Source organism: Adiantum capillus-veneris, chromosome 1 (genome assembly GCF_014529385.1).
Source record: "Adiantum capillus-veneris isolate H3 chromosome 1, ASM1452938v2, whole genome shotgun sequence".
Lineage (NCBI taxonomy): Eukaryota > Viridiplantae > Streptophyta > Polypodiopsida > Polypodiales > Pteridaceae > Adiantum > Adiantum capillus-veneris.
Window position 1 is genome coordinate 97,446,279 of NC_140931.1, and position 72,089 is coordinate 97,518,367.

A 72,089-nucleotide genomic window follows, 5' to 3' on the forward strand; every position below is an offset into this window, starting at 1 on the left:
GAGCACCATTGTACCATGGAATAAACATAATAAGAGAAGTTACTATTTTTAGTCGTTTTCCAAATTCTATCAGTGCCATGATGTTTAGAATGTTATAAAGCTTCCAAAAGTGAATTAAAATAATTTTCGTAAAAATTTTCCAAAAATAGTAAGTTTTTGGTCACCCGACCCGTCTAGTTTTGACCATCTCGAAAAACTGCACCCGTACCCCAAATTTGAAAAAATGCATTTTCGAACCCAGGGGGCTGCTAAATATGGCAATTACTCGGACAGATACACCTTGGTTAAGCTTAGTATAGCAATTTACGACATTAAATTCCGATTCATATCGGCCGTTTTAGCCAAAAATCAAAATTTCCTAAGGTTGTGCGGGGAGGCACCGGGGCTCGAGGCTGTGTGGGAACAGGTCCCAGGACACTCAGAGCTTGCTTTAGCAGCTAGGGGGGCGCCCTCTCATCTCTAGGGAGTTGTGGGAGAGTTGCCATGCTTGAGAGAGAGTGTGAGAGTCAGTTAGACTAGCTAACTGGACACTTGGTAGGCATGTAACTGGACTTACCATGCATGAAGTGAGTGCTCTTCAGATGCTTATAGCAGCTTGGGTTGATTTTCAGCATGGGAGAGCCTATATAAGAGTGTGCTCATACACACACACACACACACACACACACACATATGCTCACACACCCACTCAGTACACACACACACCTTGGGGAGGTGCTACCGGCACACATAGTTTTTGGAGAATAAGCAAAGGAGGGAAGGGCTGCCCGATTCTCATCTTGAGAACTCCATTGGATCAGAATTTTGAGTAGATTTCAGCCCTAATCACGGTAAAATCGAATTTATTTTATGCTTTGCTGTAAACCTCCTATCATTCTCTTAAATCTCGCAACTATTATGCTTAATCATAGCTAAATTACTCAATAGCTACTCTCTAATTCTCCATATCATTAGTCTACTACATAATTCTTAATCTAGTAGTTAATTATGCAAGCAATTAACCTCTCCTAATCATAGGTTAATGCATGATTAGTAAGAAGGAATCTCCCGCTAGTCATCATAGTAAATAAATGCTAAGCTGACAATGATGTGAAATTGGTCAATTTCACCTTATTACCACACAATGTTGGAGTAACTAAGTTAGATTCAATCTAATCACAGATTAGGATGTAATTAAGGGAAATTAATCCGTCATTAATCCACTACGAAGGGAAAATCCTCTCACCTATGCATATGGTAATTTTGCATCTCTCTACTTACATTAGGAAGGTGATTGAGCATGTCTAATTCACCTCTCTAGTAATTTAATTAGTAAAAATCTGAAATTCCTAATTACCTAGGCCAAGTACTTAACTTTAGAACCAATTCCCGCGGGAACAAGTAAGGTACTATCCATAAATTGCTATGTCTTGAAGGAAATCTAACCGTCTCATTTTTATTTTTATTTTAAGGAATTGTTCGGTGATTCTAATCTGTCATCTTGGTTGATATGGTACTCTCGGACGTTAGTTCTTTTTCTCCAAGTTTGTCAATTAAGTAGTGAGTATAAAATGGCCCCGGTAAAGAGAACTCGCTTCGGTGGTGCCTACGACCGGGAGGCGGGAACAAGCAACGTGAATGGGAAAGGGAAAGCTCCCATGGACGACCAAGTACCGGCCAACTCACGGGTCAATGACGAGGAAATGGAGGAGGTAGGTCACATTTTTATTCAAGTTTGTTTAATTTAACATTGCATACGATAAGTTAGGAAAGAACATATCCCTAAACATGATGGACAAATTCGACGGAAACCTCGACAATTGAATTGAATTGTATATTAAACTCTAAGTAGGAAAGAATGGATGGATATACTGTTTGAAATAGGAAAGAATGTCTGCTAGGGAAAATTTAGCTCGGCATGTTCATTTCTATTTCCAATGTTGAACTAGTCCTGATCCCCCTACTGATCACAGGGGGCAGCTCGCGATGATTACAAAGTAGCTAGAGTTACTAGCTTAGGGCCTCTATCCACGACTTGCGTTCTTTGCCACGTGGATACCCACGTCTTGCGTTCTATGCGGTGGAAATGTCCATGTGGTGCGTTCCTTGCGGTGGACATACCTAGTTGTATGGGTAGCTAGGCGACAACGGGAGGAGTAAACTCTCGCTGGAGGGGGGATTTTGTACCTCCAGAACATTGGCATTTTAATGAATAAGTTTGAGTAGAATTTTTACTAGAATTACTGTCTTGGTGCCGCTTTGCAATACTGGTTGAAGGGCTATCTTAATGAACCTTGTGAATCGGAACCTAATCAAGGAACTTATATGTTGAACAACCATTGTGGTAGTAATTAGCACACACAAAGAAGTGTGAGTGTGGGGGTGGAAAGTGGTGGTTTGGCTCAGGTTGCCAATGCCTATGAGAAGGGTGGTCCCGATTGGTCGGGAACTCTCCATCCCCATAGTGTTATAAATTGACACTAGTATTACTCATTGCCCCTAGAGCGGCGAAGTCTTAAGTGTACGTGCCTCTGAAACATGGGGAAAAAGGCACTCGGGATTTCTCTCCTCTTGGAAGGTGGGTCTTAGGATCGCTAGATAAGTTAAGCACGCTAGAGAGGGGGAATGGGGGAACACGCCCAACACAAACACAAGGGCCTCTCTATAGCTCACGGTATTCACAACACCCCTATCCTCTCGAAAAACACCTTCAAACACACAACTCACACTGGCTGCCTGCTTGGCTCTTTGAAGCACACCTTTGGCCTAAAAAACCACATCTAGCATACACTTTTGCTACCCTTTGGCTGCCTAGGGCTTTGCTACCTGCCCTAGCCTTTTGCACTGCACTCACATGTTGCCTCTGCCTGGCAGTGACCATCTCCTAGTTCGGACCAACTTTGGCTGTACCATCATTGCCCACCCCCTTGTTGAACATTTATGTTCAACCATACATGGCCTTATTGCACTAACAGACTGCACACTAAAAACGGACTCTCTGTACACTACAAAACCACCTAACATATGTACACCATTGGCCCTTGCTACCCTCTGTCTTTGCTCATGCGGGTTGCCCAACCCCCTGTTTTACGTGTAATCACCCTCCTGGGTCAAACACCTTGCATTGATCTTCTTCATCCACCTGCAACAGCTTTATGTAGTGCCACACCAAGGCACATATCCAACTGCATAGCCAAACTTCCATCCACATACTTCTACCACTCCAAGCACTCCTTGAAAAACTGCCCACTCGCAACAAAGCACCTTCAAGAACACCAAATAGAGCACCTTCATGCTCACCATCCTGCTCAATCAACACTCGCGACCTACCTGAACCGCCCTCCTATCCATGTAAAGCTAGATCTTCGTCTAGCAAATCCTGTACCTGCTCAACAGCATACTACACAGCTACTTTGATCACCATTCCTTTCAGCCACCACTCACAAAACTCCTTACAAAGCTTGGACACCGCCTTGGATTCCACATCACCTGTCATAGAGGGCGCCAACTGCATAGGAAGCACCTCTAACTTTGACTCCACACCATCCTTCTCACCTGTCATGAACTCAATTCCAGCATCGTCGAGCTCCTCCTCGTCAATTGTTCCTTCAAGGTCAATAAGCACCACCTGCTTATCCGCTGCAATTACCTGCTCTTCTACTGCTGCATACTCAATTTCTGCCAGGGAAGAGAGAAACTCGTTCTCTACCGCATCCTCTTCGTCCTCTTCCATAGGTACAACTGCTCCACACCTTTTGGCAAAATTTTGCACCTCCCGCACCACTATGGCATATTCTATAGCTACCTTCATCAACATGGCCATTAGCATGGCACTACACACTAGCTTTACCTACTCTCCACCACCTGTAGGCCTAGACTACTCCACTTGGTCTTTACTAAGCACTTCGGCTTGCACTTCATGCTGCTCCTCGCACACATTCACTACCTCTCCACTCACATGTAAGAGTTCGAACTCAGCATACCTGGATTGGGATGACTCAGTCTCCCAGCTCGTGTCTGCGTCCATAGAGCTATCACTCGATCCTATCTCCTCTTCAGTTTCAATCTCGAGAACCTCCTCTAGCTTCATTGCTTCAACCTCGTCTGCAAACCGCATCTTCGGCATGGGAACCATCCTGTCTCTTTGTAGCCAAATAACCCTTGGTTCTTCTTGCACCTGCACTTCTCTTTGCATCACCTTTGGCTCGGCTACCACCACCTCACATTGCTTTGGCACCATTGCATTTGGCAAACCTTGCCTAGCCTCGCTCTTCTTTAAAATCTTCTTGGTCCGCCCTCTTGCTAGAGCTACCACCTCTTCATACGAAGTTGGGCCATCTATTCCACCTTATCTCGCACTTCCTCATGCAAGCAATCCATAAACTTACACAACTTCAAAAAACTGGCATTCTCTGTAGAGCAGTTACCTTGATCAATTTTCCCCAAAGGGCTTCGAACTCCCACTCGAACGCTTGAAAATCTCCCTCCAAGATTTGCTTCAAACCATCCAGCTTCCGCTTTACTTCATCTAGCTGCACATCCGCTACGAATCTGCTTCAAAAAAGCCATCTCCAGGGCTTTGCAATCGGTCTTTTCTTCATCACCAAGGCTATCAAACCATAGCTTTGCTTTACCACGAATCAGGAGCGGGAACACCTGTACCGCACCATCTTCTCTCGATAAACCGCTTTCCAACACGAACAATCCGTAGTCTTGAAGCCAAGTTTCCGCATCTTCAACCCCAGTGAAAATGGGAAATCCCGTCCAAGCCATCACTAGCAGCACCTGCTCTTCAAAGGCCGCACCTTTGGCATCACAAAAATCATTGCTTCGATTTCAACTACGAGCATCAGCATACTCCTCCGTGGGGGCACCAGAAGATGGAGAGGGGGAATGGGGGAACACGCCCAGCATAAACACAAGGGCCTCTCTATATCTCAGGGTATTCACAGCACCCCTATCCTCTTGGAAAACACCTTCAAACACACAACTCACACTGGCAGACCACCGCCTGCTTGGCTCTTTGAAGCACACCTTTGGTCTAGAAAACCACATCTAGCATACACTTCTGTTACCCTTTGGCTGCCTAGGGCTTTGCTACCTACCCTAGCCTTCTGCACTGCACTCACATGCTGCCTCTGCCTGGCATTGACCATCTCCTAGTTCAGACCAACTTTGGCTACACCAACGCTTCCCCTGCAAGGTGGAGCTAGATCTCGTTGCTAGTAGGCTCGAGCTTGACTCACTTTGTGATGAGAGATCGTCCTCTAGATGAACCCCGAACCACTTTGTTTGCTTCCGCTATAGATCTAGTGGCCACTAGGTTTACCATCAGATCCGTCGTTTGAGACAGCTGGGTGGGGACCTAACAATTAAGGAGGCTATATCCATCTCTCAACAAAGGAAAAAAGGCTGTTGATAAGCACAGAAGGGCCTTAATGTTCAAAGAAAATGACTGGGTCTTACTCAAGTTTCGTAAGGCTTGATTAAGGCAAACGACGGGAAAAAATCCTACGGGCCATCAAAAGTATTATGCTAAACTAGCAAAAAGATACTATGGTCCTTTCCAAATCTTCAAGACCATCAATGAGATGGCTTATCAACTCAAGTTTCCCAACCATTGGCTCATACACAATGCCTTTCATGTAAGCCTACTTAAGCCCTACAAAGGAGAGCCACCAAGTGAACCAATTATTGAAGACCCTCCCGAAGTTGAAGACCAAGAAGAGGTGCTACAACCCGAAGCTATCCTTCGACATGAAGACAAGGTACTAAGACATGGTAAGATTATCCAACAATATCTTAAGTTCAAAAATTATCCTTTTGAAGATGCTAGATGGATGCAAGGAATACAACTTAAGGATAGTATGAACCTTGTCAATGCTTACACTGCTACATTAGAGTAAGCAAATGTAGAAGTTTCTTTTAAATGACTCATGTTTTTTTCTTATAAGACTAGTCCTCTTTTTAATTTTGCACAAATTTAACTAGTATGCATGCTTAGAATCATGTTTGTGATGACGACGTCTCTCAAACACCAAGTAGAATTTGTCACTCTATTTTGGGAGAATGAAATGGACTAAAGAGCAGACATGCTTGCGGAAGCTATGTCATAGTTTTGCATCTAAAACAGACCTTGAATTTGCAACTCCATTTGCAAAATTTTGTCCACACTTGTCATACAAAGTGAGCTTATATAGCCCATGACACAAAAGGCCAGATGCAACAATTTCATCACCAAAATTGAGATCATAAACTGTACATCTGTCATCCACAAATTTAACTACAAGTCCAAGTCTAGCAAATGCCGATATAGACAAAAGATTCTTCTTGATCCCAGGTACATAAAGTGCATCAACAAGTGTGAAAGAACTACCATTTGCAGTAGTAAGCACAATCTTTCCAACCCCTTGAACCGGATAAGAGGCATTGTTGACACAAGTGACTAAATTCCCATGAGGGACAAACTCAAGAGAGGTGAACAATTCACGATGGGAGGTAATGTGCTTTGTAGCACCATTGTCAAAATACCACACATGTGAATTTGCAGCAACTCACATGCATGCATCATGGACAACAGGGTTGTAAGTACACTCTACACTAAAAGCCCATTCTGCATAAACATCAGCATCATAGTCTCCTTTCACAGAAGACTCAACAATGGCTGCATTTGTAGTGGAACCAGTATTTTTAGTGGAACCACCCTCTTTCTTCTTAGCCTCTTTGGCCTTCAACTTAGAAAAGTGCTTGATCAAGTTATCATTAGCTTTACAATAATGTCAACACATCTTCTTTTTTCCCTCATCACAAGAATTTCCAGACAAATTTCTACCAGCAGAAGCATTAGGAACAGAATTTTTGCCACTCGCAGTAGAACCATAAGAAGTGGCTACATTGCTGTTACCCCGCCCTTTCTTTGAGAAGCAATAAAAGACTGCTCAACTGCATGCTACCTAGTCCTGTTTTTTCTGGAAAGTGACTCTTGCAACAGCAATGTGCATAATGCATCAAACTTGACAACTTCAGGATTTCCTTGGGTCATAAGTCTCCAAGTACTAGCAAAAGTCTTCTAAGAATCTGGTGAGAACAGTCTGCACAAGGGAATTGTCTGAAATGACTTCACCTGCAGAAATAAGTTGCTCATTGATATCCTTGCCCGGGGTCTTTACTAAGGATTACTGTATGATGTCACATGAGTGTATAATAGGGGGGGTTTAAAAGGCCAAAAAGGTAGATTTTACAAAGGAGGGTCCCGTATATAGGGGGTAAAATGGCAGTTTGGTGCACGCAAGTGACGTCTTCCTAGTACTACTAATGAAATCCCTGGGTATCCTTGACACCAGCAAGGAAAGTGTCCATATCATCTTCCTCATGCATAATCTTTGATTCCAGCTCTTTACACGTAGCAAAGAAATTTTAGCCTCATTGTGGTTTGCATAAAGACCTGCTAGAATACCCCAAGCCTATTTTGCACATTTTGTTGAACGAATGTGAGGAGTAATGGTGCGCTTCACAGACAACTCAATCAATGCATAAGCATGCACATCCTTTACATCCCAATGAGCTTGTTCTGTCGTAGGTAAAATAACTCTAATATCAGCAATCCTTGCAGCAAGACCTACAACATCCTCAACATTGCCTACATCCTCAGAACCAGGACGTACATCAATGCCCTACACAATATTCTAGACGCCCTTTGACACAAGAACATGTTGCATCATGTAAGCCCACATAGGGTAATTGTCCCAATTCAATCTGTCCTCAATAGCAAACATCTTGAACACATCCGTGTTGTTGCCAGCCATGGAAAATGTCTGCACCTGATGTAAAAACTGCCCAAAATGAGGAGAAATTGAGTGAGACCAGCACGTGCTATATAGCACAACCTGCATTAGACTATATCGGACGTGTTATGCAGTATTTGACACTGATAGAAATTCTATACAAAATGACAAAATTGCCTGCACAGACTTGGTTGTAGTGGAAACGGAGGCCGAAGTGAGCCCGAATCATAAATCTAAGCAAACATAGCTCTACAAGCTTACCCAAAATTTTTGTCAACCTGCGAACGCTCGCCAAAGCTCACAAAAATCAAAGAAAGTGATTAGGCGTGTGCTGGACCTGCTGGCAACTAAGCCCGGGAGAACGCAACCTGGTCTAATACCAATTGTTGGAATTAGGGTTGCAGAGAAACGCACACAGCTTGGAGAAGACAAAGGAAGCTCAAGCCACACAATAGAGAGTGTGTTTCTTAGTGTGCAATGGAAAGATTGATAGCCCTAGAGTGATGGGCGCATATATCAATGCACGAGGAAAAAACCTCCTAAAAAGGGGAAAAATGCCCCGGCGGTCCTAGTGTGTTCACACACATCACTACCACATGTATATGGTAACATGCACTACGCACTTCTTGACACATTTTTGGTGAACCCGACGCAAATTAGGCTAGGGTGAGGATTCAAAAGATTCATTGAATGTCTCAAAACAAAGGTTTAAAGCTATGGAGCAACAGGGGATTCTGTTTGATCCAGTCACAATGCAAAGTTTCAAGCTTTTGTAGTGTTTATGTAGCAGCAGCATGCTACGGAAAGGAGGGAGATTTCCTCAACCAAAGCGCTTAAATTTTTGGTGAAGAAAATGGACCAAATTTAAAGGTAAATATGTAACAAAGTATCTTTCTGGATATGTAAAGGAGATGGAGCTTCATCGAGTGCCCGAATCACAGATGGTACAAAGTTTTGAGCTAGCTGTGGTTCCTTAGATCAAAGAGCATGTAAGGGGAATTAGAAATGAGCATGGGGCAACTTGAGAAGCATTCAAATTGGCCTTAAAATAAGAGTATTTCATGGAAGATTTCGCAAGGATGACAAAGAGGACCTTTTCAGAGTGGGTAGTTAGGCCAAAAGAGGGACTTTCACCTACCAAACTATGAAGGGAATTTTTCAATGATTGAAAAGGCTACCCTAAACTCAAAGAAGATAGAGCTATTTTTTCAGGCCGCAGGTAAATAGATTCAAGAGAAGTTACAGCTACTACTTGAGGATAAGGATGCGGAACAAGGCTTAAAGACCGATTGGAATGAGGTCAAAGACGCCATTTTGCTGCTAGCTAAGCGACAACGATGAAGAGACAAGATGATAGTCAACCCTACTCAAGACTCAAGTGTTCCCGAGAGTCCTATAAAGCCTATGATTTTGGTTCTAACGAGTGACAAATCCATCCTCGATGATATTGTTAAAGGAATGCAAGAGCTAAAGTTAAACCTTACAAGGCTAGAAGAGAAGAGGCAACCATCAGGTCAACCTAGTACAGGGCAACGACCTCAAAGCAGAGAAGGTTTTGTAAATAGATGCATATGGTGTGATAGTACTTACCATGGAAGGAGGGATTGTAAAAGTTTTAAAGACGCTTTGACAAAGAAGCTTGTTTTCTTGAAAGATGGCAAAATTCACTTAAATTAAATAGGTAAGCTCTTGGGGACAAACTATGGCAAAGGTGGGATGAAGAAGCTAGTTGAGGACATGGATACTAGCCATGCCATCTCAATGGTTGAGGAAGCTGCCTATGGGTTGAAGGTGGAGCCTATACGCAAAAAGGAGTCAAGGTTGGAGAAGAATTATCTAATGGGATTGGAGAACTGTGGCCATGGGCAATATAGTCTGCTATGAAGGGTAAAATAACTAAAGAGGTCTTGCAGGAAGCTGGAGATTGCATTCGGCTAGAAACAGGTTGGAACGACCCTGTAGATTCTTTGTCAGTGCATGCATACATTGACAAATGTCAAGCCAATGAGGCCGTTGTTGAAGAGAAACATAGGAGCGAGAATGGGGATGAAGGGCCTTCAAAGCGGGCCACAAGGAGTGGATGCAAAGATGACATAGGGCCTCCTAGATCAGCTTCCCCGTAGCAGATGCATGTCCTTGAAGTGCCTATGCAGGAAGCCTCTAAAGAAAAGAAGAAAGAAGCACCAAAATCTAAAGCAAAGGGTTCGGTCTACAAGCTCCAATCCAATATAGAGGTAGTGACAACTCTCAAAAAGGTTTTACAAGAGAGGATTTTTAACAGCAAGGTGGAATTTACCTTGGGTAAAGTCCTTGGAATAACAAAGAGGGAGTTCCATGAAGAGATAATTGATATCACCAAGAGGAAGTGGCAGTCTCTTACTGAATCTATCCATGTATGTGGTGAAGAAGAGACTTTAAATGCAGATGGAGTATAGGTCTATGGCGAGCAAGGTGATGAAACTATTGCTAGATGTTACAAGTCTAGGGGAGGAGTAAAACAGTTTCACTTCTTGGATGATGAAGATGAATTCGAGACCACTCACAAGAGTTATTTCTCTAAGAGTCATTGGGCAGAGACTTAGAAGAGCCACACATTGCGTTGATAGATCATGGGTCAGAAATTAATCTTATGTCTAAGAGTATTTATCAAAAATAAAAATGGCCAATTGATATAAATCATGGATGGATGATTCGTGCAGGAAACAACTCATCAGGGGAGTTGTATGGAGCTTGTCAAAATTTAAAGGTGACTATAGGGAATGTGAAAGATTACCAAAATTTCTTTGTACAGGAGATGTCCACATACCCTCTTATCCTTGGGCAGCCATACATCATTTCTACTTGCGTGGAAACCAAGGTGATGGATGATGGGTCAGCTTATGCTAGGATAAGGAGCAGGGATGGGAAGCGTGCAGTACAGTTCCTTACTGTTTGTGTGGACCGTGAAAGGAACCGTGAAAGTCTTAGAGAGAAAACCTTGCCAAAGACAAACAAAGAATTCAAGGACTATAGAGATATGAGGGATTTTGGCCATGTACAATTGTAGAGCGGTATTGCACTGGTACAAGAAGAGATAAGTTCTCGCATGATGTTTATGCAAAGGAAACATTTTCTACAGGTTTTGTAGTATTAACAAACTATGGATTATTACTTTTACAGAGTGTGAGGACTGAAAGCGGGGTGAATGTGTAATGGAATTGGCCTATTTAACATGAGAGTAGAAGAAATTAATGAGAGTACTTTTGAGAAATGACTTTTTGACACCTCAAGCCCCTCATTCATAGGCCCAGTTCCCACCACAAGCTTGGCCCTTAAGCACTTTAATCTTGGGCTGGTTTCTCACCTCAAGTACAACCCTAGCATCTCTAGCACCTCAACCATCTCAAGCACCTCAAGCACCTTAGTCTCATCAAGCATGACAAGCAGGACAGGCAACTCGAGCTAGGTCAGGTTCCCACCTCAAGCTCATCCCTAGCTTACCTAAGGTCAAAGGACTTTTACACACATTATTGCAGGTCTTCAATGAAGGTAGCCCTAAGGTCTTATGCTCCATTGGTTAGCCTTGCTCTTTGATAGACCAACTCTCATTTGGGCCCCTTTACCATTGGCCCCATGTTGAGATAGATCTATAAGCACATGTCTATATCTTAACCCTTCTTCCCATTTATTCTCCCACATTAAGTGATCAGTTTAATATGAGAAAATCCATTGGGTTGGTTAGATATTAGATATTAGATTTTATGACATTACCTCTTTCTTGAAATCATAGTCGTCCTCGACTATGAGGTAGAAGAGATAAAGCCTTAGTCATTAGTCAACTTTACTTAGTGGGTAGAGGATTCTCTTTTTACCCTATGACATCGTTCCAAGATGGATGACTAATCCATTTGATGCTCGGGAGACACAGCTACCGCAAGCATGTCTGCTCTTTAGTCCATTTCATTCTCCCAAAGTAGAGTGACAAATTCTACTTGGTGTTTAAGAGACATCGTCATCACGAACATGATTCTAAGCATGCATACTAGTTAAATTTGTGCACAATTAAAAAGAGGACTAGTCTTATAAGACAAAAACATGAGTCATTTAAAAGAAATTTGTACATTTTCTTACTCTAATTTAGCATTGTAAGCATTGACAAGGTTCATACTATCCTTAAGTTGTATTCCTTGCATCCATCTAGCATCTTCAAAAGGATAATTTTTGAACTTAATAAGATACCTTCGGATAATCTTACCATGTCGTAGGACCTTGTCTTCATGCCGAAGGATAGCTTCGGGTTGTATCACCAAAAGTGCCATCTCAAGCACCTCAATCATCAAGCACCTCAAGCACCTTAGACATCAAGCAGGACAAGCACCTCGAGGTGGGTCGGGTTCCCGCCTCAAGCTCAACCCTAGCTTACCTAAGGTCAAAGGACTTTTACACACATTATTGGAGGTCTTCAATGAAGCTAACCCTAAGGTCTTATTCTCCATTGGTTAGCCTTGCTCTTTGATAGACCAACTCTCATTTGGGTCCCTTTACCATTGGCCCTGTGTTGAGATAGATCCATAAGCACATGTCTATATCTCAACCCTTGTTCCCGTTTATTCTCCCACATTAAGTGATCAGTTTAATATGAGAAAATCATTTGGGTTGGTTAGATGTTAGATATTAGATTTTATGACAGAATGACAACATGTAAATAGTGTACAAAGAGGTTTGAAGATGAATGGTTTGCTAGAAGATGGTGAATGCATTTCAAGCGTGTTTAATGAGTGTTCATTTGTGGATACTATGCAAGACTTGGAGTCTTTAGTGGATTTCAATTTTCATATGGGAAGTGAGGTCGTGAAAGTATGCTCAATAGAAATGTACAAAGTCATTGAGGATTTCAAAAATGCTCAAGGTGTTGATGTACAAGTGGAGATTAAGTACAAGTCCGTGGAAAAAATAAAGTGAAACCAGTGGCATTACCTCTACCAAAAGATTGTACGGATAAGATGGATCGAGCTGCGTTGCAACCTCGTCTTTGTGAACCGAGCAAGATTGGACATAAGTTTACACATAATACTTTGAAGGAGTTAAAGTTTGGTTGTAAGGGCAGTTTGACAGATGTTGAAAGAGTATGCTTTGAAGGAATTCTTGCCAAACATGGAAAGGCTTTTGCATTTGAGCCACATGAGATAGGGTGTGGTGATCCATCCATTGTTGCTCCTATGGTGATCTTCACTATCCCTCATGTACCTTGAACTTGAGGCCTATTCCGGTTCCAAAGGCCCATTTGACAAAACTCCTTGAGTTGCTTAATAAAAAGACCAAGATGGGTATTTTGGAGCCTTCTTGTGCTCCATACTCAAGCAGGTGGTTCAAAGTTCCAAAGAAAAATGGTTCTTTACGCTTTATAAAGGATATGAAACCCATTAACAAGGTTACAATTAGAAATGTGGGAACAGGGCCAATCGTAGATGAATTTGCAGAGGCATTTGCAGAAAGGGCAATATATTCTATGGGAGATATGTACTCAAGGTATGATTAGTTCCAACTAGCAATGGAAAGCAGGGACCTGACTACCATGAGGACACCCTTGGGTTTGGTAAGGATGTGCACCTTACCTCAAGCAGCAACTAATATAGTTGCGCATATGATGAATGGTATGAACAATATCCTAAGTGACTTCATACCTCAAACCACCGTGCCTTTCCTGATGATGTGCCAATCAAAGGATGTGATGTAAGCGATATAGATGTGGATCTGGACTCGAGGGGTGCCAAAAGTATGTGGCAAACCATATCAATAATTGTGATAATACCTTGTCAAGGTTGGAAGAGGTGAACCTTTTCTTATTTCAGGACATATGTGTGGACTGTATGGTAGATGGCCTTGTCGAGAAAAAATTGATGTGATTCAAATGATGAAAGAGATATGTATTAATGTAACTGAGGTTCAAAGGTTCTTGGGTGCATATGTGTTCTATGTTATCTGGATTCCACATTATGCGCATGTTGCAGAACCTTTGTATCAACTTTTGAGAAAGAACCAAGAGTTTTAATGGGAAGAAATGCATACCCATGCCATGAGAAAATTAAAGAAGCTGCTACTTACGTCTCCAACTTTGAGGGAGAAAACTATGAATGTGGAAGATATGTAATTATGACAGTGGATACTAGCCCCACAGGAATTGGATGGACGATTAGGTAAGATGATGATGATGGTGAAATTTGGAGCGAAATTCCTAAGTGCTCGTCAACGCAATGATCCATAGGTAAAAAGAGATTTATGGGGAGTAGTCACAACTTTGAAATGTGATAAAGAGTATCTAATAGGAGCAAATCTAATAGTGGAGACTGATTGTCTACCCCTTCTTGGAATGATCACAAGTTGCTCAACTCCCAACATTTCTATGTTGAGATGGATTGCCTACATAAAGTCCTTGAATCTAGAATTTAAGCATATTGCATGAAAAGATAATCCAATTGCGGATATGCTTTCAAGAGCAAGGTATGAAAATGAAGAAGACATGGTTGTCAAGGGCGATGATGTAGGCACAGAATTCTATAGTATCTCTCATGCCAAGGGTGATCATGTTTGCATGTCAAATGCACTTGAGTCATTTATAGAAACCTATATCAAGGTGATTGGTTGCTCGTTGGATGCTATCTGAGCACTTTGATAAGGCAACAAGGGTGGACTGACCAAGAGTTCAAAAGAATACGGAGAAAGGCCTATGGATACTTTTTGAAAGATGGGTGCTTATGGAAGTGTCCGAAACAAAGAACTGGAATTCCATTGAGAGTCGTGAATGATAAGGACGCTCAAAATGAGCTTATGAAAAAGTTTCATGAGAGTCTTTATGCTGGACATAGAGGTGTATGGGCCACCTTTACTAAGATGAAAGAGAGGTATCGATGGAAAGGTATGTACAAAGATGTATCTCACTTTGCGGACTCATGTGAAACCTATCAACTGTTTTCAAATGTACGTTATCGTGATGGGTTGCACCCTACTTACCCATTGGCCACACATTATAAGTGGGTAGTAGATCTGGTTACAATGCCATTGGGCTTATGGAAAATGCGATATATAGTGCTTGCTTGAGAAGACTTAACCAACTAAGTTGAAGGTCGTGCTCTAAGAACAAAAAGCACAGAAGGGATATGTAAGTTCCTCTTGGATGATGTAATTAGCAGTTATGGCTGTGTTGGGAACATCACAGCAGACAGGGGTGAGTTGGATGCTAACAAATCAAGGGAGTTTTTCTCTAGGTTGGGCGTTAAACTTGCTCTCACTACTGCATATAATTATGAGGGAAATGGTAAGTTAGAGCGTGGGCATCCTCCTATCATTAAAGCTTTGGCTAAGGCCTACAAAGGTAAAATGGGAGAATGGACTAGGTTATTGCCTTATGCTTTATGGGCTGATCATACAACTCATAGTTCAGTTACTAGTTATATGCCTTTTGAGTTGATGTATGGTCAAAAACCTATAATGCCAATCAAGGATGTAATTCCCACATGGAGTGTATTGCCTTGGGAAGATGGAATGAATAGGGAAGACCTTCTTGCTTTGCACATACATTAGTTAGAAAGAAGGCCTCAAGATATTGAGATTGCAGTAGCACGATTGAAAGTTGCAAGGTTAAAGAATAAAGACACATTTGATAAGAGGCATAGGCTCAGACCTAAAGCTATTGAGGAAGGTGATTGGGTGCTGGTGTATGATAACAGTCTTGACAACCAACATTCAACAACAAGAAAGATTTCAAAGAGATGGTTTGTGCTTATGTGGTTTAGCATGTACATGGGAATGCGACTTACACCTTGCATGAACTACATGGGACAAAAATGAAGATTCCCATTGCAGGGAAAAGAATTAAGTTATTCAAAAGAATAGGTGATACAGATCCCTTTGATTCAAAGGAAAGTCAGATTGAAAGCTCTGATGAAAATGTTATGGATGTGGTCCGTGGATGAAGAACGAGAGGATAATGTGCTAGATTTTGTTGCAAGCGATGATGAAATCGACATGTATGTGGACTTAAATGAAGACTAAATCTGCTCCAAAAAGACATGCCAAAGGATGTGCAGGTTTATAGGGGGTGGATGTCGTGCCGTGGCATGTGCATAATGTGAAAATAAAAAAATCTACCTCACTCTTAATGCTTTCAATGTGTGGGACCAAATGCTACAATGTACATAGTGTGATAGATGCAAAAACGGATGCCATCGTTGCACGCGTGTACATACCTTTCCGGGAAGGCGAGGCCCTAGACGTGGCAGTATGGCATGCCTTTTCACATAGAGATATACCTACTTTGCTTTAGAAATGTGCAAATGTCAAGTTTATTGAAGTGGCACGCTAGTTTTGCCTAGAAAGTTCAATGCGAGCAATCTCGACCAAAAATAGCAGGTTTCATGTGCGGGCATAAAAGACATGTTGAGACTGTTTACTAAGTGGGAAATGAGGTTCAAAATGAAATTTAAGTCCAATAGGATTTTTCCACAAATTTAGGGATTTTTCCCAGCTCGTTTGGGCATTTTACGGACAAAAAGGGATATTTTTGGGCAGAAAAGGTTAAAAATGGCCTTAAAATGGTAAAAAATTGCCCAAAAATGGCTCAAAATATCACATCAATAATGGTGTTGTCGTTGCTCAAGATTAGAAGGAATTTTTAGATCCAAGAATGAGCTCATTTGGGCATATAAGCAAGGAGACACAACCATTCCATTATTACAGGGTGCTAGTGCAGCGTGCTACTTCCACCACATGGTTAAGGCTGTGAGGCCTCCAATTAGGGTTTCCCCTCCTCAAATAACTACTTGGGCTTCTCCAATGAAGTATTGAAGCTTCCGTGAAATGGTCACGACAAGAAATCAAAGCATCATTTTAGGGTTTTTAACAGGTCGAATGAGCACTACATTCATGCAATTGGGAGCTAGGCTACACCTAGTCTTCACACACACAAGAGTTTTGAGTTAGTATTGGTTCTTTTTCAAAGTTGAGATTTCATGGCTGGAGTTTTGTTCTATTTGAATGTGTTTTTGGCTTTGAATCATCAACGCCTTGCTTGATTTTGCTACGAATCCTCACAGTCAGAGGTGCGACGCTTTCCTAGTCGCATTGCACACTTCTTGACAACGTGAATCGAAGACCATTGTATCCTATAGAAGCTATTATAGAGGAAAGTTTTTTGGATACCTCTTCAAAAAGATCATACACCCTAATGATTGAGGAATCCAACAAGGTGAACCCTAAGGAAGGAACTTCCATGGGGGCAGGTCCTTCGTAACCTGCATTTGACGTAAAATTGTTGTATCTAAAATTTGAATTCGAGAATATGCTTCAAGCCCAAAATTTATAAGGATAGAATGGACCGCTAGTGTGTTAAGTTGGAAAACAAGCCAAGCGATTTCAAGGACCTTGTAGATGTGTACTATGACGGAGGCAGTTACTTTGACCAGGAGGGGATGATGTACCGAGTTGTTCACAACCCCTTCATTGTGGACAAATGGGGATTGACTGGCATCAAGTCTAAGGTAGATGAGGAATTGATAGATGAACCACCCAAAATGGACAAAGAAAACGATGTGCTTAGGTGCACTAACGAGATAGAGCGGCTTAATATAGACAACACTTACATGGGGCTATATAAATTCAATAATGGAGAACAAACACTCTATTATAGATGCAATGAGCCCCGCATCAAGGAGTTGACTGACCACAAAAAACTATACATTTTTAAATACACAAAGGGGAGACGTATCCAAGTGGTCATAATGGATAAGCATGGCCAAAAATACTTTCCTATGGACCATAAGGATCTAAAGAGATATACATATTTTGGTGGACCATTCCACCAATACTATGTAAATTCAGATGATATTGAAACATGACTACTCAAACGAGACCAAAAATTGGGTATGTAAGTCCAGTAAGAACCATAGTGGAAGATTCATTTGGGCACCAACAATTCTTGAATACAGGGCCCATGGGATCAACAGGGTCTAGGGCTAGAGAGATATACATATTTTGGTGGACCATTCCACCAATACTATGTAAATTCACACAAAGTTAAAACCATGACTATTCAAACGAGACCAGAAACTGGGTATGTAAGTCCAGTAAGAACCAGAGTGGAAGATTCATTTGGACACCAACAATTCTTGAATACAGGGCCCATGGGATCAACGGGATCTAGGGCTTCTATGGACACACATAGGGGCAATGTAGCACCTGATTTGACTTACACAACTAGAATCCCTCCGACTATTACTCAAGATTGAACAAAAAAACCTGAGGAATGTATGGTGGAGAGGATACCGATTGTAGTGCCAAGGGGAGAATATGAACCTAGAGAGACTGCATCAGGAGAACCAGGGATGGTTAGTATGGCTACGGAGACTAGACAAATGCGACTGTCTCAAGTGGCAAAGCGCGTACCCAAAAAGTATAGTGGATCAGGAGATCTGTATGCTCATGTATCAATTTTCAAACAAGTGTTGAGGGCTGAATAGGTAACCGATTTCCATACTCAATATGAAGGATTTGGATTGACCCTAGAAAGAACGACTTTGACATGGTTCCAACCATTAAACAACCAGGAATTTCCAAGTATCTAGCAACTTCTCTAAGAATTTGTTGAGGAGTTCTCAAAGAGAGGAATTAAGCATAATATTGTCTCTCATATCTATGCAGTTATACAAAAGGAGAAGGAAAAGGTGAAGGAACCCTCCCTTTGATTTAAGCAATACATAGAAATATGCACTGCTAGAGAACTACCTCACAATGAGAGACTGTCAGTCCTTTTCATAGAAGGACTACAAAATGACACTCTAAAAAAAGACTTGCACTTAAAGACATGTGTTACTTTTGAGCAAGTCACGAAAGAGGCACTGTATTTGGTAGACAATTGTAAGGCATATGGGGAGGTGACGGAGGACACAGACCAAGGGACAAGTAGCACCTCTTCAACCACTAGTGAATCCACAATGAAACTGGGTGGGAAAAACCCAATTGTGTCGGACATTGATCAAGTGATTAAAAGGATGAACCAAGGAAACATGACGAACCCACGACAACAACCCACAAGAAAATGTGACACTTGTGGAGGAGATTATCCAGCTCAGTTGTTCAACATACAAGAGAAAATGTGCAACGTGTAATGATGTAGTGTGCTATTGAACAGAAACCAATACAGCATGAGACCCACGAATGTTTCTACAATAGAAACTATGCTAGAGAAAGACAATATGGACCACCCCCTCCAAGATACAAAGTAGGAAAAAATAACCCAGTCCAAGGCTAGGGAAAACCTCAACCTATGTTGGGACATTAGCCTCCTTTATCCCAGGAAAATAGGGCAATGATAATAATCTCACAACCTATAGAGGCACTTGGTGATCAATGTATGGTCCAGGTAGTTTTCTAGCGAGAAGATTCAGCAAATTCCTATGAGAGAGGGTTTGATGGAAATGCCTATGATTTTGATGGAAAAATTCCAGAAGAGCTGTCAGAATCATCATACATAGCACAACCAACAAAAAACCACTACTTGGTCGATGAAAATATGCTTATGTTCATGGAAACCCAGAACTACAAACCTAGGTTGTAATGGAATTGGCCTATTTAACTTGAGAGTAGCGGAAATTAATGAGAGTACTTTTGAGAAATGACTTTGTGAGCATAGCGGGTGAACATAATTGAAGATAGCAACATAATCATAGTAATTAGTTAGCTTGGCATGAACAATACTTTTGCAAGAGAGAGAATTTAGAGAACATGACAACAGTTGAGGACCGGATTTATGTGGAGCCGGTCCCCCCTCCAATAGGCATTTGTATTATGATTTCTCCCATTAAGAGAAACTTGTTACAATACAATCTTTGTGTTCCTTGTGACCTAGGTGATGCAATGAAGATGGAAATCTTCATGCATCACAAGCATAACATAAACTTGAAGAAAACTTTAACTATCCCAAGCCTCAGCCCCAAGACCTCAAACACCTTCGAAGGTGGAGAGAGCTAGCAGGGAATGAGGGTAGGGAAGAGGAAGAAGAAACATTTCATAGGATAAAGAATCAATTCCTCACTTATCATAACTCTTCTTGCTACCATACATAATAGCATAGTAATGAAGAAGAAGGAGATGGCAAGCTTAAGCATTGAATCATGGCTCTTGGTTAGATTTTCACTCCATAGCCAAGAGTGTTGGTGTAGGCTCTCAACCTCTACTTGCTTGGAGAAGGAGAGGGAGCTCTTGCCCTTTGTATAGTACACAATGAGAGTGTTTGTGAGTGTGTGTGGGTGAGTATACCCCCTAAGCAGCCCCCTAGCTTTCTTGGGTTGACCATCCCTTGTAGCCCATTGTTGAAGCTCATTGGAACCCTCCATGCCTAGCCAATCACAAGCAGGAGGCATTACAAGCAGCAAGGGTAGCCTTGGGACAAGTGTCCCCCTTTCCTCTTTGAGAGAGAGGACTTGATAAATGCAAAAATCAATTAATTAAATCTCCTAAATTATCATTGGACCTCTTGGGTGGCCAACCAATAGGCTTCAAGCACACCATGAGGGCAACATGAGGAGGAACTTGACAAGTGTCCCTTTTGCTTTCTTTGTACCATGCATGCCTTGTGTGAGTGTGTGGGTGTTCTCTCTTATCCCCCCTCTTGTAGGGCTCACCCCTTCCTTTTAGGGATTGAATCTTGACCTTTTGACACCTCAAGCCCCTCATGCATAGGCCCAGCTCCCACCACAAGAGCTTGGGCTGGGTTCTCACCTTAAGTGCAACCCTAGAATCTCAAGCATGTCAAGCACCTCAAGCATCTCAATCACCTCAATCATCAAGCACCTCAGTCATCAAGCATGACAAGTAGGACAAGCACCTCGAGCTGGGTCGGGTTCCCGCCTCAAGCTCAGCCTTAGCTTACCTAAGGTCAAAGGACTTTTACACACATTATTGGAGGTCTTCAATGAAGCTAACCCTAAGGTCTTATGCTCCATTGGTTAGCCTTGCTCTTTGATAGACCAACTCTCATTTGGGCCCCTTTACCATTGGCCCCATGTTGAGATAGATCTATAAGCATATGTCTATATCTTAACCCTTGTTCCCGTTTATTCTCCCACATTAAGTGATTAGTTTAATATGAGAAAATCGTTTGGGTTGGTTAGATATTAGATATTAGATTTTATGACATTACCTCTCTCTTAAAATCATAGTCGTCCTCGACTATGAGGTAGAAGAGATACAGCCTTAGTCATTAGTCAATTTTACTTAGCGGGTAAAAAGGGATCCTTTACCCGCTAAGCAAAAGTCCAAAGTTTTTATGTGCTTCAAATAATTTTTGGCTATGGCTGAAAATGTATCAAAATGTACTATGGACACCCTCCGTTGCGATCGAGGGGGAGTATATGTCTCATGAATTTAATAAATTTCTGGCTAATTGTGGGATAAAACACCAATGTACAGTGCCTTATATGCCTCAGCAAAATGGTGTAGCTGAGAGGAAAAACAGGTCACTTACGGAATGGCACGATGTTTGGTCAAAAGTCAAGCTTTGCCGCATTCTTTTTGGCTTGAGGCCATCATGTGTGCCACTTATGTACTTAACAGGTGTCCTACAGAAGCTTTGCAGTCTATTACTCCATATGAAGCATGGCATGGTAGAAAGCCTTCTATTGAGCACATGCGTGTTTTTGGATGTTTGGCATATGCTTTGGTGCCACAAACACAATGCAGAAAATTGGATGATAAGGTTGTCAAATGTATTTTTTTTTGTTATAGTGCTAAAAGAAAAGGTTACATGTTGTATCATCCACAAAAAAAGCGTATTTTGGTTTCACGGGATGTAGTGTTTGTGGAAGATTCTGTTCAGACCTTGCTGTCATGTACTAGAGACAGTAATGTAAGCTCACAGGACATTTATGACACTTTGTTGCCTCTTTTCAATGTGGAAGTTTGAATGTAAATTCCAATGAGGAAAATGTACAGCCTGTGGGGATTTTCAAAAATGTTACATATCAGCCTAGTACTGATGTAGATGTACATGAAGTACTTGATGAGGAAAGGGCTGAAAATGAGGACGCTAGAGGTATGCCAAAATAACTGGTACATACATTGCATGACAGTAAATTGGATGCACCTTTCTCTAGTCGTACTCGTTCATGCTCTGGCCATGCACCTTATGCATCAGATTGTTATGCTTTGGCTGTGTCTAGCTTACATGATGTTGAGGAACCTCTGTCTTTTGATGAAGCATAGAATTCAAAAAATTGGATGGCTGCCATGCATCAAAATATGATGCACTTATAGAAAATGACACATGGACTTTATGTGATTTGACTCCTACAAAAAGGCCATTGGTACGAAGTGGGTGTACAAGTTGAAATGCAAGCCGGATGGTGAGATCGATCGCCATAAGGCTTGACTTGTTGCAAAGGGTTATTGCACAGCAAAAAGACATAGATTACAAAGAACTTCTTCTCCCACTTGTCTTATGACTAGTGTTCATTTTCTATGTGCACTGGCAGCTCATTTTGGTTGGGATGTACATCAATCAGAAATTGTTACTGCTTTCCTATGGTGAAATATTTGAGGAAGTTTATGTAATGCAGCCTCGCGGTTTTGTCATGAAAGGACAAGAGGACAAAGTGTGCAGATGTAAGAAGGCTTTGTATGGGTTGAAGCAATCTCCTCGTGCTTGTTATGAGAAAGCTGACACTCATTTGGTCAAACAAAACTTTTGTAACAATCCAACAGAAAGCACATTGTATGTAAAGCGTGAAGGTGATGTACTTCTCATTGTGGTTCTTTATGTAGATGATTTGTTGATCACTGAACCAAATGAGAGACATATTGTTGAATTTAAGGCTGATTTGAATGCTACTTTCAAGATGAAAGATTTGGGGCCGTTTCATCATTACTTGGGTATACAATTTAAGCAGTGTGATGGTGGCATTGCTTTGTGTCAAAGAAGTTACATAGAGATATTGCTATGTAAGTTTGGACTTGAGGATTGCAAACCTATTGCCTCTCCCATGGAAACAGGTTTGAAATTGAGTCTTCATGATGCTGGTGATCTTGCTGATGTCATTCTTTACCAAACTGCTATTGTATGCCTCATTTTTATGTATGCAACACGAGGCCGGATATTCAGTTTGTAGTCTCACAGGTCAGCAGATTTATGCATAGCCCAGAGTCTAAGCATTGGCACACTATCAAGAGGATTTTCCACTACCTTAGTGGCACTTTATATCTTGGCTTGTTTTATCCCAAGGGGGGATCATTGCCTCCAAACTTACATGCTTTCTCGAACTCAGACTGGGCTGGTTGTTTTGACATGCAAGTGTCCACAAGTGGTTTTTGTTTCATGCTTGGCAGTTCATGTATATCATGGTTGAGCAAGAAGCAACCTACTGTGTATATCATGGTTGAGCAAGAAGCAACCATGTATATCATGTATATCATGGTTGAGCAAGAAGCAACCTACTGTGGCCACTTCATGACGCTGGTGATCTTGATGATGTCACTCTTTACCAAATTGTTCTTGGATGCCTCATTTATGTATGCAACACGAGGCCGGATATTCAGTTTGCAGTCTCACGGGTCAGTAATTTATGCATAGCCCAGGGTCTAAGCATTGGCACACTATCAAGAGGATTTTCTGCTACCTTAGTGGCACTTTACATCTTGGCTTGTTTTATCCCAAGGGGGGATCATTTCCTCCAAACTTACATGCTTTCTAGAACTCAGATTGGGCTGGTTGTTTTGACACGCGAATGTCCACAAGTGGTTTTGTTTCATGCTTGGCAGTTCATGTATATCATGGTTGAGTAAGAAGCAACCTAGTGTGGCCACTTCTAGTTGTGAGACTGAGTACAGGGCAGTCTTCACAGCTACAATTGAGTGTGTATGGCTCAGATGCCTTATGGATGATTTGGGTGTTGGACAGGAGAATGCCAACACTATCTACACTAACAGTCAGAGCACATTGGCAATTGCAAGGAACCTAGTTTTTCATGCTTGCACAAAGCACATTGAGGTGCATTACCACTATGTCAGGAGAGGCTCTCAGCAAGAGAGATCAGCTTGGCTTATGTGTCAACATAGGACAACATTATAGATATTTTGACAAAGGCATTGTCTCATGAGAAGCTCGAAGCTTTCTGTAAAGCTTTGGGCTTACTCCCCTTTGTGGACTGATCATGTCCTCAGGGCATGGCACTTCCCTTTACTCATGTGCCAACTCTCATTCACCGCATCACTCTAGGGGGGATTTTCTACCTATACATGTGGTAGTGATGTGTGTGAACACACTAGGACCCCCGCAGCATTTTTTCCCTCTTTAGGAGGTTTTTTCCCCCCATGAATTGATATATAGCCCATCACTCTAGGGCTATCAATCTTTCCATTGCACACCAAGTAACACACTCTCTATTGTGTGCCTTGAGCTTCCTTCATCTTCTCCAAGCTGTGTGAGTTTCTCTGCAACCCTAATTCCAACAGTGCGACTAGGAAAGCATCGAGCCTCTGACTGTGAGGATTAGTAGCAAAATCAAGCAAGGCATTGATGATTCAAATCCAAAAACACACTCAAATAGAACAAAACTCCAGCCATGAAATCTCAACTTTGAAAAAGAACCAATACTAACTCAAAACTCTTGTGTGTGTGAAAATTAGGTGTAGCCTCGCTCACAATTGCACAAATGCAGTGCTCATTCAACCTGTTAAAAAACCTAAAATGACGCTTCGGTTTCTCGTTGTGACCATTTCATGGAAGCTTCACTACTTCATTGGAGAATTCCAAGTAGTTATTTGAGGAGGGGAAACCCTAATTGGAGGCCTCACGTCCTCAACCATGTAGTGGAAGCAGCACGGGACTACACTAGCACCCTATAATGGAATGGTTGTATCTCCTTGATTATATGCCCAGAAGAGCTCATTCTTGGCTCTAAAACTTCCCCCTAAGCTTGAACAATGATGGAATCATCGTTGATGTGGCATTTTAAGTCTTTTGTTGCTATTTTTGGACTATTTTTGACCATTTTTGTCCAAAAATGCCCCTTTTTGTTAGTAAAATGTCGAAACGAACTGGGAAAAATCCCATTGGGCTTAAATTTCATGTTGAACCTCATTTTTCCACTTGGTAAGCACTCTTGATACGTCTTTTATGCTCGCGCATGAAACCTGCTATTTTTGGCTGAGATTGCCCGCATTGAACTTTCTAGGCAAAACGAGCGTGCCACTTTGATACACTTGACACTTGTACATTTCTAAAGAAAATTAGGTGTATATTTATGTGAAAAGGCATGGCATAGTGCCACGTCTAGGGCCTCGCCTGCCCGGCAAGGTATGTACGCGTCTACAACCATGGCATCCGTTTTCGTATATATCACACTATGTACATTGTAGCATTTGGTCCCACACATTGAAAACATTAAGAGTGAGGTAGATATTTTTCTTTTCACATTATGCACGTGCCATGGCATGACAACGCTACCTCCAATTGAGTGATTGCTCACTTGGTCTATGACACTGGGATTCCTATTCTGGTACAATCTTCCTGATCGCAAATACATGAAGAATTGATCTTACAAAATCCAAACCTTGTTACCTCATTAGTTAACTTGAATTGTTCGATTTGGTCTTACTTGTTGTACTCTATAGCACTTGCAACCTGTCAAAAATGCTTGATGGCTATGAGTTTACAACCGCTCTTGTTAGTTCAAGCTTCCACTCAACAAACTTTAATCAGATATTTCAGTCCTCCACAATTTTTCTCACAACATCAACAATTCAGGTCCAATTTTGATTTTGAAAAATCCACTAGGGTCCTAGGGACTATCTCTCTCTTTGGTCAAATTTTTTCTCTTATTTTGACTCAGAGGACTGTCTTTTCTTGGTACCCATAGAATCAGCATGATTAGTAGGTCATTTGGCACTAGAATTTCTGAAAATGGATTTTTGGATTTAAAATTAGGTCGATTTTGGCACCTGCTCTGAATGCTTGACATTTATGGACTTTTGTCTTGATTTTGAATATCCCAATTCAGTTTTGAAATGATCACTAGAGTCCTTGTGATGTTCCCTAGATATGGTGCAAGTTTTGTATCAATCTGTGTCAAAGAGAAACATGGATCGCAATCAAACCCCATTGGCAGATTGAGCTGAAACTTAGCACACAGCTTCCTTTTGTCTTCCTAATGTTAGATTTAGGGTTTTTGTAGAATTTGGACTTTTTTTAGGTCAACCAAAAGTCAATCCGAGTGTCTGTTCCAATGGTTTCCACCTTGAGCTGTTCTATGCCCTTTTGACCCACTTTTTAAACTTTTTTGGCACTAGTTATTTAGAGAAAAGTACTTCAAATCTTATCACTTGTCCACGTGTCAAATATCAAATCAAGGTACATGGATCACGATCCATGTTGGGCATCATTTTGGCATGAGATTTGGTGAGTTTGTATTAGTGGTTATGGTGATACTTTTCCCCAAATATTTTTGGATTTAACCAACTTTTTCCAAGCCAAAAGCAAGATTTTGTGTCTACTTTGCGGTTTTTTGCCAAACCAACTGTTTTTTGGTTTTTTATCATACTTTTATACTTTTAACTGTGGACCCTTTTGAAAAAGTTGTTCCCTCAGTTCTTAGGAGTGTACTGATTAATTATCTTGTACAAATGTCAACCAAGTACATGGATCACGTTCCGTGTTTGGTAGCATCTGGTCATGAATTTTCCTCCTGCTGGTTCCTTGCCTTTAGTTGAACCCAATTCTCACCCCTTTTTGAATTTTGACAAATAAAAGTTCATTTTCCCCAAATTTTCTCAATTTTCACGATTTTGTTCAGCTTAACCCTATTCCTTAATTTGGATGTTCTTTTAGCACCCTATTTTTTACCAAACTTGGGATTTTGGTGTCTGAGAGTCAGTTCTAAGCAATGGAGACAATTTCTACTCATTTGGCCAAAAAGGTACATGGATTGAGATCCATGATGTTGAGCAGGCAAACTAGGAGAAATCTGCTCAATTTTTCTTCTGCAAGCTTGTATATCCCCTTTTTCCAAGTTTTGTTGAGTTTCGCTCAGCTTTGAATCTTTGACCATCAACTTTACAACTTTTTAGAGTTATGGTCTTCGACACCAAAATAAGATTTTGGACAGTTTTGTACCCTGATTCTTTTGGCCCCAATTGATGGTGGAATTTGTTACTTAACCTACTCCTATAACTGAAGTATATGCACAAACATAAATGAATTTAATAGTACAAAAATGACAACGAAATGTATGGTGAAACAATCCTTTCCAAGCATGGAAAAATCAGAGAACAAAACAATTTTTTGTACTTCACTTACAACTTTATTTGCTCATAAGGAGTAGCACTAGCTAGTCCGCGACTCCAATCTCTACTAATCTCTAAACCTACGTCTAGCTGCTTCACTATTTAAGTGTAAATGGAATGGGTGTCAAAATCTTTGGAAATGATTTTTCGTACAACTAGGTCACTCACCACCTAAGGATCGAATTCCCCAGAAACGGCACCAATGTTAGTGGGTCTCCGCGAGCAACGGATGTCTGCAGCATAGCTTTTTGGTACTAACATAATGTCAATATGCAAGGAAGTGACTCGGGATGGGGCACGGAGACTCAATGAGATCGTCAATCTCATAGAAGTGAACCTAAAGGGCTATTCATACGTCTGCAATAGCAAATCAACCATTTCCTGATCAGAAAATCAGTCTATGTTCAATCTCACCGCTCTAAGTCATCACGCTTTTTCAACATCCAAACAAATTATGAATGCAAAAAAACTTAAGGAGAGGTGTTACAACACCTAAGGACATATTCCTACCAAGTTTTGCAGTCATCTGGGAAGGTACATAAACCACGATCCATCGCAAAAAAACGTACAAAAAACTAAAACAAAACCTGATAGAAAGGTTCCCTTCAAGCTTAGAAACACTCCTCTAAAATCAAAACGTCAAAAAATAACCATCTAAGACTTCAAATCAATGCTTTTAGCTCACAGACAAGTTGTTGCAAACTACAACAGAATTGAGAGTGGTTACACTTAGATTAAACAGAAAGAGACAAGAAACACAATGTGCTATTCAGAATCAAATTCTGATTACCAAACAAGGAGAAATATTGATTACAATTTGCAGCAACAATGAAGCTCTCAGTCGATGTCCAATGATTCCCAAGATAATGATGATGTGTGTTACAAAACTAAGGGTTTTTACTTGAAAACTTGAGACCCTTTCCCACGGCCATTTGGCCACTTACATGGTTTGTAGGCTCAGAGAGACTAAGACAGAATGATAGACTATAATACAATTTGAGAATCATCAATAGCAGAATTACACAGTTTCTTTTGAAAAATGATTGAATACAACAAAGTTTGGTGTGTATTCGGCTTTGAAGTGACACACCGCTGTATCCACCAAACAATGTATGTCCATGGATTCCCATAAATGACCCTTAGTCATGGACCCATCTCTTCTAGAATAATTGACATGAGCATGGGGCACTACATGAGGTGTATCACCCAAAAGGGTAAAGAGGAACACCTCTAATGACTAAGTGGGAGCTTGTGACACCTCTACACATGCGTTTAGCAAGAGGGGACGAGTAGGACAGGTATGGGGCTGATTTGGGCAACAATGGACCTCCAAACTCTATCAAAAGGTCATTCCCACTCAATTTTACACACACTTGAACACACTTGGGAGAACTTTGCTGCTATGGAAAACAACTTGGTGACTACCGCATTGAAGCTTTGAGGGATCAATAACTTCAAAGCACATTTGGGTAATGTGAATGTGTTAATTAATCAAGTTATTATCAATCTCTTCTCTCAATTGAAATCCTTTTCAATTGCTATCATATTATTATTCAATTGGAATCCTTTCCAATCACTACCATATTATTATGCAATTGGAATCCTTTCCAGTTGCTACTCTATTATCAAATTCTATACTCTTATTTATCTATCCTCAATTGGAAATCAACAATCATTTTACCTATTTCATGGTAATTTCTCTACATTACAAAGTAATGAAGGTCTCATTGCTCGATTACATAATCAATTGTGTTGACTGCATGCACAATTCTTCATCAATGTAACCTAGATGCTTGCATGAATTAGTTAATCATATTCAAGAATTTTGTCTGACTAAAATGATGGATTGTTCTTTCAAGTAGATATAAGTGATTAATCATGTGATTAGTGTATAGGTTATAACGCATTTTTATCATAAGATTATGGCAGGATTAGGTAAGCATATGTTTTTGGTTTGATGTGTGGAATAACCATATATTTTTGGAACTAAAACACTTATAATCATTTACCCTACTTCCATTGGATTCTTATACTTTATCTTACAACTTTTCATGCTAAGCTGAGTATCTAATAGTGGGCGATAGCACCCAAGAGAACTCGCTATGGTGGATCACACAATCACGAAGCTGGAACTAGTGATGGTAAAGGCAAAGGAAAGGCCCCGATGAATGAGGATGTGCCATTTATCCCACGAAGGGATGTTATTGCTCATGAACAGGTAGAAAACTCCTTTTTTGTTCAATGCATCATGAGTAATTAGGAAGGAGAAAACTACCTAAACATTGGGTCAATCCAAATTTGAAACTGCATCAATTGAACTTATTATTTTATTTAAGTTGTATTAATATAGAAGGATTGTTTGAGGATATACTGTCTGAAGTAGGAATGAAATGTTTGCCTAGTAGGAAAACTCTCGAATCTTCTTCATTCAAAATCCTTTACCAATATAGTCAAAACTCCCTTTGATATCCAAGGAGGAGGGATTAGCGGAGAACGCTAAAGTAGTGCATATGGGTCCACACATCTTGCGGGTTTGTGCCCAGGTTGTAAGTTAGTCATTGTGGGTTTGTGCCTAGATTGCAAGACAATTTAATTGCATGGGCCACTAAAGACACTGGGAGCTATAAACTCTCATCAAGAGGAGTGAACTCTTGGGGTTGGGATATTTTAATGAAGAAGGGTCGTCTGTTGTTTTTCTTCTAGAAAAGATTTTTTTGGTGCCGCTTTGATCATGCTTAAAAGGATGTTTTAACAAACTTGTGATGGGAATCTTAAAACGGAATTTTGTGTATGAACAATCATGTGGTAATAATTAGAAAACAAGCTAAAAAGTGTGAGTGTGGGGTGGAAAGTGGGGGTTGGCTCAAGTTGCCATTCAAGGATGGGTGGTCTTAATTAGTCAAGAAACTCTCCACTCCCTATTATTAAGAGAAGCAAAATTAGAGACTCATTGGGCCAAGAGTCGAGAAGTCCCAAATATAAATGCCCTTGAAAGCTATGGGAAAAAAGGCATTTGGATTTTCTCTCTTTTGGAAGGTGAGAATTAGGGACGTATAAAATTCTTGTATTAGATCATGCTTTCCCTATGAGACAGGTCTAGGAACCCTCTTCAATGGTTCGAACTCAAGTTACTTGGTGATGAGAGACCATCCATTGAAAATCAATTTCTTCTTGACGATGTTTTCTCAAGCAATTAGGGCCTTGCGACCTATCAGGTAGCCTCCTATTGCCAAATGGGTATGGTAACTGAATGGGGACCTCACAAACAAGTACAAGACTAGACAAAGGTGCATCCAATTTACTATCACGCAAAGTATGCACCAGCCATTTAGGCATACCTCTAGCCTACTCATTTTTAGCCCTTTCGTCATCAAGTACATCATGTACATATGCATCAGTAATAGGCTAATCTATAATATTTTTAGAAACCCCCATAGGCTGTACATTTTCCTCATTGGAATTTACATTTGAACTTCCACCACTAAAAAGAGACAACAAAGTGTCAATATAAATGTCCTATAAGCTAACGTTGTTGTCTCTAGTACATGATAGCAAGGGCTGAATAGAATCTTCCACAAACACAACATCCCGTGAGACCAAGATACGCTTTGTTTGCGGATGATTCAACCTGCAACCTTTGCTTTCAACACTATAACCAACAAAAATACATTTGACAACCTTATCATCCAATTTTCTGCTTTGTGTTTGTGGCACCAAAGCATAGGCCAAACAACCAAAACACGCATGTGCTCAATAGAAGGCTTTATATCATGGTGTGCTTCATATGGAGTAATAGACTACAAAGCTTTTGTAGGACATCTGTTAAGTACAAAAGTGGCACACATGATGGCCTCGAGCCAAAATGAATGCAGCAAAGCTTGAATTTTGACCATAGATCGTGCCATTTTCGTAAGTGACCTGTTTTTCCCCTCAAAAACACAATTTTGTTGAGGCATATAAGGCACTTTACATTGGTGTTTTATCCCATGACTAGCTAGATATGCATTAAATTCATGAGACATATACTCCCCCCCTCGATCCAAATGAAAAATGCCCATAGTACATTTTGAGACACTTTTAGCCATAGCCAAAAATTGTTTGAAGCACATAAATACATTGGACTTTGCTTTAACAAAAATACCCGTGCATGCCTAGAGTAATCATCAATGAAAGTCATGAAGTAAAGGTAACTTCGCAAGGGCGGAGTTTGCATGGGCCCACAAACATCACTATGTACAAGCTGCAACATTCATGAGGTGCTAGCTAAACCATCCTTTGGAAACTTCGAATGTTGTATCTTACCCAAAATACATCCTTCACAAACATGTTTGACAGGTGCTTCAAGAGGTGGCAAAGAAGCAACCATATTGGATTTCTACAAACGCAACAAACTAGCAAAATTCAGATACCCAAAACGTGCATGCCAAAGTTTTACATCTGAAATAGTCTTCAAATCCACAACTGCATTTGCAAAATTCTGCCCACACTTGTCATACAAAGTGAGCTTATACATCCCACGACATAAAATGCCAGATGCAACAATTTCATCACTAAAACTGAGATCATGTACCGTACATCTATCATCCAAAAATTTGACTACAAGACCAAGTCTAGAAAGTGAAGATACAGACAAGAGATTCTTCTTAATCCCGGGTGCATAAAGTGCATCAACAAGTGTGAAAGAACTGTCATTTGCAGTAGTAAGCACAATCTTTCCAACTCCCTGAACCGGATATGAGGCATTGTTTGCACAAGTGATTGAATTCCATGAGGAACACATTCGAGAGAGGTACAATGTGAGGTAATGTGCTTTGTAGCACCACTATCAAAATACCACACATGTGAATCTGCAACAACTAACATGCATGGATCATGGACAGGAGGATTATAAGTACACTATGCACAAAAAGCCCATTCTGCTTCAACATTAGCATCACAATCTCCTTTCACAGATGACTCAACAATAGTTCCATTTGTAGTGGAACCAACCTCTTTCTTCTTAGCCTCTTTTGCCTTTAACTCAGGACATTGCTTGATCAAGTGATCATTACATTTACAATAATGGCAACGCGTCTTCTTTTTGCCCTTATCACCAGAGTTTCTAGACAAATTGCTACCAACAGAATCATTAAGAACATGTGATTTTTCACTCGTAGAAAAACCATAAGAAGTGGCTACATTGTTGTTACCACCTTTTATTTGAGCAACAATAAAGGCTTGTTCAATTGCACATTGTCTAGTCCTCTTTTTTTTTTGGAAAGTGACTCTTGCAACAACAATGTTCATAACGCGTCAAACTTGACAGTCTTCAAGGTCTCCTTGGGTCATAAGTCTCCAAGTACTAGCAAAAATTTGGTAATAATCTGGCAAGGCATCAAGAACAGACTGCACAAGGGAACTATCTGAAATAACTTCACCTACAGAAATAAGTTGCTCATTGATATCCTTGACACTAGCCAGGAAATTTTCCATGTCATCTTCCTCATGCATAATCTTTGACTCCAACTCTTTACATAGTAATACAATTTTTGCCTCATTGAGAGTTGCATAAAGACCAGCTAGAATATCCCAAGCCTGTTTTGCAGATTTTGTTGAACGAATGTGAGGAGTAATAGTGCGCTTCATAGAAAATGCGATCAATGCATGAGCCTGCACATCTTTTACATCCCAGTGAGTTTGTTTTGCCATAGGCAAAAAAAACTCTAACAGCAGCAATCCTTGCAGCAAGACCTGCAACATCCTCAACATTGCCTGTATCCTTAGAGCCAGGACTTACATCAATGCCCTGCATAATGTTCCAAACACCCTTTGACACAAGAACATGTTGCATTATATAAGCCCACATAGGATAATTGTCCCCATCCAATTTGTCCTCAGCAAAGCAAACATCTTGAACACATCTGTGTTGTTGTCAACCATGGTAAGTGTTGCACTTGATGTCAAAATTGTGAAAACTGTCCAAAAAGAGGAGAAACAAAGAAAAAATAACACATGATATATAGCACAAACTGTAGAAGACTGTAAGAGACCTGTTATGTAGAAAACGTCACTGACAAAAGTTCTACACAAAATGACAAAGTAGCCTGCACAGTACTACCTGTAGTGGAAACAGAGGCCGAAATGAGCTCGAATGAAAATTCTAAGCACACTAAGCTCTTTGAGTATGCCCAAAAAAAATTTGGACCTGCGAACGCTCGCCAAAGCTCATAGAAATCGTAGAAAGTGAACATGCGTGTGCTAGGACTGTTGGCGACTAAGCTCGAGAGGACGCAACCTGCTCTGATACCAATTGTTGGAAATTAGGGTTGCTGGAAAACACACACAACTTGAGGAAGACGAAGGAAGCTCAAGGCACACAACAAAGAGTGTATTACTTTGTGTGCAATGGAAAGATAGATAGCCCTAGAATGATGCACAAGGGAAAAAACCTCCTAGTGAGGGAAAAAATGCCCCGACGGTCCTAAGTGTGTTCACACACATCACTACCACATGTATATGGTAACAATCTGTGCCTCCTCAAGTGAAGATTTTGAGTCCATCTAGGTAGTATATTTGACTCAGCCACCTTCTATCTCAATTTGATGGAATACTTTGTGCTCAATGTTGCACATTTCATTCCAAACTAAGCTCATGATTAAGGAAGTAATACAAAGTGTATCTATAGCCTATATAAATTTCAAGTGATAACAATAAAAACTATCTCTCTCTCTCTCTCTCTCTCTCTCTCTCTCTCTCTCTCTCTCTCTCTCTCTCCATTTCTCTCTCTCTATGGATTCTCACACATAGACCACACACCACACAATACGGTGATGTGCTCCAAACTCAACCAATAGAAAATGGCTATAGAGAATTTTATGACATCATCTCTTCCATGTGGGACAAGATAATTGCTCAATAATTTACGTAATGCACAAATTGTGTACATGTAAATACACACCATGCATCATAATAAGCTTCTCTTTCTTAAAAGTCTTTTCTTCTACACCCCACTACACTTGTGTCTTTTGTATGCTTATTGTCAAATTTTGTGGCACCTCTCTCTAGATCTCTCTCTCTCTCTCTCTCTCTCTCTCTCTCTCTCTATATATATATATATATATATATATATATATTTATATTTATATTTTTTTATTTTTTTTTTTATTTTTTTTGTGGCACCTCTCTCTCTCTCTATATATATATATATATATATATATATGCACCTCTCTCTCTCTCTCTCTCTCTCTCTCTCTCTCTCTCTCTCTCTATATATATATATATATATATATATATATATATATATATATATATATATATATATATATGTATATATATATATGTATGTATATATGTATATATGTATATATATATATATATATATATATATATATGTATATATATATGTATGTATATATGTATATATGTATATATATATATATATATATATATATACATATATACATACATATATATATACATATATATATATATATATATATATACACACACATACATATATATATGTGTGTGTGTGTGTGTGTGTGTGTGTGTGTGTTTTTCTTTCATTCATAAAAGACACCCTCACTTGGTGTAATCATTGTACCCTTCTTGATCAAGCCAACAAACACAAATCCTTTGGCATCTGATCAAGCTTAGTGTACAACTCATCCAACACATGGAAATATGGAATACATCCAAAAAAATTATAGTGTGAAGTTTTTTCTATTAGTAAACTTTTCTTAGGTATCATATTATGCATTCAAGATTAGGAATCTTGTACATAGATAGCTATAGATACTACTGTTGGCGGATACGCCGCGACGGACGTCAGCACAGCAGGAACTCGCCTAGCAAAATTTGTTAGCTAAGGACGAAGCTCGACCCGCAAGAGCGTGGAAGCAAACATAGGGTGTCAACCTACGCTTGACCGACTCTCGACTACTTCCTACAAAGGTCTCTATCCAATGTCTAAGCTACAGCCTTCAGGAGTACATAAGAGGAGATTTCCTACAACGTTTTCAAGAGCCAAATATCCATCAAACATTCTCAAAATGCTACGGAACTTGAAGGAAACCCTATTAACACCAATAGGTCACTCTCCCTAAGGTCCATGAACCAAAACCCCAACCCTAAACACCCGGTGCAAAATCAACTAGGATGTCCGGTCGAAATTTGCAGGTCGTCGTTTCCAAAAACTAAAGTGCCCAATGTGTAGCTCTACTCAATGAAAATGCGTGGATGTGCTGAAATGCAAAAACAGACAACGTATGCTCACCAAATCACCAGATATAGCTCGTGGGTCGAGCTCGCAAAGCCGGATCATACACATACAATTTAGGTGTTGGTGCGTAGCTCTCTTCGAGGGCAACACGCTGCACTTCTCCGCACTCGATTCTGTAAGGTTCCCATCCTAGAAGATCGGGGCGACTTGGAAGATAGCCTTCTTTATCCTCTAAATCCGTTGACGACACCCTACTCTGATAATACGAAGCAAGGATACGAGAAACGAAAGAGAAGAATACTTCCACCTAGTGTGTTCGTAGTTGCAAGACCCTATGCCACAAGCCAGGTCGATGAGGTTAAAGATTCTATGGACTTTAGATCTTACATTATAAGAGACGAAAACCCCTTTCACATATTAAGGATCCAAAAACAACACCTTTTCCCCGCGTTTAAGAGGCACGGCCGCCATCCTTAAATCCAAAATATGACATGAGATAAATCTCTAACTAACTGAGACAAAGTGAAAAGTACTCGACTAATCGAGTCCACCCATCCTTGACTGGCAATCTAAGCCAGTCTCCACTTTCCACCCCACACGCACACTTTTTTCCGCATTGTTTTACATATACAAACAGGGTTCCTTGATTAATTCCAAACACATGTTCTTTTATACAGCCCTTCAAACAATACCAAAACAATTCAAACAATGCTAATGAAGGCAACCCTATTATTCAACAAAAATAACTTTTCCAATTTCTCATGATTTTGCCGCTACCCGCGGACTTCCTCTGTCTAACCAACAGAGCCTTTGTAAAGGATTTATTCGCTAACCGCAAATTGCACAACCTTCCCATCTTGCTAACCGCGAGGCATCCCGCTACCCACGAGGCATCTCACTAACCGCGAGGAACAAAAGAGAGCCGATAACCTCAGCTTAATCTCCGCTACCCGCGGAATCGTCTCGCTACCCGCGAGAACAAAATATATTCTTTCAACAATTTTTCTCATATGATTCATCAAACATGATCAACCAATTCTTCATATCAATCAGAACCCACTTATCAAACAATAACAATTTATTAAGCAATAACAATTCAACATACAATAATAATTTATCAAACAGTCCTTTCACTAATCTATGAAAACATATGCTTATTTCATGTGATAGAATCACGTTTCTCGGACGGTTTAAGGGGTTCCCTATGCTTAGCTTCCCAAGTCAAACATGAATAGCAATGCAGAATTATAAATTTATCTTACCGGATTTGGAGCACGTGTGGCTAACTCCTGTGTTGGAGGTTGGATGGCTTCGACTTCTTCTTCGGTTGATGCTTCCGCATGAGATCTGTTCAGAGTAGACACCTTCCTTCCCATCTTCCTTGGTGGTGCAACGGCATGGACGTCCTTAGAACTTCGTGTTACACGCTTCGGAGCCATAGCTTCAGAATGGAGAGAAGAAAAGCGCGTTGTTGGAGAGAGAGAGAGAGAGAGAGTGTGTGTGTCCACAAATCGAGTGACGGCACATTGACGATTGGAGATGGAGATGGCTTGAAGGTGAAAGGTTAAGGGAGAGAGGCTTCCTCCGACGCGTCGTTGCAAGAGAGCTTCCACTTCTGTAGATGTGTGTTCAAAGTGAAAAGAGAAAGGTCCTTTATATAGGCCTTAGGGGGTGCTAAGAATACTAAGAGATTTCAAGAATAGGAGAAAGAAAACCTCGCGCATCGTCGCGGCTCTAAAAAAAATTTATTTAAAAAAAAAAATTTGGTATAAAAAGCCTATGCGCAATTCTAAAAAGCTCTATACTTACAAGTTCCCATTCTATTTTGAAAGAGAGAAAGAAAGAAGTATCTTAATTTTGACCCACCTCTCTTTGTTTCCTAAAAATACTATCTCTAAGCTTTTTCTTCACACATAGATTAGGTTCCCACATAAACATATTGTTCCACATAAAGAAAGATCATAAATAAATAGATTCTGAACCCGATTTTCATTCCAATTGCTCTGATAAACTCATGATGACTCACAAAATCGAGAATCTCAATTACTTTGCAAAATATCTGAAATGATTTATATGGATAATTGTTGGGTACATTACAATCTTCCCAACTTAGGGATTCGAGATCTCCTCATCTCGAGAAAAATTGAGAATACCCCTACTCTAATTACTATCTCGACCCTCATTATATCCAAAAGAGTGATGTCCTTAGTCTGCTTCACTTGCTACTACTGCTCCATTAGTCAGTTGTGGACAAGAGTTCCGGTAATGTCCCAACTCCCCACATTCAAAGCATCGAACATTCAAGCGTCGAGAATCTTGCGCATTAGCAGCATAAACCCTTTGTGGTTGTCTATCTTTGATACTTTGATTTTGTTCAATTCTTCTTGTAATCCCTTGTTCCTTCATTAAAGGTTTGGCTCGTTAGTAAAGCATCTTGTATAGTGGTAGGTTTCAAGGCTTCCAATCGCAAGCTAATTGGTTCTCTTAATCCTTGACAAAAGCGAGCTACCTGTTTCTCTATGGTCATTGACGGTGCATAACGTCTAAGCCTTACAAACTTTGACTAGTACTCTTCCAAAGATAAATTGTATTGTTTCAAGCTAAAGAACTCATTCATCTTTATTGCTTCATGGGCAGGAGGTAAATATCTTTCCTTCACCGCTTTTTTGATCTCCCACCAACTCTGAGAGTTCTCCAACACTCCCATGTCACGACAATGTTGTTTCCACCATAATTTCGCTTCTCCTGAGAGGCGAAACATCCCTAACATCGCTTGATTTGCAGGTGTGGTTCTCGCAGTAGAGAAGTAATCATCCATAGCTTCAATCCATACTTCTGCTTCTTTCTCAATATCATCACCCTCTCCTTTAAAAGAAGGTGGTTGCATTTGTTTGAGCAACAACTTCTTCTCCTGAATCTCCGTATAGAGAGCATCGTTTTGAGAGTTTTCCAACGTAGAAGTGATTTGAGGATTCCCCTGAGTGTACATCAATGTTTGTAATAACTCAAATCAATAGGGTACTTTCGAAACTTAGAATTATCCAATCCACTAAAAGCTCAATCGTATGACTTAATCAATCCTTACTTATCCGATTCATTAAAACCCAATCACATGACCTAATCAATCTTGACTTAACCAGTCATGACTTATCCAATCCTTCAAACTCAATCATATGACTTAACCAATCATGCTTATCTCAATCACATGACTTAACCAGTCATGGGTCATCCAATCACATGACTTAACCAGTCATGGCTCATTCAATCTACACAAAAACTCACTTACATGACTTAACCCGTCAAACAATGTCTTTGTAGAAAAAACTCAATCTTTTAATCATAAAGTCATCAAAATGTCATATAGTAGTCTACAAAAGATCTCTTCAAGAGCAAACATATAAATAGAGGTTTCAACCATAACTATGATACACATCAATCAGCATATTGTAATATCCCTGCAAGTCTCATAATGGGATAGAAAACCATACCCATGAAGAAGCTTGAAGTAGCCAACTAAATCTTTTTAACCTAAGCTCTCATACCAACTGTAAGGTCCCCATCCTTAAAGATCGGGGCGACTTGGAAGATAGCCTTCTTTATCCTCTAAATCCGTGACGGCACCGTACTCCGATAATGCGAAGAAAGGATACGAGCAACGAAAGAGAAGAAGACTTCTACCTAGTGTGTTCGTAGTTGCAAGACCCTACGCCACAAGCCAGGTCGATGAGGTTAAAGATTCTATGGACTTTAGATCTTACATTATAAGAGAAGAAAATCCCTTTCACATATTAAGGATCCAAAAACGTCTTTTTCCCCGCGTTTAAGAGGCACGGCCGCCATCCTTAAATCCAAAATATGACATGAGATAAATCTCTAACTAACTGAGACAAAGTGAAAAGTACTCAACAATCGAGTCCACCCATCCTTGACTGGCAACCTGAGCCAGTCCCCACTTTCCACCCCACACGCACACTTTTTTCCACACTGTTTTACATATACAAACAGTGTTCCTTAATTAATTCCAAACAAAGGTTCTTTTATACAACCCTTCAAACAATACCAAAACAATTCAAACAATGCTAATGAAGGCAACCCTATTATTCAACAAAAACAAATTTTCCAATTTCTCATGATTTTGCCGCTACCCGCGGACTTTCTCTGTCTAACCAACAGAGCCTTTGCAAAGGATTTATTCGCTAACCGCGAATTGCGCAACCTTCCCATCTAGCGAACCGCGAGGCATCCCGCTACGTGCGAGGCATCTCACTAACAGCGAGGAACAAAAGAGAGCCGATAACCTCAGCTTAATCTCCGCTACCCGCGGAATCGTCTCGCTACCCGCGAGAACAAAATATATTCTTTCAACAATTTTTCTCATTAAATGATTCATCAAACATGATCAACCAATTCTTCATATCAATCAGAACCCACTTATCAAACAATAACAATTCAACATACAATAATAATTAATCAAACAGTCCTTTCACTAATCTATGAAAACATATGCTTGTTTCATGTGATAGAATCACGTTTCTCGGACGGTTTAAGGGGTTCCCTATGCTTAGCTTTCCAAGTCAAACATGAATAGCAATGCAAAATTATAAATTTATCTTACCGGATTTGGAGCACGTGTGACTAACTCCTGTGTTGGAGGTTGGATGGCTTCGACTTCTTCTTCGGTTGATGCTTCCGCATGAGAGCTATTCAGAGTAGACACCTTCCTTCCCACCTTCCTTGGTGGTGCAACGGCATGGACGTCCTTAGAACTTTGTGTTACACGCTGTGAGCAGGATGGAAACACACAGAACGCCTTTATAACTACCTGACACACACTCTTGGAAAGATACACACACACACTATGGGGCACCACTCGGCTTATACAACCCACCTGGCCGAGACAGTGGAGTGAGAGGAGAGAGACTACCCATTTACCCACTCCACAGTGAGACACTCACACACATAGACACAAAAAAACTCAGATCAAAAGAGGAGAAGTTATTATATTAAGATACAATGAGCTTGGGCCAATACCAAGGGGCCAAACAGCTCACACAGTATGGGTAAAATAAGCCAGATACAGTCACAAACTGGAGCAGAAGCTTCGCTCATAGGAGAAACTTACACAGCCAAAACATTAGAAAAAGAGTGAGGAATTTGGAAAAATGGACAGCGCCATCACGTCCGGAACGGCCCAAAACTCCAGTCTACAATGTCAAAGTGCTCAAATCCGACCTCGGATGAGCAGTTTACAGTCAAAACAGGCTCCAAAAATCCCAAAAACACACCTGCGGCTGTTCCTTCTCTTCTCTCCACATTTTTTTCTGGTCTTCTCTCTTTTTTTTCAGTTCCCACACTTAGCTTTATTAGTTGGGCACCCTTGGCCTTTTAGATGACCTCAAACAGACCCCGAACAGGTCAAAAACTGACCTCGCGGTGCATAGTTGTCACCTTTTTGCATCATCCGCACACCTGGCACTCAGCTTTTTCCAATAATGCATCCCGCCACCACGTGAAGTGGCCCCAAAATATGGTCCTCATGATGACCTTTCTGCATAATGATCACAAGGAAACACCCATGTTGTGTCCGTACTTCTCCACGTGCAAGTATTGACCATACTTCTCCACGTGCAAGTATTGACCCCATTCGCCCTCCTGACGCCACTAGATGCCATCTGACGCATCTGCTTACCTCATATCATCGTCCCACGGATAGCTTCCTCGAGAATTTTTACGTGCTACCAACTCCTCATTATTATAGACAAAACACACTGGTACTGGTAATAGTGAAAATCGATGCACTATGTACATGCTATCCTACCTGTACACATGTGGGCCCCACGTAACCACCTGGCTCTGGAAAATGGGTAATTCTTTATTCGATGCACCATGCATGTTTATGTACATATGCGCAATCCATTGCTCCAAAAAACTCCTGACATAATTTGCCCATCCCCTAGCTTGATGTCCTACCTGTACACATGTGGGCCCCACGTAACCACCTGGATCTGGAAAATGGGTAATTCTTTATTCGATGCACCATGCATGTGTATGTACATATGCGCAATCCCTTGCTCCAAAAAACTCCTGACATAATTTGCCCATCCCCTAGCTTGCTAGAGCATTCATGCTCAGCACCAGCAAAAAGAGATATTCACTTCACCTGGATCCCACACAAAAACACTTGGCATTCCTTGCATCAAAAGCTTAATCAAGGTTCCACCTGGTTCCCAAGGAAAACCTGTAGACATGACATCTATCAACCTAACATCAAGAAAACCATCAATTACTTTGGCATAGACCTGCATGTGCAAATTTATCTCCTTCTCCATAGCTGAGAGTTCTCCACCATTGATCATTTGTTTGTGTCATCAATTCCTGCTTCTTTGACAATTCAACCTTCGTTTGCATCAACCCTTCAATCACTTCATAAAGCCCTTCACTCTCATCTTCAACTTCATTCGCAAATGCAACTAAACCAGACTCCTAGATTCCTTTGTCCATCAAAAGAAATGCAACCTTAGCATCCTCATCACTGCTAGTAGTACTATCATTGTCCTCATCATTCATTGTGGAAGAGTCTTCATCACTAGACTCATCTTCATCTTCATAAAGCTCTTCCAATCGTTTCCTTGTGTCCATATTATAAAGCTTCTTGGCACCTGTCTTTCCATAGAGGCTAATCATACCATGTCACCAATCTTGAACAGCTCCCACTGCACGTAACCATGGTCTACAGAGTATAATAGGATATGCTCCCAACCCTGCTGGCATCACATGAAAATCAACCACTGCCTTTGCATCATATGCCTCCACTTCTAAGCTCTTTACAACACCCAAACATTTTACTTTTTGATGGTTTGCCAATCTGATCCTAAAACCTGACACCCCAGTCAATGTAAGACCCATCTTCTCAACGCATGAGTGTGTTATGACACATATTTGGGCTCCACCATCCACATAACCTTGTCCCATATTTTTTCTTTTGTGCCACACATCTACTATTGGGCAAATGTCTGGTAGCTCATCCATTGCCAACACCTTCACTGAACCTCTCTCAGGCTCTTTCTCCACTGGGTTAACCATCCTCTTCCACTATCGCTTTAGTTTAGGCACCATCTCTATAAGCTGCCCAAAAGTAACATCTGCCTTCCTGCTTGTCAGATCCTCCTTCAAGTCATAGCTTAATTTCCCATCCCTTAGTGGAAAATCCGAAACATAAAACTTGCGACGAGCCCTCCATTTCCTCTTGGCCTTGACATCTTCGCCTTCATGGTTCTTTCCCTTCTTCTTGCTAGGACCTGGGGCACTTCTTCCTTCCTTTTCCTCCGTGGTCCTCTTCCCAATAGGCATCACTAATGTATCCTCTAGCTTTGATGCCTTCTCCAAGGTGACTACACTTAGCACTTTTGTCTTTCCCTTTTCCTCCTGGGTTAATCCACTGGTTCCTTCCTCTCCCTTAATTTCAATGCCATAATCATTTGACCTAGTTAGCACCTGTCTTGGCAATGGATACATGTCTCCCCCTATCCTTGGTGGCTTATCACATTGCGAGCTGATGTAACCCAACTCTCCACAATTATAACATGTGGGCGTCTACCTCCAAAACCTACCATTGCTTTGTCTAACACCATTCCTAGGCCTTTCTTCACCTCCCAACTGATTTACAAACCTCCCTCAACCTCGATTATTTCCCACTTGACCTAGCATGTTTAGGCTGAGATTCTTCATCAAATCTACCACTTGCCTCATGTCTTGCCTTAGCCCATCATCTCGCACTGCTGTAGTGACAACTGCTGGCATAGCCTGAGGAGTAACAGAAACCACTGGTTCATGATGAACCCCTGGCATGCGACCTTGTAAAGAGTCCATAGGCTAAAATTCAGACCTCATGGGCAAAGACTCCACCCCTAGCTGGCTCATTTTCCTCAGCTTCCACTCTTTGTTCCTTGCTACCTCTAGTGCATCTTCATATGTCCTAGGCTTCTTTAGCTCCACTCTCCAACGTATATTCTCCCAAAGACCAGCCAAGAACATGTCCTTCTTCATCATGTCAGGCGGGGGTACCTGTGGTGCTAAGGCCTTGCACATCCTCTCCCATGTCAATGAGAACTTACGTATGTACACATCTACTGGCTCACCTTCCTTTTGCACTAAACCCTGTACTTCTTGCCACACTTTGTCAGGATCTTCTATCTTCACAAACTCCACTTCCAATCCACGCCTTAGATTGTCCCAACTCAATCTTACAGGTGGATCAGCCACACGCAACTCCTCTTCAAATGCTTTGGACCAAACTCGTGCATCACTCTTCAAACAAATTTGGAGAAGACGTAACATCTGCACCGGGTCATGAATCTGGTTGCTAATACAGGCAACCTCCATCTTTTCTAAAAAGTCTTCCACATCTTCATCACTTCTTCCATGAAACTCCGGATAAGAGAAAGCCATGGCTACCAAATTACGATGCTTTGAGAACCCCTTTGAACACACGTGCAAGAACCCAAAACTTTTGACTAACTCAATTCCCAGAAACTTCAATGGAGCTCAACTTTAGATGAGGACAAACACATGCACATCAAATTAGTTTTCATAGTTAATCAGTGGAATTACAACAAGTAAAGGACATTCCAGGATCTCTCTTAATCTTCTTGGCCCGAACATAAAGACTATGCGCTGCTGGAAAAAAATCTTCCTGGACACATGAACATTTATCTGGATTCTCTGAGTTAAATGAAAAGGAGTGAATTGAGGGCCATTTTGATCATCCATTAAAGTCAACCATGCAGCTTCCAAGAAAGCACACCTGTCTTATCCTCTGATTTTGCCAGAATTCAGCAGCATAACAGCATAAATGGCTCAAAAAACCAAAAAACCAGCCATCACAATTTGGAAAAATTTTGGCAGAGTTTCCCTAGAAGTAGAGCAGTAAGAACCCAAAATATAGATTGTATATGTATGCATAAACTACCAGCAATAGAACCCGAGCATCAATTAGGAATCACCAGTACATAGCCTATGGCGAGGTCACAAAAAGGGTGCTCGATCTACCTGTATCACCGAAAGGATCTCCACATTTGAGAATCCCCCCAGCTCAATAAAACCTCATGCTATCGACCCTCACACGAAGGCTTATGCAAATCGCGTATAGTCAAGTCTCAGAAATGACTATCTTCCAGACCAAGTCTCAGAAATGGCTGGGACTGCCAAATAAAACCAAGTATGGCTCCACAAAGGCGTACAATGGTAGTTTCCGCAAGTAACGTACAATCCAACAGACAATGCGCTCAAACAGGCGCCACATGATGCATACCCACAACAACTGCAAGTGACACCACTGGTAGTGTATCACTGTACTCCAGCTACATGTACCTGTGTGAATCACCTGTACCTGTACATGTCCCTATAACCTGTAACCTGTAACCTGTAACCCGTAATCCCGAATCTCGAAGCTTGAAGCTCGACGCGGAAGATACTTGAAGAAGATCCTCCGTGGGGGCGCCAAAAGAATGTGAGCGGGATGGAAACACACAGAACGCCTCTATAACTACCCGACACACACTCTTGGAAAGATACACACACACACTATGGGGCACCACTCGGCTTATACAACCCACCTGGCCGAGACAGGGAACACACCTATGGAGTGAGAGGAGAGAGACTACCCATTTACCCACTCCACATAGAGACACTCACACACACACACAAAAAAAAACTCAGCTGAAAAGAGGAGAAATTTTGACATTTAGATACAATGAGCTTGGGCCAACACCAAGGGGGCAAACAGCTCACACAGTATGGGTAAAATAAGCCAGATACAATCACAAATTGGAGCAGAAGCTTCGCTCATAGGAGAAACTTACACAGCCAAAATAGTAGAAAAAGAGTGAGGAATTTGGCAAAATGGACAGCGCCATCGCGTCCGGAACGGCCCAAAATCCCAGTCTACAATGTCAAAGTGCTCAAATCCAACCTCGGATGAGCAGTTTACAGCCAAAACAGGCTCCAAAAACCCCAAAAACACACCTACGGCTGTTCCTCCTCTTCTCTCCACGTTTTTTTCTGGTCTTATCTCTTTTTTTTCAGTTCCCAAACTTAGCTTTATTAGTTGGGCACCCTTGGCCTTTTACATGGGATGTCTGGTCAAAATTTGCAGGTCGTCGTTTCCGAAAACTAAAGTGCCTAATGTGTAGCTCTACTCAATGCGAACGCGTGGATATGCTGCAATGCGAAGATAGACAACGTATGCTCATTGAATCACCAGATATAGCTCGTGGGTCGAGCTCGCAAAGCTAGATCGTACACACACAATGTAGGTGTTGGCACGTAGCTCTCTTCCGGGGCAACACGTTGCACTTCTCCGCACTCGATTCCGACCATCGGTGCGCGTGTAGCGTCAAGATAAAACTCTCACTCTCTCTCATACACAGAGTACGCTCAAATCACACAGACAAAACTTATAAAATGACAAAAGATCCTTTGCATTAAGGTCAAAAGTGGTATAAATACCTTACAATCTCAAACCCTAATGTTCCAATTTAACCATTCGCTCAGTCTAAATGTCAAAAATGGGATACAATCTGGAAGCTTCTGCAAGCCCCACTATTTACAAAGGTGAAATGACGGTTTTTCTCAATTAAGGAAGAATTACAAAAAATAATATCCTGCCAGGCAATCATCCTCCTTTGGGTGTGTCCAGCTGCTAACAACACTTCTACATAATAACAACGAGGCATATTCTACTCATTCATCAATACTCTTGCAACTTCTGCAATGTGCATGTTTTTATCTTAGCAATACTATTTTGCTACACAATTACCTGCATAAAAGCTACAATATGAGTTCCTTGCTTTTATTTTTATTTTTCTAAAAACATTGAATAAGACCTATAAAAACCTATTTGCAGCTTGTGATGATGATTCTTGACCAATTCTCTTCAGCAAAAAACATAAGACATAATGTTGTTTTTTTTGTAAAACTTAGAATGTTCTCTTGAATATAAGTTGTTTGTAGGTTTTGGCCCTAGACCATGTAAGTAGGCTTCCACCTTGTCATCATCATTAATTAGACTCGTAAGAGATGTAATAGATGTAAGGGATTGGAAAGGGATCCACACAATTTGAAAGGGCCTAGGGAATCTCTGGCATGATCTCCATAGTACCCTCTTATAGGAATCCATGACCCCTATCGTAGGCCCCCTTTACTCATAGCTACACCTTTGAATCTTATACCTAAATCCCTAGGACCTTTGCCTTTACATTAATCTCCCTTGAAAGAGAGTTTTTATCTTCAAAACAATGGTCGTAAGCCTCTTACTGAGAGCACCAATCCTTTCCCCAATGGACTCTTCTTTAGGTCTATCTTTCCACTTAGCTAGAGCTTGTTGATGAACATGATATCTTGTTTGTAAAATTTGATGATTCAAAATCCTCCCTTACTCATGAGGTTGAGTGGATGGCTCAATTATATCAAACAAAATACCCAAACCAACAATGTTGTCTTCCTATCATAACAGCTTATGTAAAGAACTAACATGCAAAACAAAATGAACTCAAGAATGGGATGGTAAATCCCAATTATAAGCACACTCACCAATTTTGTTAAGAATCATGAAAGGACACCACAGTACCATGGTAAAAGATTGGGTGTTGGCTTAGTTATTAGACGTTTTGAATGTTTTGGAACCTTGAAAATACCAAACCTCCCTCTCTATGGAGGAGACTTGTTGATGTTTCATAGCTGCAAAATTTTGTGATGATATTGAGCTTGCTCAACATTGCTCTTTGAAATACATAACATATCAATTTGTTATTTTAAGAAGTCTCTAGTCAAATGTATGCATTCATTGGTCAAACCCATGGCAATAGGAGACCGTTGATAACCATATGTGAGTTTAAATGGACTACATCCTGTGTTGTAAGAAAGTTCAAAGATGGGTAAATACTCTTCCCAATTGTCTGGCTAATTTTTAGTTACTATCCTCTAGTAGTTGATTTAATCTCTCAATTTTTCCTCTCGTTTGAGGATGATTAGCTATGCTCAAATTAAGGAAGGTTACTAGATTGTGATATTCTTCTCTCTATAAATGGTCATCAAATTTTCTATTGATCATTAACAATATGTTATATGGAGATCCATATAACTTGTACAAATTCTTCACAAATTGAAATGCCTAGGGTCCTACTGCATGCTCATCTCCACCCAGCGGTACTCCTTGTATAGGCCCTTGGCCATCCTATAGGAGACCTCTTCACATGCATGAGTAGTTTAGGGCCTTGCCCCCTTGGTCCTACCATAGGCCTGAAATTACTTTCCCCTTGGAGAATCATTTCAGTGTCCTTGAAAACAAAAGTGAAATTTTTTTCTTAAAGACGCTAATGTTTTCCACAGTGGTATCTCCCTCGGGTCTAGCTATCCACATGACCGATACTATGATATGAAGAATATGTATAGCTTCATAATGCTCAATAGGAGGTTGAATGAAACCAACAAGAACAACTCGATTGTCTACATTGTTGTCCCTTTGTAAGAATTTTGAAAATTGCTTAGATACAAAAATGGATGCTATAGCTTCTCTATATTTATCTCTAATCTTCTCACTTGTCCTTCCTCATGTACCTAAAATTAATGTCACCTACCAAGACCATGTCTCTAATGATGTTATAGTGAACCTCAATGTGCTTTATTCTTATGTTGAACACTAGATTTTTCACCAAAAACTATATGTCACCAAGGTTCCATATTAATGAAAATCATTCTTTATACTTTTATTTTCAACTATCTAAATGACATGCTACCTCACATAGTGCCGCTCAGCACCTGTACACTTAGCCTCTGTACTCAATAAGGAAACTTTGGATGCTTCTTGCTACTCCATCCCATATTTACATCAATGTACCCATAGACCAATAGATCCATGCTAGCGTCATAAAAGAGTGCAAAATCCAAGGTTTTCCTCACATGTGGAATGTGCGCCTCACTACATTGAAGTGTAACTTTCTTGGAAGCTACACAATTTGACTCTTCAATCTAACTAGGTAGCTCAAAATCCAAATCATGAGATAGTCTAGTAGAGCAAGATACAACAATCTCCTATACACAATGCCATTCTAAAGAACCATGTGCAACATATCTTGTCCTTAAATTTAGATAAAAGTGCATACCAAAAAGGCTTACAAATAGCAATACCATCATTTAACAAAATACCAAATGTGTATCACCTATGTGGAAACCACATTCTTGATACATACTTAGTGCCAATAAAGTATTGTAGCTTACCCAAGTCTTTCATGGAGACCTTTTTTATGATCTACTTCAACCAAACTACTTTAGCTAAACTATGATATACTTCAGCCAAACTATGATTGTTGAAAGGATGCCCTTTAAACAACATTTCCATAAAGATTCCATTAAGATTCTATAAAGATTCCACATGAAGATGGTGATGAAGTAATGAAGATGAAGATGGATGCTGCAACATGAAGATACGCGTTCACGGACATCATCGAATATCCCGATTATTATTTTGAGCCATTACGGCCACTTTTGTAATGTTTACGGGAACCTCATATTTTAAATCGGCACTTGTATTTTGGCCGCAGATGCTTGTATAATGAGTAAAGCCAACTCAGTTTCTTGTAATTAAGCTCTGTAGAAGCCTAGGGACAATTCAGGTCATTTGGCCGGACATTAGGTTTGAAGGCTTGGTATATAAGCTGAAACCTAAGGCTTTGTAAAGAACACATTACATTATCTCAATTAATATACAGTCGTGGGTTCTGCAGCACAAGGCAGTGAGCTTCATGCACACACATCATCGCGCACACTAATCACATTGCAGTTATGAGAGTAGGACCGTGTTAGCATCGAGGAGCTCTACGCGTTGACGCAAGCAATGCAAGCCGAGGACCACATCGCGAGCCCGCCTGCTACGAGCTATATTTGGTCATAAGTACCTCAAACAACATCTGTTCTGAATGATCAAGTAGTCGTTAGAATCAAGGCGAGAAGCTTTTCGTGTTGATGTCTTTGTAGATCAGTTCTGGAAACTTTAGAAATTACTGTTTTGAGCCTATCGCGACAGCGATTAGAGGTCTTACAGTTATGGTTTTCAGGGTTTAGGTGTTTGGCCATATAGGATATGTCCTTATGAGTCTTACCCTCCGATTTTGAGTCATTCCGATATGATTTGAGACTGTTTCGAGCTTGTAGTGTTTCGTAGGATGCATTGTCTGTTTCTTTGCTTTATGGTAGTGTTGTGGGAGGATTAGTGACTATGAGTGTTGTTAGTGTCTAGCTAAGGATTGACAACCCAGAGATTGCCTCCATGCCCTAGTCGGGTCAGCTACGTCCTCGGATTGACAGTTTGTTGGTCTGTGTTCTCGCTGTGCTCCATCGTCCGTCGCGGCATACCCGCTAACACTGGCTCCGCTGCCGGGGACGAAGCGCCTAAACTAGTGTAGACCGCATCACTCGTGTTTGATAGTATAGCGTTTCTCTAGAGTTTTCTAGAGTGTTGTCACCATTTGCCTTCTTAGTGGGAAGTCAGAGAGCGGATATCTTGACTGAGGGATAGCCAGGGAGCCTGCGTCTCGCCGAGGTGGTCCACCATGAGGTTGAGGTATGGTTATATTATTTTGTTGTGTGTTTAGATTAGGTTTTATTGTTTGTGTGTTTGGTTGTGACTTATGGTTGTGAAGAACTTGAAAAAAAAAACGCAAAGAAAAACGCAAAAGGTAAGCAAGAGGCTGTTTGCTTGCAAAAAAGCAAAAACAACAATTCAACCATCCAAAGTAGGAATTTAGGTAGTGTAGGACATTTGATGTTGATCTAGAGCAATTTTGACATGAAAATGTGTTTGAAAACACAAAAGGCGGAATTGTGCTGATTATGGTAAAAGTGCTCTAAAATGGTCGTTTGAAAGCCGATTTGAGTGCTTGTTTTTGCATTGGAGACCTTAAGGTAGGTAGAAAACAAAAATTTGGTCCAATCCAAAAAAAAAAAAAACTCAAATAAAACCAAAAAAACAAAAATCTGAAACCAAATCTACAATTTTCAACAAAAAAAAATTGACCTCAAGACCTTGTTTTGCACATGCTCTAGAGCTTGTATGTGAAATTTCAAAGCATTTGCATCAGTGCTTGTGCATCTAAGTGGGAGTTTGCTTTTTCTGAGTGTAAGGAAGTAAACTGTGAAATGCTTGAATCCAAAGGAAAAACAAATCCAAATTGAATGAAACTTTGGGGATAGGCTTCTAAGGGCATTGGGAGCCAAACTGTCCAAAAACAGAGAAAAAAGCCACTTCCTAGTGGCTCTCTGCTTAGTCTATCGCAATAGACTGGTGAATTGGAGATAGACTCACAATCAGGCAAAACCCCTCATACCACAGGTAAAACACATCAATACAAGGATGCTCCCAAAAGTTGAGTGTACTTGGACACCTACTTGACCACTAAACCTCAAGTCTGGTGTTTTGAGTCAGACTTCAAAGACAAATTGGGTAAAGGGACTTGACCAAATTTCCAAACCTTGTGAAACTTGGTATACATGATCTACAGAGGGTAGGGAACGCATCTGTGAAGAGAAAATTTGGAAAAAATGTCATTTTAGCATACTTGGTGAGTCTATCGCGATAGGCAAAGAACCCAGTTGATAGAAACTGAATTTTTCAAAAAAAAAATCTGTGTGACATAGCTTGGAAAGGTGCTATCAAGGACACATAAAAATTTTGAAGTCATTTGGACATCAGAAAGTGGGTCTAAGACCATTTGAGAGGATTCAGCTTGTAGAAAACACCAGATCTGGTCTAACTGACAAAGTAAAAATCCAAACCACTTGAAAATTGGCAGGAGGACTAAGGAGAGGTGTTGGAACACAATGGTATAGTGAAAGTTCAAGTTTGACCTTTAAAAGGGGTACTTGTTGAGCCTATCGCGATAGACTCAAAGTAGGGCCAAAGAAATTGAAATTTTCAAAACCCTCTGGAGCATAGCTTGTTTAGCCTCTCAGGAGGTTGCACACAAAATTTGGTGGATTTTGGACATTGGGAAGTCATCATAAGTCTATTTTCTAGTGATCAGATAAACTCAAAATTCTAGACTTGGAGTTAGAGACCTAAGAAAAAGTCCAAAACAAGTGAAAATTGGTGAGAAAGGTGTACAAAGCATAGGGAACACAGTGGTGAAGAGAAATCTGGAAAATTTTCAAAATTGAAGAGCCTATCGCGATAGACTGAGGCTTTTTCCCAGAAATTGAAATTTTTGAAAACTGACCTTAGGGCCTTGTTCTACATGTTGTTGTGAGCCTATGGTTAAAATTTGAGTAAATTTGGAGTATTGGAAGTGCATCTAAGAGGATTACTTCATAAGATTAGAAAAAGAGACTGTTGTTTGATACAAGTTAAAAAGGAAAAGTATTCCAAATTGGTTAAAACTTGGTGAGTAGTATCTCAAGAGAAGGGGGAACTCAAATCTGTAAAAACAGTTGGAAAACTGTATCCCAGTAACACTCTGGTGAGCCTATCGCGATAGGCTCAGGAATTCACAGTAGAAAAATCAAAATTCAAATCTAACTTCATATTTGGGTTCAGAAGGCCCATTATACCTTGTACACAAAGTTTGAGGGCATTTGGACATCTACAAGGGGTACTTGGTGAGCCTATCGCGATAGACAAGTCAGGAAAAAATTTTGAGAATTTTTTTTGAAACCAAGTATACCACTGGGTTTATCATTGCCTAAGGAGTGCACACACCAATTTTGGGCTCAAACTGACCACTTGCAAAAACATCAGATAGAGCAACTTTCCAAATTACATCTCACTGTTTTGGTCATAACTTTCACATACGGACTCCAATTCCAAAAAAAAATTTATCAAAACGTAGCTTGAGAGCAGCACTATAGATCTTAGAGTAAATTGACCAAAATGGTTGCCATACGCATACATTTTGGTCACTTTTGAAAAAAACGTTGTTTAAGGCCTCAAAATGCATCCAGAAGTCAGGGGTGTCTAAAACCGACAATTTGAGAGAATTGTGAGAAAACACTCACGGTTTTGGACATAGTTTTGGATTTTCCCTGAGCAAAACACTTGAACACACTGAGAGAGGTATTACTACAGCAAGCTACAGCTGTTAAGCCTAGAAGTCATGTCTACATCAGACTCAGACTCAGCTTATACAAGCACATGGATTGCAGGGATAGATGAGCACCCGCCCAGAATAGATCTTCCAAACCTACAGTACATAAAGACCAATTTTGTGGAGAGAGTTTGGACATAAAACCATGAAAGTGAAGGACTATATAGGTATATTAATGGAAATCAATTCAACCTTTACAGTTTCTTAGAGCCTTACCCAGATGAGCAGACAAAATACAAGCTCTTATATGTATATACATACGAGGTCGACCGACAATGGACATCTTTATTTGTTGAAAAGTATGGACGAGAATATAGAGCTGTAGAAAGCACAAATCCGCGAACCAAATTAGAGATGAGTGGATATTTGGTCAATGAAGGATCTCAGATACATCCACCAAACACAAGAACCTCTAAGAGAATTCCAAAGAGGGGACCACCACCTGGATTTCCTCCTAGAGCGATAACGAGAGATGAAACGATACCAAAGAGGAGTATGGTTCCATACTTTGCACCCCAAAGTATAAGACCATCTCAGCTAAGAAAATGGGTAAATAGAAAGTACAATGGCATAGGAGACCCATACGCCCATGTCTCGGCTTTCAAGCAAGTCCTACGAGCAGAACGAGTAGAGGACTTCCACACGAGTATGAGGGTTTTGGACTTACAATGGAGGACAATGCACAAGCATGGTTTGAACTATTGAACCAGAGAGAGTTCACAACCATTGAGAAAATGTTGGATGAATTTGTTCAAGAATTCACCAAGAGGGGCATAAAACATAACACCCTTCCTAAGATTCAGGAATTTAAACAATGTGAAACAGAAACATTGCGACATGCGATACTGCGTTTCAAGCAATATGTTGCTAGATGTCCTACTCAAGAGTTACCCACGCCAGAACGTCAGATCCTATGCTTCATCAGAGGGCTTAGGAATGAGAATTTCCAAAAGACCTATACATGAAAAGATACCAAACCTTGGAAGAGGTGACCAAAGCAGCAGTTGACCTAGTTGACAATTGCAAATTCTATGAAGATGGTCAGAAGAAGATGAATGATGCGAATGAGAAAAAGAAAACCGCTGATTTTGAGGATCAAAGAGGGAATCTAAGACAAAACCAAGTAAATGTTGAGGAGCAAATCATAGAGAATGTGATGCAACACATCAAGCACTCTGACAGAGTACCAGCCTATAGAGTTCCTCAACGACGCAGGTGCATGACATGTGGAGGGGACCATCCGACGCAACATTGTCCTGACTATAGACCTAAGACTCCACCAGGGTTTGAGCATGTTATGTCTCAACCGCCTAGATATCATCCTGTAGCGGAACAAGGGTTTTTAAGTGAAAGACCCATAGCTACTAGAAATGCATATGTGAGTCATGAGCTTCAAATAGAAAGATATGTGGTAGATCAGAGGCCACTTCAAGGTTAATACCAAGTATTGCCACAACAACTAATACGTCCATGTGACAGATGTGGTAGTAGTGATCACTTGATTAAGGATTGTCCACACCATGATATCATGATAAATGTATATTGTAATGAGTGTGCAGTCACACATATGATTTTGGATTGTCCTAAGAATCCAAGAAAGAAAGGTAAAATGCAACCACATGTTACCTTTCCTTCTACCATCAAATCCGAGAAAGAACGAGCCAGAACAAAAGGAGAGATGACAACAACAACAGAGCAAGAAACAATTTCAAAATAACAGGTGCTTAAAAAACAAGAAGATGAAAGTAAGCAAGTTGCTCCAGTAAACGTTGTCACAAGAGCACAAGAAAAAGTGCAAGAGCACAAGCCTACAGATGGAGAGACTAGTAAGAGTTTCAAAATCCGCAAGAAGGACTAGAATGAAAGAGAGACTAGAAAGGGAGAAAGGAGAAGAAAAGGTTGTTACAGCTGAGTTGGAAACAACTCAAGAGCAACAGACACAGCAAAGGGAAGCTGAAACCCTTAAACCAGCTGAAGCACCCAAGAGTGCTAGTTCAGGAGGATCTGTCCTAGTGGACAAAGTGAATGAGCCTTTAGACGCAATTTTATAGGCTTATGAGGCTAGATTGAAAAATAGACAGACCTTAGAACAAAGATGGATGAACCATCCTTATTCTGAACTAGAGAAGCAGAGGCTAGAAATGTGTAAGCAGCTCATTGAAACTGCTCAAGCATTGCTAGAACCACCTCCGCCAGAATTGAAGGATAGGATTGTCACCCCAGTGCACAAAGACGAGAGCATTAAAGTAGACGAATTTCCTAGAGAAGAGGTGGATCATAGGTAAGAACCACTGCCAAGGTCGCAATACTCGAGGGTAGTCCAAAATACAACAGATGAATCAATGAGGGATTTCCCACCCTATGTTCCTATAGTTGAGGAGCAGTGGCCAGCGGAGTTATGGAAGGCTATCCAAGATGTCCAAAAAAGAGAAGAGGATGCTGGACCAGAACCATTTCCTGAAATCACATTAGATAGACCACAAATGAGTGTTGATGCGAGGTCATATCATGGTGACGTAGGATCGATAGCCTCTGAAGACAGTAGACTTACATCGTTAAGAACTTTGCCACAATACATGGGAGATTTTGAGGCAAAGTCTGAGATTGTGAGAGTTCCATCATAGAGGCTAGGAGGGATGAAAGAATTGGACACAAAAATTTTGACTGACTTGCTATCCACGCCAATGAAGTGCACAATTACGTTGGCAAAACTTTTGAAAATCAGGCCAAGTATGTGGACGGATATAGAAAAATGCTTGGAAAAAATTGGGATCAAAAGCCCGTTAAGGTTCCTGGGAAAAGAGCTAGATGAGATTGAGAAGCCTAGATCAAATGTAAGACCGGTACCTTTGAACAAAGTAGGAGAGTACTATGAAGGAGAAGATGGTAATGCCACTTTGCCTGTCGAGTACAATGGGATTGAAACGAAAGCTGTACTTGACAGCGGAGCAGGAATTGCCATAGCAACAAAACAAATATGGGAGAAATGGGGTAGGCCCGCCTTTAGAACAACCTGAATAAAATTACAGTTAGCTGATGGGCATGTGGAAAGACCCATGGGATTGCTAGAAGCGATAGTGGTGTCTTCTTGTGGTATAGAGTATGCACATACTTTTGCCATAGTTGACTTTGGCAAGAAAAATAACTATGAAATCATCCTTGGAAGGCCATTCATGAGACAAATCAAGATGGTACAAGATTGGGGTTATGATTATCTATACTTGAGACATGCTGAAACCACAACACGTGTAAATATGAGAAATCATAGTTACCAAGATGTAACTAGAACGCCCGTGGAAGATTTTGATTCTGCAACACAAAGTGGATCAACAGACCATCCGTGGATGGGCAAAAAGAAATAAATCTGGATGTGCGGAGCATCGGAGTGTAGTGACTTTGGGAGAAATGAGAATTCCTTAGATAGGGTCTTAGAAGGTGATGCTTACATAAGAGAACCTTTTCCGGAAGAGGCGTTAGAACCGCTAGAGTGGACTCAGATATTGGCTACTTTGGATGTCTGTGTTAATGAGACCACACCAACAAAATTTTGCGATGAAAATTTTTCTTGTCGAACCCAAGCTTCAAGTTAATATTTTTATGTGGTCTATGAGTCTAGCTAATAGGTATAAGCTCAAGCTGGAGAGTTGAGCATACATAAAGTCATGTCGCTCATGCTGGAAGAGGTGAGCATAAGAGTCAAAGTCCATATAATATATAAGGTGGAGAAGGCGGAGTAGTCAAAACAAAAACACTCACGCACTTGACACGGTGAGGAAGAGTGGAGAAACCTTGATAGCAAAAACCCTTTTTGTGAGTAGTGAAAGCTTTTGAAGCACTCATGGTATATGTTTTGCTCACTACACTAACTCCATGAAGAACCCATCAATACTCTTCTCTCGCACCGCATCTTGTTTAACATGCATAACTTTGTGCAAGCATATAGATGTCCCATCGTTGGACATATGCATTAGGCACTCTTTTTTATTCCACCCATGCACTTACACAAACAAATGACGATGACAAAGGTTCTATGAGCCTTTGCTCAACAACAATGACTCTGACTTCAAGCTACTAACACTTATCCATGTATATCAAGCCCATACTAGTATCCATATGGCCATATGTACTTTAACTCAGCATAACTCTATAACATCAGAACCTAAGTACATATAGCCTCGCATTTAATTATGACTAAACACATTTTTCCACTGGGTTTTCCCCTTTAGTCTTATCCGGGTATCCAAGACCTTCATTTTTTATATACGCTACATTTTACTTTTACTCTTTTATTTTTTATAACAACAAAAACAAGAAGAACCACGATATCCCCACACTACTAATTGCAAATCTACTGACAAGTCAAAAGGGAGAGGCCAAAAAACAGCTTGACAAAGCTTCAAGTCAACTTACAGGTACGACTTCCAGATAACAACCACAGGAAAAGCATACTAGAGCTACAATGACAATGACCTACTGCACCAACAAGTCGATACAACCTCATGCAATTCAAGATACAACAACCAATAGGAGGGGGAGAGTTCCAGGCTTTAGATACACTATAGGTACAACTTCAAGGCAGCTTTAATATCACGCAAAGCAACCAACTGCAGAAGAGGCTGCCACAACTACTTCAATCAACACCAAGACATCAAGAACTCGTCAAGGCCAGCGAAGACATAGGGTCTTGTCAGGGACGACAAGAATTAGGAGGGGGAGAGTGTTGAAAGAACCACCTTTAAACAACGTTTCCATAAAGATTCCATTAAGATTCCTCAAAGATTCTGTAAAGATTTCACATGAAGATGGTGATGAAGTAAAGAAGATGAAGATGGATGCTGCAACATGAAGATACGAGGAGACACTTATGCATGCCTAAACATCCCAATTGTGCCCATACATAGGTACATAGCCCATGGATGTTTCTACATATGTTTCACTTGCATATGAAGCCAAGAAATAGGTCAAAATAGCCCTTCGGAGGGAGCATATGGGTTTTTGACTTGATTCTCTCATGTAAGGTGATACTTTTAACGCTTGTATTAATCTAACGATATCTTCAAATATTAGTGTGGCATGAGAAAAGTATACATTAGATAGTGCAAAAGAACCAAATGTAGCATGCATGCATGTCTTTGCTTTGGGAATGTATGCTCATGCAAATCTCTTATTAGTGTAAAATGTAACTTTAAAAAAAGCACCATTTTTTATTAGTTTTTATTGAACATCATATTTTGAAGAATACCAAACAACATACCTGCTCGACATAACCTAGAAAATCAACTCAACCAAACTCAAAACCAGACTAGATTCCAAGTAGCAATAAGATATGCATATCATACCACATAGCAAATCTCCAATCACATAATCAAGTCACACGACCATGCCATGTCCAAGTCATGTGGTCACCATGTACATAAAACACGTAAATCAAAACATCAAAATGAAATGTCCAGAGAGAGCATATAGATTGTTATAGGTGACCATATAGATGTCGATATATATGATTTTACAAATGACTATAGAGATGAGGTTATAGATGAACTTATGTAGATGGGTTTTATTGTGATTGGAGTCTGGTATGATGGTCTTGTATTGCACCATAGCCATAATTTTTATTAGACTTTTGGTATACGCCTATGGAAAAAATATGGCTATGGTCTAAAACAAGACCATAGAGTCGTTGTTAGATTACAAGAAACCTTTGCAAGGATAGTGGGATACCCCGGTACCGTCCCTTTGAAAAATATTTTTGTCAATCATTGTTTGACATGATAGTGTGTTGCCACACCGGGGCCATAATTTTCCGATAGACCTTAGGTGAGGGGGTGGCCAAAAAGATGAGTGCAATGTGACACAAGATCTTCGATTCAATGTCAGATTGCAATGAAACTTTATAAGGGTAGGGAATACATGAAACCACTTGTCCCTCAAAGTTTGTTTGCAGTTGGAGTCTAGTGCCACACCAATCCTCCTAAGTATAACCTCCATGATTTTCTCATGATCATCTATATGAAAACATCAACAAGTTGCCACCCCTCTCTAAGGCTGCAAAAAATGAGACTATAGCAATCAGGACCGTGCACTCCTGAAATTACTATCTCAACAATCAGATGCTATGAGAGAGTTGACATGATGAGCTACAAATGTTGAAGGGATTCATTTTTCCATTGTTGTAGAACAGTTCAATGAGTTTTTCAACAGACCACTGATGGATGTTGCATTGAGGACCTTCAAAACACATCAAGTTAGGGAGAGTGACTGTGCGCTCCTTGCCGCACTGTCGAAGCAAGGGACTTGCCGATACACCGTGTGCGAGCCGCAGACGGCTCCAAGCACACAACAAGCCTAAACTAGCAAGCTCAAGAGAGCAAAGGGTGTGTCACTCACCGCTCTACGCTCGCCTTCGTGGTGGATTCCTCGCCGCGATGAAGAAGAAGCTGCAGTCGTGCCGCGCTCAACCGCTTCGCCGCCGTCGTGCCTCCGTAATGCTCGATCGCACACACACTCTCCCTCTCTCTCTCTCTCTCTCTCTCTCTCTCTCACACACACACACACACACACACACACACACACACACACACACACACAAGGAGGTGAAGAAGAAGAAGATGGAGATGGAGATGGAGCAAGAGCACTCTTCTATTGCACAAATGAGAGAATGAGTAAAAATTAGGTTTAGTTGGCTTTTATATGAGCTCACCCCATTCACACTTGGGCGCCCATGCGTAGCCAACTAATCCCTTGAATGTCCCAGTTAGAGTGCACATGTCATTGGCGATCACCCTTACCATGTTCCTATTGGTCCGACAAGCCCGGTACCTGACTCTAAATAATACAACGTTTATAGATCATAGGGTGTCCGTGTGCCGTGAGAGTTAACATGCCCCCCTTCTTGATGTAGATTCCGTCCTCGGAAGCTATTGAGTTGAAGCTGGTTCGTCGAGGTGGAAGAGCATTTGAGATGAATGTCCTTAGCCTTCTTCAGTCGCTGCAAAATCAAACAACATTGGCACAGTAATTGCATTCTCATATACAATTAAAAATCACATGCAATTTTAGACAGACAAATTGATTGGTAAAAGAATTTCAAACAATTTAGCAGCAATGAACATTAAATTGCAATGTAATCAAATGCATAAACAGATGTAAAGGTAGAAAATTAAACAAGTCTGGGGTCGCTAATTTGACGGTCGAAAGGCACTAGAGATCGAATATTAATACCATGGGTAAGCTTCTTAATTTTCAGTGGTCAATTAAGTTGTTTAATCGCGAGAGCCAAGTATTCATGTTCGAGGGCTGACTAGAGGCTATATCTAGAAAACCTTGTAGTTAATAAAAGGAATTTCTCATGAAATCATCGCCTGACTGATTACTTTTTCTTTGACCCCCCAAAGTCTTTTCACATTGATTCAATTATGACGTGTGTGCTTACTTTGTACGCCTTGGGTTTTTTGCTTTTCAAGGAAAAGCGCCCACACTGGGAACCTCTAGGGCTCTAGTACCATAGGCGATACATGTGAGTAAAGTACCAATTTAAGCAGGGATTTCTCTTCCAACTTAAAATTTTACATTGTGGCACTTTGATTTTTTGTTTGTTCATTTTCAGCATTTTAATTTTGTAACTTTGGGGGGTCATATAACATTGTTACCCTCCCCAGGCTCATCACATTAGTAAACTCCCTTTATAATACTTAAGCTAAAGGTCACTAGGGTTAAGCCCACTAGAAAGCCCTAGTACATTTCACACAATGCTGCCTAAATCGGATTAAGAACCTAAGTAACCATTGCTTATTAGGAAGGCATTCCCCATGGTATTAAGAGAAGATCTCTAATACCTAGCTTGGTCAAACTAGCTTAGTCGGACTGCTTGATTTTTAAACCTAGACAAGTGATTATGACAAAACATTACATTGAATTAAATGTTTGATACTAGGCCAATGCGCTGAATATTATGCTACCAATCACAATCAAAGCAGACAAACATGGATGCAAAAAGATAAGGGCAATGCTAATGGACAAGAAACACCTGTTTGTGTTGATGGTCGCGCTTGATTTGAAGTGTGAACGAGAGAAAGGTTCCATGAAGGTCCAAATCCTATCAATAGCAACACGTTCCTGTACACACTAGGAAACAAAAGGAATACCTCCAGGAGGCACATTAGTGGGAAAAGATAACTTCGCTAATCTCTCAACTCTAAAACAATCATGACATAGGTTTCTGTTTCAGTGTACCAGATGTAAATGTGTAGGTCTGAGTCAATGTTTTGACTTTTAATGTGCATACTCGTTTGCTAATTGCTCTTGCTCTTTATTTTTTTGTGAGTATAAAGCTTTATATGTACATTCCCTAAGATTGGAATTGAGAGGTCAGGGAGGAAGGTTGAGAGGGAAACAAGTGAATGATAGATGTCCACAAACACTCCCCCCTTCCTTGGGTAGATCATACCATTTGAAATGAGCTTGTCACCCTTTGAAACCAATTGTTCCAGTTGGTAATAGGTGAGGATTTTTGCCAGTAGTTTTCTATTACCCTAGGTGCCTCGTCAAGCTGCAAGGGTGGTAAGGTACTCTCCCAGGATCGAACTTGAAGTGGTTCATCAGGTGATTCTTGAACACTGGGAGGTGTGGATTCTTTTGTAGCTTCATGGAGGTCCACTACTATAGATGGAGGCTGTGTAGAAGCTTTTACCTCTATGGATGTATTACATGAGGATCTAGAAGCTTCATGGGACTCCCCCCTTCCTGAGCTAGGTGGAACAAATCGTTCTTTCTTTGGTACCCAAACTAGCTCGGGAGCGGGTGTGTAGCATTCTGCGATTTTTTTCTTTCCACGATCATTGATTCGTTTTGGACATACGGGATTGGGCTCACTTGGGTCAGGTGATAGGTAAGAGCACAATCTACGTTTTGGCACCCAGATTTGATCATTTCCTTGATAGTAGCCTTGGGCTTCCAATAGTCGTTTAGGGATCCATCGCAACATTTTCTTACTTTTCTTGGAGCGAGTGGTACGTTTCTTACAAGGCTTCTGTTTTTTAGCACTAGCTATGGTCACTAAAGAAGCTTTAGGGACCCACTTGTATGTTTTCTTCGTTACCTTAGGATGAGTCTTGTCGGAAGCGATATGCATTGCTTGTAGCATATTTAAGGGTACATGCATTTCATCCCCCTCAGGTGTTACCCAGGTCGTCCCCCTATTTCCCCAAGTGTCTATGGTTGCTGCTAGGTGGACCCAATCCACATTGTCCGACTCAGTCATCCCAGGTAGGATATCCATATGGACACTCTTTGGGGGTGTGGGGTCCACGTGCGATGTGAAAGGAGAGTCCACTTCCCCACCCCCTTCGTGTGCTTCATTTGCATCAGGTTCCGAGCGAGTAGCTCTACCTAATGTTTCCATGAACGGCTAAACATACTAGTACTAGGATGTGGAGCTTCGGGAGGTGCATGGCCTTCTCTCTCAGTATTTTGGGTAGGGTATGCTTCCATGATTTCTGAGTCGGAGGAGGAATCACTAGCGGCTATTTTAGGGTCTTGGGTGGTGCTACCTTGTGTCCCCGCTGAGGGTTTAGATCCTATCGTGGATGGGTAATGGGTGTCCGTATGAACAGAGGCACCCTCAATATGCTCGTGTTCTAGCACCCGCCCAGAGCATAAGTGCATGTGCTTTTGATACCCTAAGGTGTCAAAAAGCTGCTCTAGGAGGCCTTGTGACTAGTTTTTAGCGCGTTTTTTGTTTGTTTTTTTGCTAGATTTTTTAGAGCGTGTCGTGGAATGGGCCGTGTGATAGCTTGAAACGAGCGTATCGGTCAGAGGGTCGTGCCGTGCTTTACAGCCCTCCGTTTGGTCACTCTATGCCCTTGGAATCCCTAAAACTGTCAATTTCCAGTAGGGAACTAGGCCCAAACTAGAAAGTCTAAGGGTGCAAGTGGGAAGAGAAGGGAGGAGAGTGGAGGACTTGTCCCACATGCTCTCATTCTCTCTTGAGGGAGTAGGGTATATATATAAGAGTGAGTCTAGTATATATCATACGATTGAGGACTGAGGCCTGGGCTTGGGCTTGGGCTTGGGGAAATGATCCCGATGCCGATCTATCTTTGATACAAACCAGCCCGTCCGTTTTAAAACTCACGTTTTTTATTTTCAAAAATTTAACCGCCCACTCACTCGCGTTTTTATTTTCCGCTTTTTTATTTATTTTCCAGAATTTTTTTTCCAAAAAAAATAAAGTTTTTGTTTTTTTTTTTTTTAATGCAAAAAAATGCAGAAAACGCAGAAATTGAAAAAACGCAAGAAATGTAGAAAATTGAAAAAACACAGAAAATGCAGAAAATTGCAGAAATTGAAACTTGACAGAAAATTTAACACAGAAATTGCAGAAATTGAAACTTGACAGAACCAGAAAATGCAGAAAATGCAAAAAACGCAAGAAATGCTAACTGTGCAGTGCAAACCAGAAAACGTAGAAAACGCAAAAAACAGAAATCTCCCCACAACTACACACCCTCATTCCCTGCCTTTCCTATGATAGAAATTGCACCACAAGAAAGCGTAAAGTGCTAATCGAGCTTAGTGTAGGGCATATCCCCGACAGCGGCGCCAAAAATGTGCGCTCCTTGCCGCACTGTCGAAGCAAGGGACTTGCCGATACACCGTGTGCGAGCCGCAGACGGCTCCAAGCACACAACAAGCCTAAACTAGCAAGCTCAAGAGAGCAAAGGGTGTGTCACTCACCGCTCTACGCTCGCCTTCGTGGTGGATTCCTCGCCGCGATGAAGAAGAAGCTGCAGTCGTGCCGCGCTCAACCGCTTCGCCGCCGTCGTGCCTCCGTAATGCTCGATCGCACACACACTCTCCCTCTCTCTCTCTCTCTCTCTCTCTCTCTCTCTCTCACACACACACACACACACACACACACACACACACACACACACACAAGGAGGTGAAGAAGAAGAAGATGGAGATGGAGATGGAGATGGAGATGGAGCAAGAGCACTCTTCTATTGCACAAATGAGAGAATGAGTAAAAATTAGGTTTAGTTGGCTTTTATATGAGCTCACCCCATTCACACTTGGGCGCCCATGCGTAGCCAACTAATCCCTTGAATGTCCCAGTTAGAGTGCACCTGTCATTGGCGATCACCCTTACCATGTTCCTATTGGTCCGACAAGCCCGGTACCTGACTCTAAATAATACAACGTTTATAGATCATAGGGTGTCCGTGTGCCGTGAGGGTTAACAGTGACATTGATATAGTCTCAGTACCTGGATCTTTTGAAATTCCAATCACTATGCAGACTTTGGCCAAGGCCAGAAAATACCATGCAGCGTTGTGCATTGGAATGATTATATGAGAGGAAACTTCACACTATGATGCAGTTTCCAATGCTTTAAAATTAGAGGGTGGTGGATGATGCTACTGAACATGTGAGAATTTTAAACATGTGCTTCATAGAGCTGGAGGCAAAGCTACAGTGCCAATGATAGAGATGGCATCACATTTGCTGGCTACTAATTCTCTCTCTCTCTCTCTCTCTCTCTCTCTCTCTCTCTCTCTTTCTTTAATGCATCCACCTCTAGAATTGACTCAAGATAGTAAACAAGCATCTAGTTTTAGGCAGCACAGGTCATATCCTTGATGAATGAGATTAGCAACACACATATGTGTAGGCTTGGCATCAAACAATCTATCAAACCAATCTGGGAAATGGTAAAACTCTTGCCTGATAGAAGGTTTTGTTGGTAGTAGTTTGGCTACACTGTAAGGTAGACTATAGTTTGAAAAAACATTAAATAAGGACCCTTGATGCATTATGTTGTTGGCCCAAAGTCATGTAGTTAATGGGTATCTCCATAGTGAAGAAAACATCTTGTTGGAAATGCCAGTGTTGACAAAACTAACCTCTGAAGCACCCCATGATCAACCCTCCACATGGGTTTAGCATTTTTGGACTCTATCCTATAAATAGGCACCCACAAAAACTAATGAAGTAACCATGCTTACCAACAACAATGGGGATGACCAAAATACCTTCTTTGTTGAACAAAAAAAAATACTAAATACAGCTACAAAAGGAGGGTAGTACTGAATTACCAGATAGCCTCGCCTAGGTATTTCATATTGGGATCCAAATACAAGAGATCAGACACCAAACCCATTAAATCTCCCCCATTCAATCCTCCCAACAAAAAGAGCCTTTGGTTGAACTTCTAGTATAGGCAAAGAGGCCACGACCCAAAAGGAGGCTTCCATAGACAACTGCAACAATGGGGGCTAGCTCAGACTTTATCACTCACTCTCTTTCTCTCTCTCTCTCTCTTTTCTTTTTTAATACAATTTGAAAGAGCGTTTTTTAACCACTTCCCTTGCAGGATGTCTCTATGCAGATATATGTGTACACATGCACTAAAAAAAAATCCAACGGTGTGGATTTCACAAGCTAAAGTCATCTTGCTGCTGAGAAATAGGTTAAAGATGGTAATGAGGAAACCTTTGATTGTGAACAACACTATTGCAAGCGAGATTTCAAAAGGTTTGCACTTTTTGTGTCTCATCACTTTGGTGACACTCCATGCAAAATAGCCTTGTGTAAGAAAGAAAGGATAGTCATGCATGAGCGAGGGCAGCAAGAGATGTGAAAGCTTTGTAGGTTCTTTTGATTGGAGAGATGAGCTTGCATTCATTGTCTTATATTGAAAGAGAAATAGGCTATGCACATGCCGCAAGTAGTTGGCAGCTAGAATAAGATCAAAGAGTGTGGCCTCGTCAACTTTGAGAAACTTGCCAGTGCTTCACATCCTTGTCGGTGAGGGTTGGCTTGTCATCACCGCCCTTAGGAACCTCAAGGGCATGATAATGGTAGTATTCGTTGATGACCTTGGAGAGGAAACGTTGAGGAGAGGGATCACGGAGTCAGTGTGCCGGTGTCTTCAACTATGTGTGCGACTCGAAGGCTACTACCTCCTCCACCTCGAACATCTTGTCATCTATAGACTTAAGCTTCACCTTCAATTCCTTCAACCTTGCTCTCTGCTTCTCTTTCTCTACCAAAGGAAATGCAAGGTATACACACAAATTTGTCCTCTCTCTCTCTCTCTCTCTCTCTCTCTCTCTCTCTCTCTCTCTCTGTGTGTGTGTGTGTGTGTGTGTGTCCCTCTCTCTCTCTTCGTTCACCGCATCTGAAAAAAAAAGGGGGGCTAGATCCCCCCATCATCCGCATGTGCGGACCATAGGGGATCTCTAGCCCCCGCCTTTTTTTAGAGACTTTAGTGACACAAGTTTTAGGATTTTTGAAGCTATTTTAAGATGTTGATTTATATTGTTACTTTTGACGTGTAAGCATATATTTTTAAGATGCGTAATTTACTGAACAAAATCTTCTAAGATCTTTTTGGTTGTATTCATGAGGTCCTTAATGGCACGTTGGGAAAAAAAAATCCAAGCATCAACTTGAACTTGGGTGCCCTTGATGAATGCCCATGGAAACATGGTCAAGCCATCAAAGAACCCACATTGACATTGCCTCAAGTAATTTTATAAACAGAAAGAAAAATATTCATGTACAACCATGTAGGTTTCTTTCTTTCTCCTGGTGGTGCCTTTGCCACTGCCCTTCCTCTACACCCTTCCCCTCCACTCTCTCCTACTAGCATGGGTACCCTCACACAATCACTCTTTGACAACATAGATCACCCTCCATCGGCACCCTTTATTATTTTTTATTTTTATTTTTTTTTATTCCAAAATTGCTACCCTTTATTGAGCATACACACACATATATAAAACAATGCTTGCATATAAAAAGCTTTGCCAAGAGTAGAAAATCAAGGAGACTCAAGCAAGGAGCACAAAGTAGCATGAGTGTTTTGCATAATGCCACATGCCTATAAGATGCAAGCATCACCATCATCTTGGTAAGAAAAAACATTTTGAACACAAGCAGCTCCTGACTAACAATATCATGACTTTTTTAAACCATACAGCATCTTGGTATCCATTGCCGATTGAGGCTTCACTCATGCATCTATTAAAAAAAAAGGTGTTGAGGGGGAGGGGGGGGGCGGCGCTAGATCCCCCCCATCGTCCCTGTGTGTGTGGATGATGGAGGGGTTCTAGCCCCCCCTCTTTTTTCAAATGCACAATCAAACCTAGGTGGCTAAATATTTTTGAAAAAAAGGGGGGGTTGGAGTCCCCCCATCATCCATGTGCGTAGATGATGGAGGGGCTCCAACCTCCCCTCTTTTTTTAGATGCACAATCAAAACAAGGTGGCTAAATATTTTGGAAAATAGGGGGAACTAGAGCCCCCATCACGCACGTGCCTAGAGCCCCCCATCATCTTCAACGTGCATGATGGGGGCTCTAGGTCTTCTTTTTTTAAATTGTGCAAATGGACAAAATATGTCAAATTGGACAAAATATTTTGAAAATAAATTAGGGCAAGAGCCCCCAAGCCCCCCCCCCCCCCCCCCCCGCCGCCCCAATCGTCTATGTGCACGTGGATGATGGGTAGGATTTAGCGCCACTTCTTTTAAATCGTGAAAATGGACAAAAAAGGTCAAATTGGACAATTTGTTTTTGAAGAAAAAAGGAGAGTTGGAGCCCTCTCATCATCCACGTGCATGCGGATGAGGGGTGGGCTCCAACTCCCCTTTTTTTCAAAAATATTTGACCATTTTTTACAATTTTTTTACCCACGATTGAGGTTATTCAAGGCACACGTATGGTGGAGGGGGCTCTGGCGCCCCTTTTATCAAGAAAACAATATCATTTTTTTGTGAAAATTGTATTAATTTCACAAATTAAAAAAAGAAAGAAGTACAACTCCCAACAGTAGGGGTTGGGAAGCCCATGAAAAAAGAGGGAACAAGGAAAGGAAAGAAGGGCCTTAACTAAACAAGAGGAGAATACATCAGAAGCCTTTAAGGGGAGTAGAGGGAAAGAAGAGTTGTGGACCATTGTTGCCATCTAAACTCCCTGAATACATGAAACAGAGATGAGTTTGAGATCTCCTTCATACATTGTAGAGCTTGTCTATTGAGCCTTTGAATATCTGACTCAAGGCAATAACAAGGTTCAAAGATCTTCGCTTTAAAAATTTCTTCACTTCTAGAAATCCAAGTGTGCCATAGAAAGGAGGATCTCCAAACATTCCATAATGCAATATCAAGATTCTTGATTAGTCATAACAACAGGTCCTAGTTGTAAGTGGGGCAGGATGCAAGGGTGTTAGCTGCTCAACTAACAAGAGCCGAAGAAAGAGCATCAAAAGGGATGCCACTCATTTGTAATTGTCTGCATCTTCTAAGCTTTGTATTGAGCTCAAATAGCTAGGAATCCATTCTTTGAACCTTGGCTAAGGTATAAAAGCCAACTTTTGTTATTAAAAACCTAAGTTTTTGGATAATAAAGGTAAGTGTTTGCTACAGAAGCTCTACGTGAGTCTATTGTTCCTTTAATTCTTTGTGTCTCTCTTGTATAGTGTTGCATTTCTATTCATAGCATACCAATGTGTTTGCAGGTGAAAGCTCTTCCATTTAATGTACTTTTTTTGCAATGAAAGTGTGATTTTAGTCGTGTTGTCTACAAGCTAATTTTGCTCCCTATGTACCATACATGCACCAAAACTATTTTTTTACATTAGGAATAGGTACAACATGTCTAGAGGAATCTGTAGAGTGTTTCAGCCACCAAAATTGATTGACCTAAACCAACTTGTTTATCTTAGGCGCGATTTTGTTTGAGTATCAAAAATGACATTTGAGTACAAGAGAGTGTTAAGGATACTTTGCTCATACTAAGCATAATGTTTCATTGCATTCGGAGACTCGTAGTTATGTCAATCATCAGATTGAGCTTGCGGTAAGGAAAATAGCTTTGAAACTGAGATAGGTATGAATGGCTTACACTTGGGCTTTTCAAGAGATTAGCTATCTCTCGTAGCCTCCATGCACTAGTCGGGTCAGCTACATCCCACGGATTGACAATTTTATGTCTATGGTTCTCACTTTGCTAGCATCGATATGGTGAGGCTTGGCAGTCGGCCAACATTTTGGCGTTGTTGCCGGGGACGAGGCAACCTAAATTAGAGAAGAATCCAAATTATTTACTTAAATTTCCATTACCTCCTCTAGTTTTGGCTACAGTAACACACTTTTTGACTTTATCCCGCGGCTTAGAGGTGCTTGAGAGTAGAGATACTTGGTAAGGACCTCGGGATCTTTAGTTTAGTAGGACTTATTAGGTAGAGGGTCCTTGAGACAAGCTAGTGGGAGTCGGTAAGGGCATCACCTAAGTAGAGAGTAGGGATATCAATCTGAAGGTTGAACTTTTTACCTTTTGTACTGTTTTTTCATGTTCAGTAGGAGTGGGGTAAGTAGAAAACCATCAGGTTTCCATCTGATGTAAGGTGCATTGAAGAAAACCAAAAAAGAATCAAATCTATCTTAGGTGCATCAAAGATAGACAGAGGGTTTCTAAGATTGACATGGTACAATCGAACTTGCAAGGTGGTAGACCAACTTGATTAGACTACTCCCTTTGGTTTTGGAAACATTTGGATATCTAAAACACTTGGTCAAGTCCAAAATTGGAAAAAATTGCAAACTTCAAAAAAAATTCACATGGAAAATCCAAAGTATGATAAAACTTGAAACTCCTAAAAATTGTGGGAAAAGTAATCTTTGAAGAAAAAGATGAAAAATGTGTAAATCTGGAAGAGTTATATCTTAGGCGCACCGAAGATAGAAAACTCTCCAAAGGAGGTATTTTAACAAAGTTTCAACACATAGAGTCTAATTAGACCATAAGACAACTCCTGAGCAAGTTTCATCAGATTTGGAGTTGTGTAAGGATACAAACACCAAGAAAACTCAAAAACCAAGCCATGGGATCAAAAATACTGATAAAAATTTGGTGAATTGTCCAAACTTTGTGAAACTCATTGCACAAGCTTGAAATCACATGTAGGATCCACTCCACGTCATATTAGCCAAAAATATGTTGAAATAGAGAAGATTTATCTTAGGTGCTCCAAAGATAAATCTCCCGCTAGAAAAGCATTTTTTGTCATTTTGACACCAGGATTGACTTTGGCAAGCTATGGAGACCCTAATTGTGTGATAAAATTTTAAATAGACCCTACAAATAGGTGCAGCTATCTTAGGCGCGCCTAAGATAAAAGGGAACAAAATTTCACATTTTTTGCACATAGGGTCTAGTGGGCACTGAAAAAAGGAATTTTTGTATATTTTTTTGACTCAAGATTGACAATTTGTGGAATCACATGTGGATTTAAATGTTGCCGAGCAGGGAATTGCGGCATTGTGAAGGGAAGGAGAGCAAACAACAAAAGCATTGCATTTGAAACCAAAGACAACCTTCCAAGTTTGAAGTACATTAAGTATCCATACATGAACCTAAAATCTGGTGGAGTTTCGGGAAACTCGATTGACTTAGGAGAGTAGAGACTCCACATAAGAGAGCCTAAATCAAGGAAAACCATTAAAAACTATTGCGGAAGAAGTTTCAGACACTCACTCCGATTCAAGCTCGGATCCGTCTTCTTTTTCAACTCAATCAGGAACTGGGACCTCTCTCAAGTTCAAGCACATCTTGACTTTCTTCAAGACCAACAAGTATGAAGCCCATATTTATTTGGACCCAAATGAGGAGTTTGCAGTGAAGATAGATAACCATACCATTGATTTTGAAGAGGAGGTTAGGGCAAACAAACAAGATAACCTTTATGTAGACCAAAATGGAGTACATTATCGCAAGATACCAAACCCTCATTTAGTGGATAAATGGGGATTAGAGGTTGATACTCTAATACCAGATAAGCTGTAGAGGAGGAACCTTTGGTGTTAGAATTAGAAGGTATAGATGCTAAATCATTGAAACGCATCCCCACTCATAACCCAAGACTTGGAGTTTATTGCTGGGAAGAAAACAATATTACGTATATGGTATGGACTACCCATGCCAGATTAGGAAAACTGACGCCCTTGAAAACTATGTACATTTTAAAGATCAAGGAAAAGGGATTAGCAAAACTTTTGGCTCATCTCTTTAGAGATTGTTACAAAAATAATTTTGTCATGATGACTCCAAAGGACATTGAAAAAACCAAGTACCAGGGACACTCAATCCGTGAAGTGATCATGGTAACCGTATAGGAAACAACTAGGAAGCATAGCAAGAGTAGCCACCTCAATGATGCCAACAAGAGGAAACCACCTGTAATGGGGGAGGAATGGGTGACATGAGGACGAGAAGAGGTCCACATGAGTCAAACATGCCAAACATATGGTTTGAGGGATTAATGGAAGAAACACCAGCTAGAAGGGAGAGAGTGGGTAGTGAACACAATCGTAGAGCCATACCAGCAAATTTCCAAAAGTGGGTTAAGAAATATAGCGGGACAGGGACCCATATGACCATTTGGCCAGCTTCAGAGAGATTTTCAGAGCTAAGCACATAACGGATTTCCATACACAGTTTGACGGATTTGGGATGACCTCGAGGGCAAAGCCTTGACTTGGTTCCAGACCATACCTCTTGGATTGATAACCAACTTGCCGACTTTGGCCAAGAGATTTGTCGCGCTACTTGTTCTAAAATGGACATAAAGCATACTAATGTGGCACAAATCTATAGTTTCAAATAGAAACAAGGAAAAACTGTCAGAGATAGCGTGAGTCAAATGAGGCAGTACATCGACGAATGCCCAGAGTTGGAGATTCCAACCAAGGAAAGACTAGTCTCACTATCCAGCAATTCCTCCAAAAACACCAAGAAAGAAAGACGCAAAAGATACAAACTCAAGAGACAAAAATAGTGAAAGGAGATGGAAAGGAGACAGAAGAAAAAATATAGACTCCTTCAACAGATTTCAAGTAACTTGAACCAAAATTGGCTGGATCCATTCTGGTTGATAAAATTTGCAAACCAATCAATGCAGCTTTGCAAGGCTTTTAAGTTGGGCTAAAAGTCAAGCAAACGTTGGAAAACCAATGGAAAAAATATCCAACACCTAAAATGGAAACAACTAAATTATAAGCTTACAAAAGCTTGGTGCAAATCACACAAGCCTTGATGGAAAAACAAAATCCTCAACAAGAAGATATAGGAGAACCAAAAGAAGTTGAGACCAAAATCCTAAGAGAAAAAGCTCAAGAAAAGAAAAGGTCAAAAATTTGGGAAAACAGTGAAATACCACCACCTAAACTAGAAGCTCTTGATGGTGAAGAAGGATGGGACGAGGTGCCGATAGTTGAGGATGATTGGCCAAACTATCTGTGGAAATGAGTTAGGGAAGCAAAAGATGGGAACTTGACTCTGAAATCAGCAGCAATGGAAGAATTTTGGTTTGACAAATCGCCTAGGAAACTAGATGAATAGTTGTTGTATGGAGATTGAGGATCGAAATAGTTAGACTCTACAAAAGTTGAAACCTTGCAAACACTACCATCTTACTTAGGCCAGAATGAAGAAAAATCAATAGTCTGCAAAACAAAAAAACTAGAAAGGCCAAGACAGCCTTTAGATGTAGCTAATTTACCATCCATTATGTTGACACCAATTCAATGCACGATCACTTTGGGTGAGTTGCTCTGTAGCATCATAGTAGTGATTAGAGAATGCATATTGCTCCTTGATCATCTCAATAGATACCATTTGGATTG